Source organism: Gadus macrocephalus, chromosome 19 (assembly GCF_031168955.1).
Source record: "Gadus macrocephalus chromosome 19, ASM3116895v1".
In the NCBI taxonomy this organism is placed as follows: domain Eukaryota; kingdom Metazoa; phylum Chordata; class Actinopteri; order Gadiformes; family Gadidae; genus Gadus; species Gadus macrocephalus.
In genome coordinates this window covers 7,031,596-7,102,410 of record NC_082400.1, presented here as the reverse complement: position 1 = coordinate 7,102,410, position 70,815 = coordinate 7,031,596, and the positions used below count along the sequence as shown (strand labels likewise).

General features: G+C 46.0%; 4 protein-coding genes and 1 long non-coding RNA gene across 6 annotated transcripts in view; all 5 read left to right on the top strand.

The window, feature by feature from the left end:
* Window positions 1–23,829, top strand: part of grin1a (glutamate receptor, ionotropic, N-methyl D-aspartate 1a) — a 38,850-nt gene extending 15,021 nt beyond the window's left edge. Inside the window, 17 exon segments of the mRNA XM_060037847.1 lie at window positions 1,464–1,638; window positions 1,915–2,059; window positions 2,569–2,655; window positions 3,775–3,910; window positions 4,733–4,860; window positions 5,805–5,969; window positions 7,135–7,253; window positions 7,935–8,047; window positions 8,846–8,994; window positions 9,389–9,546; window positions 10,168–10,329; window positions 10,941–11,050; window positions 11,460–11,605; window positions 11,981–12,031; window positions 15,978–16,004; window positions 17,010–17,120; window positions 21,379–23,829. Of these exon segments, the coding sequence (XP_059893830.1) occupies window positions 1,464–1,638; window positions 1,915–2,059; window positions 2,569–2,655; window positions 3,775–3,910; window positions 4,733–4,860; window positions 5,805–5,969; window positions 7,135–7,253; window positions 7,935–8,047; window positions 8,846–8,994; window positions 9,389–9,546; window positions 10,168–10,329; window positions 10,941–11,050; window positions 11,460–11,605; window positions 11,981–12,031; window positions 15,978–16,004; window positions 17,010–17,120; window positions 21,379–21,447 (2,051 nt within the window). The 3' untranslated portion in view covers window positions 21,448–23,829.
* Window positions 23,830–24,710: 881 nt separating this feature from the next.
* Window positions 24,711–38,536, top strand: entpd2b (ectonucleoside triphosphate diphosphohydrolase 2b). Of its 2 annotated transcripts, none has more exons than XM_060037874.1 (10): window positions 24,711–25,013; window positions 30,478–30,595; window positions 31,630–31,780; window positions 33,716–33,875; window positions 34,238–34,465; window positions 34,692–34,967; window positions 35,527–35,646; window positions 36,223–36,357; window positions 37,524–37,982; window positions 38,205–38,536. In XM_060037874.1, the coding sequence occupies exons 1-9, from the start codon at window positions 24,900–24,902 to the stop codon at window positions 37,740–37,742; spliced, it is 1,521 nt and encodes a 506-aa protein (XP_059893857.1). In that variant the 5' UTR covers window positions 24,711–24,899; the 3' UTR covers window positions 37,743–37,982; window positions 38,205–38,536. The 2 variants fall into 2 exon arrangements, with proteins under 2 accessions (XP_059893857.1, XP_059893858.1); XM_060037875.1 differs by lacking the exon at window positions 24,711–25,013 and adding an exon at window positions 28,343–28,489.
* Window positions 38,537–39,213: 677 nt separating this feature from the next.
* phpt1 (phosphohistidine phosphatase 1) lies at window positions 39,214–41,134 on the top strand. The gene is made up of 3 exons (XM_060037876.1): window positions 39,214–39,577; window positions 39,880–40,007; window positions 40,637–41,134. Exons 1-3 carry the CDS (start codon window positions 39,412–39,414, stop codon window positions 40,727–40,729), a joined length of 387 nt encoding a protein of 128 aa, XP_059893859.1. The 5' UTR covers window positions 39,214–39,411; the 3' UTR covers window positions 40,730–41,134.
* A 159-nt stretch (window positions 41,135–41,293) lies between these two features.
* On the top strand, window positions 41,294–62,656 carry mamdc4 (MAM domain containing 4). Its single transcript, XM_060037873.1, has 29 exons — window positions 41,294–41,863; window positions 43,954–44,043; window positions 44,502–44,660; window positions 45,225–45,350; window positions 46,744–46,977; window positions 47,468–47,593; window positions 48,227–48,382; window positions 48,637–48,740; window positions 48,940–49,095; window positions 49,395–49,485; window positions 49,657–49,773; window positions 50,497–50,595; window positions 51,219–51,356; window positions 52,035–52,174; window positions 52,433–52,541; window positions 52,647–52,751; window positions 53,018–53,152; window positions 53,837–53,964; window positions 54,366–54,585; window positions 55,531–55,668; window positions 56,148–56,275; window positions 56,420–56,510; window positions 57,598–57,747; window positions 57,976–58,101; window positions 58,299–58,426; window positions 58,727–58,829; window positions 59,485–59,696; window positions 61,193–61,261; window positions 61,978–62,656. Exons 1-29 carry the CDS (start codon window positions 41,809–41,811, stop codon window positions 62,011–62,013), a joined length of 3,669 nt encoding a protein of 1,222 aa, XP_059893856.1. The 5' UTR covers window positions 41,294–41,808; the 3' UTR covers window positions 62,014–62,656.
* An 852-nt stretch (window positions 62,657–63,508) lies between these two features.
* Window positions 63,509–64,668, top strand: LOC132447546 (uncharacterized). Its single transcript, XR_009523105.1, has 2 exons — window positions 63,509–63,869; window positions 64,096–64,668. It is a non-coding gene; the product is annotated as an uncharacterized LOC132447546 (long non-coding RNA).
* Window positions 64,669–70,815: the final 6,147 nt, after the last annotated feature.

The window sequence follows — 70,815 nt, the reverse complement described above, 5'->3', positions numbered from 1 at the left end:
TTTAAATGGGTCATTTTTGTATATCCTGGATGAATGTGTTTGGATTTCATCTATAATTCAATTTCATCCTTTTTTTTTTGCAATTCTTTTACCATATCACACAAAGAGACACACTCTCACAAACACACACACACACACACACACACACACACACACACACACACACACACACACACACACACACACACACACACACACACACACACACACACACACACACACACACACACAAAAACACCCTTAGAGACACATACAAGCACACACACTCATATATACATGCATACAAGCACACAGAGACTCAAACACACACAGACACACTTACAAACCAAACACATACAAGCCCTCACACACACACACACGCACACGCACATGCACACACAGTGAGGGCTGCCAGTGCTGAGTGCATTGTGCCACTCTGCTATATTAATAGCCCGGTTCCCATGCATTATGAAGGGAGTTTTAAGACCCCCCTCTTGCCTCCCTGAGGTATATCTGAGTTAGAATGGTAAGCTACAACTTAATTATCAACCCCCGTCACCCGATGTCCCCAGAGTCTGCTCCCGTGCCTGTCTCACGATGATGATGTCACTTTTATTTACTCACAGCTGTCAGGCGTCTCGAACCCCACCTCCACCCATGGCACTAAAAACACACTCCTTAATGAAGTGTCTTCATCCAGTGTTGTACCGTTCTGCCGCAGCTGTCATATAGTCTCCTGAACTGTCCTGTACAGCCCTGTAATGTCCTGTAATGTCCTGTAATGTCCTGTAACGTCCTGTAACGTCCTGTAACGTCCTGTCCTGTGTCCAACTCCCCTTCCTCTTGTCAGGAGCCTGCGATAAACGGACCTTATTGCAATCAGAAAACTTAGCTGAAGTTGGATTACTCTGTGTGGTCATGGCTTTATATATATTCCCAACGCGTGTGCTGTCCTGCTGGTCCAGGCAGGGCAGTGTGTTTGTACTGCACCGTACCCCACCCACCCCTTGTTACGCCCCCCCCCCCGCTGTGTAAAAAAAACACACAATGCATTAAAAATGCATTGTTTGTGCTCTCCCCTCATTCCCCTACCCTGCTCCATGATGTGAGCGGAAATTAATAAACAAATCCAACTTCAAGGGACGCTCTGCTCATGCTGGGTAAAAGGTCGCCATAGCAACATCAAGACATGATGCTCTTTACCGTCTTGCGCACGTTGCCTCACCTCGAAACCACGCCAGCAGGTCAAAGGTCAGCACAACCCCCCCCCCCCCCCGTAAGCTAGGCTGGCTCACATGATTGATGTTCGACCTTTTCCCATGGATGTCCTTTCAAGAGGCCCCTATAAGTTTTCATTTTCGGTTTGATGTGCATTGCAAACAGGGATCCAATTGGTGCGTCGGTTGCACCACACGGTGGTGATTTCGTTTTTCTTCTTCTGTGGTAATTTTCCGGGTGGGGGTGGCGGGGGTGGTGGGAAACAGGTCTCATCGGCCTCCAGCTTATCAACGGGAAGAACGAGTCGGCGCACATCGCCGACGCGGTGGCGGTGGTGGCTCAGTCCATCCAGGAGCTGTTTGAGAAGGAGAACATCACAGAGCCTCCTAGAGGCTGCGTTGGGAACACCAACATCTGGAAGACGGGGCCGCTGTTTAAACGGTACCGTGTCCTAATGTTTTATGGATATTTTGTCACAGGCATATTTTAAACCAACATCTGCCTGGGAGACACTTGGGAGAATGAACGTATGAATGTTGTTTTTGCTTATTGCTTGATGAATTTGGGGTATTTTGTAACAGTGATAAAATTATTTTGAAATTCTAAATCTGCCTGGAGAAGAGACATTTGAGACATCACCGCCCCTCACACAAAAATCCGGGTCACTTGTCCTACCTGTTTGCCTCGAATGATGCTCTGCGTTTCCCACGGCGACAGAGTACTGATGTCTTCCAAGTACCCAGAAGGCCTCACAGGAAGAGTGGAGTTCAACGACGACGGCGACAGGAAATACGCTCACTACAGCATCCTGAACTACCAGAATCGCCGTCTCATTCAAGTCGGCATCTACAATGGAACGCAGGTCAGCTGACTCAAGAACAGGACATTATCATTTGTAGGAAAACTATTTTCTGTATAAAAACAGGAAAATTGATGGCTCACGGGACTGTTTGAGATCAACGATAAGGGCGAAAAATATATATTGCTTATTGTGGAATTTAGGAAACTCATTATTAACACCAGATATAGCATTTGCTACACTGGCTTTTCCAAAATATGGATTGCATAAGGTTAAAGTGAAACGTACAGTGTCCATTCAAAGGTGTTTTGTGTAGTATCTATGAACATGCTAAATTATGATATATTTATTCATTAAATACTGAATACTCAAGTTATACTACATAGATATAAGTCAAAATATCCTTTGAATCCCTGAAACAATTGGAACAATTGGCAACCTGCCAATGTATGCCCTGGCTAATGATATTCAGTGTAACCCATTTAGAATCTGCACCTTTAGCTTTTTAAACGATGAGTCTGCACTTTGACTGATGAGCTGTCTCCTCCTCCTCCTCCTCCTCCTCCTCGCAGGTGGTGATGAACAACCAGAGAAAGATCATCTGGCCTGGAGGAGAGACAGAGAAACCCAGAGGCTTCCAGATGTCCACTCGTCTAAAGGTATAGGGGAGATCCACCCCTCCCAGTGGAGGGCTTGGGGCTCCAGGGACTCCATGGGACCGGGTCGATTGATCCTCAATCTCCTTCATGGTTTGATTTTCAATCGTTGCTCACAGGGCAGACCAGTCAAGACGTCTAGGTGGGAGGGGCCTCATCTTCAACCTAATACCTATTCTTTCCATTACCTTGACATTCAGTGGAAGCGATTTTCAGGTGAGGCTGAGAACAGGGATGGACTGGGACTAAAGCTGAAGATTAGATCAACAAATCAGTCCGTTTGGCACATATGGCAGCGTTTGTCTGAGGGGCCTGTCTTTTCTTTGGCTCGCAACATCTCTCCCTGGCGATTTCCCCGCCACTCCCTTGTTTGTGCCCTATCTATTTCTGCAGTCTTTTCTGCTGATGTGCTGTTTCATCAGGGCGATGAGCCCAAAGGGGGAGGGGTTTAGATATGTGACTTGGCCCGGTGTCAAACAACGGCGCCGATCTACCTGTTTTATAAGCCGTCAGACAAAATAAATACACAATAACAATGACAGCAAAGATAGTTGTCGGCCCAAAGGCGCGTGGGCCCAGCGGGAGAGCCCGCGGCTTGCCAGATGGCCGGTCCAGCTCTGGCTGAGACCAATCAGTCGATGTTGGTGTGAACACAAACTTTCAGGATCGCAGTAGGAATCTCACTATTTGATTCCACACTCAGAATCATCGTGCTACAATGTAAACGAACAAAGGTCAGAGAAAAAGGCAGGCCTAAATACAAGAGGGCTGAGCAGACATGGGAATCATCAGGGGTGATAAGTGAGGAACGTAATCACCTGGGAGGCGGAGGAGCCAGCAGCCGACGGGGAGTGGGGCTAGGGGCTGAGCTGGAGCCAGGGGTGACAACGTCTGATAAATAATTCATGAATCAGGGCTATGGATCAAAGACTGGGTTTCACTTTCACTTTCCCTCCTCCCCATCACTCCAAACCTGGACTGAATGTGTATGCGAATACCGTTTCTAAGTATATTCAGCGTCGATCAATGCGAAAGCAAAGAGAGCATATATATAGCACCCACACAGATAAAACTGTGAACCTGCGCTCTCTGTCCCTCTTTCCCCACCACCCTCCTTCCCAGATCGTGACCATCCATCAGGAGCCCTTTGTGTACGTGAAGCCCACCAGTCTGGACGGCACGTGTAAGGAGGAGATGACGTTAAACGGGGTGTTAATTAAAAAGGTGATCTGCACTGGGCCCAATGAAACCATCCCAGGTAACACAACAGGGACGTTTATGATGTCATCCGTGCTTTTACTGCAACCACCGCCAAAACAACCATCAACCAGGAGATGCATGCATATATATGCTGTAGGTATCTATATATGTATGCACGGGGACGCCTGTGCCATGTGTGTGTGGGTGTGTTTGTGTGTGTGTGTGTGTGTGTGTATAAATGCCAATGATCATTGACATGCATCAATGCCGATGTTTATTGGCATTGTGGGTGTGGTTGTGGTGTGGGGGTGGGGGCATTCATGCAAGTTGTGTGTGGGGTTGTGTGATTTGGTGTGGGGTGAGGGGAGGGTTGGAGGGTGGTGGGGGCTGTGGGGTCTCATGCAAGTTGTGTGTGGGGTGTGGGGGGGGGGGGATGGGGAGTGGGCGTGTGTGTCGGGGTGTAACAAGCTTGACAAGTGGGGTGGGGGGGGGTCCATGTGTGTGCCATATCGTTTGTCCGTGTGTGTTGTCTGTCGTCATTGGGTGGTGGGAGGGGGGGTGCGTTGTGGGCGTCCATGCAAGGTGTGTGTTCCATGTGTGTTTCATGTGTGCGTGTGTGTTTGTGTGTTTGTGTGTTTGTGTTTGTGTGTGTGTGTGTGTGTGTGTGTGTGTGTGTGCGTGTGTATGTGTTTCCAGTCATGTGACATCGTGTCTCCATGCGTCGCTCTGTGTTGTGTTTCTGTGGAGTTTGCCCGCCCGGCCGCCTGGTCATGAAGTGCCTCCGCTCCCCCACCCAATCACCACACACTACAATGTTGACGCCAGTCTCGATCCCTTGGGATGATTGTAACTTGTGTCCCTGCCCGGTTTCCGGTTACAGGACGCCCAATCGTACCGCAATGTTGTTACGGGTTCTGTGTCGACCTGCTGATCAAGCTGGCGATGACCATGAACTTCACCTACGAAGTTCACCTGGTGGCTGATGGGAAATTTGGAACGCAAGAGCGGGTCGGTTGTTATTTCGTATCACTCTTAGAATGGTTTCGTAGATCACATCCGCTATCGCGAGATGACGTTATTTAAGATAAGAGTTATCTTAAGAAGGCTGTCCTGCCTTAAGATAAGATATAACTTCAATAAGCTCACTACTCATGCATGATGTAGCACTTTCAACACTGGCTAATTTGCAAGCCCCTTAAATAATAAATATAGCATTTATAATTGCTCTATTATTATCATTTTGATTATGAATTGTATTTATTATTAAAGGGGAACATATTATTTGAATCTGCCTTGAATGCTGCCTTGTTTTATTTTTGTTACTAACTTTCTAACTAAATCGGCCAATAAGCCGGTGTAGAGACAAGATCCCTTGGTGCCCGTTGGTCCTGCTACTAGGGCATTTCCTGCTGGAGAAGGGTGACGTTGATCAGTAGTGTGCCTGTTTTAAACACTTCTCCACACATAGATTTATTATTTAAAAAAATATGCATGGGAAATATTGCAATAGGTGATCCATTTCAGACCAGCACAATTCCGGTTGTCATCAGCTCTATGCTGATAACACACATCTGAATAGATGATCTGGACAAATCATATATTACAGATGGGTTAGAACTGGTTTCACTTTCACTCCACACTCTCACTTCACAGTACTAGAGTTTCAGTTCTACTAATCATACTTATATTTATCAGTATAATGTGTAAGTATATGTTTAAGTATTTAGATCACAAGTTGAATATATAAGTATATTTTTTCTAAAGGAGAACCTTAACAAAGTGTACTTGATAAAGCTATCAAAACACAAGTAAAACCTTCACCAGCTACATCCTGTATACCTAGTTATTGTTGAGTGGAGTGACTTCCCAACCTCCCACTTCCCCAATATTAATGTTTGAGCCCGGCCTGATGGGAGTTCTGTTTATTGTGTTGTCATGCCGTGCTCCCCCAGGTGAATAACAGCAACAAGAAGGAGTGGAACGGCATGATGGGGGAGCTGCTGGGCGGGCTGGCAGACATGATCGTGGCCCCGCTCACCATCAACAACGAAAGGGCCCAGTACATAGAGTTCTCAAAGCCCTTCAAATACCAGGGCCTCACCATCCTTGTTAAAAAGGTGAGTGTGTGTGTGTGTGTGTGTGTGTGTGTGTGTGTGTGTGTGTGTGTGTGTGTGTGTGTGTGTGTGTGTGTGTGTGTGTGTGTGTGTGTGTGTGTTCTTAATTCTGGGTCAACCTCTTTACCGCTCTACCGAGAGCGGAGAGGAACAGCTCTAACCTGCACACATCCTGGAGCAAGATGCGTTTAGAGGAGCTACAATGTCATTTTGTCAGGAGGGAAATTAAAAAACAACCAAAGAACACAGAATACATCTATATTTTCATCTTTATTTAACAATAATAGGATATATTTTTATGCAAATCGAACCATTATAGACAGATGAGGCTGAAATCATTCACAGTTTATACTACTTTATTGAAACTATACTTGAAACTAAGTGTCTAAAGTGACTAGATTCCCGGCCCCTACCTGCTCCTTGATGACCTGACTCTGAATTTGTTGTCAGTAGCTTTGGATAGAAGCTTCTGCTCAATGACAAAATACAGAAAACCATCGATAAAGGGAGAACACGGTCATGTTTAGTATTCTCCGGTGGTGCGGGGACGGCTATCAGTATGCAGTGGGTGTCATGGATACCAACAAATGGGGTCAATTGGCCAACTCACATGGGTCGGGTTTATTGGATTTTACAAAAATAGCCCTTGGCCTTCTGCCCACTGTTGACAGTACATAGACGCAAAGGTCATGACCTCCAGCTGGGAACACAAGCCAAAAACAAATCACAAAATTTGAGAGATTTCGGCCACTTTGATTCGCATAGTTGAAATGGTTCCTATTTCAAAACCAGGTTCATTATTACTAGCAACCCTCAAATCTAATCTATGGTCACATCACACCTGGACATAGACAACCCCACAAAGTGGACATCAATCTAAAAGGGTTTATTAGGGCTAAATAACCTGGGGGGAGTGCTGGGGCCCTTTGAAGGGGAACCATCATGCTTTTCTCTTTTATTTATATTATTTATATCTTTCGAACATAAAATCGGACCAATGTTGAATGCAGTACAACTTTTCCATAGTTTTCTTCAGGGAGACAGAGTTGGTGCTGCAGACAGTGATTTCAAAGCAGCCGAGTGGGACTGTTACATAAAGTGTCATAAAGTAAATGTACTTGTACCTACAATAATCCCTCACCGATAAGGAATGGGTGTTTGTTTGCAGGAAATACCGCGCAGTACGCTGGACTCGTTCATGCAGCCGTTCCAGAGCACACTGTGGCTACTGGTGGGTCTGTCGGTGCATGTGGTGGCGGTGATGCTTTACCTACTAGACCGGTTCAGGTACAAGGGGACCCACCTGTGTGTGTGTGTGTGTGTGTGTGTGTGTGTGTGTGTGTGTGTGTGTGTGTGTGTGTGTGTGTGTGTGTGTGTGTGTGTGTGTGTGTGTGTGTGTGTGTGTGTGTGTGTGTGTGTGTGTGTGTGTGCGTGCGTGCGTGCGTGCGTGCGTGCGAGGAGAAAGTGTGTGTGAAGAGAAAGTGTGTGTGTGTGTGAGGGGAGAGAGTGTGTGTGTGAGGGGAGAGTGTGCGTGTGTGAGGGGAGAGTGTGCGTGTGTGAGGGGAGAGTGTGTGTGTGTGTGATGGGAAAGTGTGTGTTTATCGGAGAGGGTATGAATGCTACGAGTGTCTGAGTTGATTAGGATAAGTTTTTGTCTGTAGCTTGTAGTGTTTATTTATACATCTATATATAAGTGCTGTTGATCACTGGCCAGATCTTCTCTCCGTCTGGACAAGAGAAAACCCAGCAGAGGTGAAGATCGCTTTCCAACCATCTCACCGCCAGTGTTTGTCCACGGGATCAGCTCCCCTCCTTGCTTTGCCTGCCCTCCCATCTCTCCATCTCCCCCATCTCCCCCATCTCCCCTTCCTGCCGGGGGTAGCTGCCAGGGTTTTCCCCTCCTTGATTGGCCCTGAGATGCCTCACGTGTTTCTCTGCTACCCTCCCAATCTGCTCTCTCTCCTCCAGCCCGTTTGGAAGGTTTAAAGTGAATAGTGAAGAGGAAGAAGAAGACGCCCTCACCTTATCGTCTGCCATGTGGTTCTCCTGGGGAGTGTTGCTGAATTCTGGAATAGGAGAAGGTAGCGCAACTCGGTCTGTTCAAGCAATAAGCCGCGAGGGGCCGTGGTATACAGTGATTTAAGAACAGCTTGGGGCGTGTTGAAGTCCATTTGAACTCAAGTGGTTACGAAAGACTTCCTAGTAAGATTTCACAAAATGATAGCGCAGCAGAACACTTTTGAGGTTGACAACGTTAAGACTGGCCGTGCATTTATACCAAAAATGTATTATTTCAGTCACAGATGTGTGCTTATCCGATGTATTTTACAATCAGGATCAAGGGGAGGAGCTACCTGTTTTATATAATATACATATATATGTGTATAATGGTTGTCTTCTAAGGTTCAGGTTGTTTATGTAAACCCATTGTGGACCTGGATGTGTGTCACCTTGTTTTTCACACGCTTTGATTAACCGTGCTTTCATGGCATACAATATGATGCTCTCATTGATTTCCCCCAGCAGCACAAACACAAACAAACAAATAGAGCATAATGATGTGTACTCGGACTTCAGTCAACGCAATTCATTTAGAGAACTCATGTGTATGGCTTTTAAAATAAGGACGACCCACAGAGAGACATGGAGTGTTGTTTATTAGGATTCATAAGTCACTTGATAAGTATTGTGATTTAATGTTTCGGATTTTGTGATTGATTTTGTGATCGGATTTTTGTGAAAATGTATATGACATGTAATATGCAAACTGTATAATATGCAAAAGAAGGGGGGGGTGGGGGGGGGGGGAAGGTATATAATGTAATAACTCGATTTAAGGGCAAAAGAGCAGAATCCCACACATGCATCGTGTTGTTCAGGAGCACCGAGGAGCTTCTCAGCGAGAATCCTTGGTATGGTGTGGGCCGGATTTGCCATGATAATAGTGGCTTCCTATACTGCCAACCTGGCTGCCTTCCTGGTGCTGGACCGGCCTGAGGAGCGCATCACCGGCATCAATGACCCGAGAGTATGTCTTTCACCTTCACTGGTTTTATCTATAACTAGTCTTGTTACATACAGTAACTAAGAATACATTCCGGAGTTTTGCTCCCTGTTAATACAATTCTGTTTCCTCATAACCATTATCACTAACACCAACCCAACCACCTCAAAACCACAACTACCGCCTCCACCTCTACCTTCACCACCGCCACCACTATCTTCACCATCACCAACACCTCCACCATCCACCACCACCTCCACCCCCTCACCACCTCCAAACTACAACCTCCCCCACCACCACCACCACCACCACCGCCATACCCACCCACTTAACCTTCAACACCCCCCTCTACACCTCCACCGACACCACCACCCGCCTTCCACACCACCCCCCACAACCGCCACCCCCCCACTTGCAGCTGAGGAACCCCTCGGATAAGTTCATCTACGCCACGGTGAAGCAGAGCTCTGTGGACATCTATTTCCGGCGGCAGGTGGAGCTTAGTACCATGTACCGCCACATGGAGAAGCACAACTATGAGAGTGCCGCCGAGGCCATCCAGGCCGTGCGTGACAAGTGAGTCTCGGCCCCGAGGGGCCGACCAGGGCAGGCTCTCGGCCAGCGGCTCAGCCTGTCAGGCAGACGCACCGAGGGACAGGCTAGCCGGCGCCTGTAGCGGCGCAGGGCCGCGGGGGGCTAAATGGACCTCCGGGAGCGGCCGGAAGCTTACCGCGGGAGCTTACGGCGGCCTTCCGTCTGCTCCAGGTCCATCGACCCGGGTCGAGCCAGGGCTCTAGGGACAGATGCTCGTGGGTGGAGTCAGTGTGAGCGGACCGCCTGGTTCGGTTGAGGTTTGAGCTAACGTTTATCCGAGCAGCGCCACCACTTTTGGCAGGTTTTACCCCAGACGAACATCTCTGAGATGGGGGTTGGGAATCCAATGGGGGACACGGCGTCGTCTGTCCGGCATTGGATTTCAATGGGGGCCTTAGGTGGCGGTAGGGAGTCGCTGGTAAACACCGACCGACGCACACCTTATCGTGCTGCGAGAGAAAGAGAGAAAGAGAGAAAGAAAGAGAGGTGGGCGGGGAGTCACAAATGTGTCTGTAAATCACTGTACTGTTACACCGTAACCCCCTCCTCCCCTTCCTCCTCCCTCCCCCTCCCCTCCCGCTTCCCCCGCACTCCCCCCAACAGCAAGCTGCATGCTTTCATCTGGGACTCAGCGGTGCTGGAGTTCGAGGCCTCGCAGAAGTGCGACCTGGTGACGACGGGGGAGCTGTTCTTCCGTTCGGGCTTTGGCATAGGCATGCGAAAGGACAGCCCCTGGAAACAGAATGTGTCCCTGGCCATTCTCAGGTCTGTCCCAGCCGAAGCCGCAGCAACTCGTATGACGTCTCTGTCCCTTCTCTTATCTTTTGATTTCACGTCTTGTTTCTTTGGGTTACTTTTGTCAGAACCATCGCCTTGTGTTGGCATCTTCACTCTCCGTGTCTCCCCTCCTTTTCTCTGTCCGTCTCTCTGTCTCGTCTCTTCATAGTCTGTCTTGTTTTGGTTTGTCTTGTTTGCAACATGGTCTCACAGGAATCCGTGAAATGACTACGGTCGGACGCTTAACTCGAAATCCGTGGCCACATCACGGAAACACGCCGATATCCGTGTATGGGCCACGGAATAACAGTGTCATTTACTTGCATTGGAGCAAATTCCGTGGCCACATCACGGACAATTGAAGTGATTCCGTGGTGTGTCCATGGATTTCGAGTAATTCGTCCGTAGTCATTTCACGGATTCCTGTGAGACCAGGTTGCTTGTTTGTCATTCCGATGCACGTCCAAGCAGTTTGAGTTTGAGCCGCGTTAGCTGGAGGGAATTTGAACCGGCATCGGTTGGCGATTGACGCACTCTGCTGGCTGTGTGCATTAACTTTCTAACCTCTCTCCCCACTACCCCTCCCTGACCCCCTGCAGTTCTCATGAGAACGGCTTCATGGAGGACCTTGATAAAACCTGGGTGAGGTACCAGGAGTGTGACTCAAGGAGCAATGCACCAGCCACACTGACCTTTGAAAACATGGCAGGTATGGTCCTTTATGGCGCATGGACTCACCCCATTGTGAAAGTGATTGGACAAAAACTGCAGTGGTGAGGTACTGTAGCCCTTTTTTGTCCAATACCTTTAGCAATCATCTGTATCAGTGTTGGTCGTGGGTTTTTTGCCGTCTTGTAGTGCATTTCCACACGCTGTGGGGTTCTGTGTGAGGTGATGGCCCGTGTCTGTATCAAAGTGGTGGGGCTTGCAGCAGGCAGCTGCAGCAGGAGCTGGTTCGTGAACACGTGATGAATCCAAAGGGTGGCGGCCGCTGATCAGCCAAGGGATGACCGTGTGCTCATCTGGTCAGCGGACGAGGCGTTGTTTAAAAGCGGCCGTTGATTCTTCTCCTCCCTTTCTCTGCCCGTGTCTTTGTCGGTGTGTTTCTCCTCCCCAAGGGGTCTTCATGCTGGTGGCTGGCGGGATTGCTGCCGGGATCTTCCTAATCTTCATTGAAATTGCCTACAAGCGTCATAAAGATGCCCGCAGGAAGCAGATGCAGCTCGCCTTTGCGGCAGTCAATGTATGGAGGAAGAACCTGCAGGTATGCGCCTCGCTTCCCTTTCCTCTCCCACAGTGACAGAGTCAAATCGTCATTGCAAACTCCCGCGTCCCCTAGGAACAAGGTGTTGGAGGGGATAGTGGGTCAGAGGATCTGGATAGCCGTCTCTTATGCCCTCTGGCCCCCCCCACTTCCCACCCCCACCCCCGAGTTGCCTGATATTCAACCCCCTCGGTGTTGGTCAGTTCTTCGGGCTGGACTGGTGATCTCTGACGGAGGGGTGATGGGGTGCGGTGGGTGGGTGGGGGGGGGGGGGGGGGGGGTGTGATCACTGATCCAAAATGTCCGCCACCCATCCCGGTGTGTACAGTTACCTGAGGCCGACTCCGCCTGTGTTTCCTGTGTGTGTGCCTGCAGGAGAGTACGGACACTTCTGGAAGCCAAGCGGCGGCGGGGACGCCCTCGTTAGTATGTAACTAATTAGTGTTGCTGATTAGCATAGAGATACTCACTCAATGACATCGCCCCCCCCGCTGTTAAGCACATCAGGTGGTAGATTGAACCTAACTGGCCGCCCGGAAATGGTGGAAGTGGGACTGTAAATAATAAACTATTAATAGACCTCCCACGGCATGAACTAGTGGTTCTATGCTAAGGCTGCTCCTGCTTTACCGCTTTGTAAGGTGAACTGACGTGGATACAAAGCACATGGATAGGGGCACGTTGGCATGGACGTCATGCTGCTAATGATAACAACAACGAACGCTTGGATTCACCCGTGCTTTCATGGCATACAATATGATGCTTTCATTGATTTCCCCAAGCAGCACAAACACAAACAAACAAATAGAGCATAATGATTTTAATCAATGCCCTCGCTGGAGCGACTCTGCGTTGAACCCTGCGTTAATCTCGTTGTGAAATACCAAGCCATCGCGCACAGCAAGCCTTCCTACTGTCATCGCTTATCCTCCTCCATCCACCACCGTGTACATGACGCCCCCCTAAAGCTAAACAACCAAACCCACTAAAATCTCCAGATTCAACGGCTGAATGCCAGGGGCCTTATGCAACACGCTGGATGCCGGAGGAGCTTACCATCCCGGCCACAACTAACCCAGAACCATCCAGACAGGGCTCAGAGTACCCAGACTCAAGACAACCCATTTGCCCTTCAGCCCAATGCTTCAGGAAGCTCTGAAGCATTGGGGGAGGAGGTGCACCCCCCCCCCCCCTCCAGTCCTCCCACACCCCCTGGGTCTGTTCCTGGGTCCTTCTTGGCTCGGAGACATGCTCAGGGGGAGTGGGACGAGCCGGGGATTGAACAAGCAGTGGGCTCGCCGTGTGGAGAGGCCATAGAGTCACCATGGGCCTGTGATGCGGCACCACACTGGCTCCTTTGGTAAGCCCTGACAAGGGCCCAGTGGTCGGCCGGCCACTGCTGAATGGCCAAACAGCAGGGCAGGAGACGGCTGCAGTATCTAAGATCACAGGCTCTTGTTGTCCGTCAGCAAGAACCCCCTCTGATGGAACCTGCCATCGTCTCGTCCAGCCTGCGGCTTTTGTGTGCGTATGTGTGTTTGTGTGTCAGACAGATGTGGGATTCGCTGGGAACACACAAACAAACAGCTGGTTCAGAGGCTTGAAATGAGGCGGGAGTGGCAACACGACTCCCCCTGCATCTCGTTTGACACCTTTTATAAGAAAAGAGCAAGTAGCATCGCTCAGCAAGGTGGACCAATAACTTCCTACGTATGAGAGATGTTAAACGTTATGCAACACATTTGACCGGGATCACGTATTCGTCTCCCCTACCGTGCATCGATCGGGTTGGAGAACGAGCCCAAACCAGTGCTTCCAGATTGTTGGGCTGCGTGTAACGTGTTATTCACAGTTATCCACACAGCTCGGCTACTCGCTCTATCGTTACTGAGCGCATTAATCGAATTATTCACGGGAGTGCTGAACAGTGTCTGAGATGGGTTCTGACACTGGGGGGCTGCGTGCTGCAGATATAATGGCCGATTTAAGTCATGTTGACCGCCCCTTTCTAAGACGCTGCTTCTACTCGGGACTCTTGCTAATTCCCCTGCAGCATTGCTTTCTCCCAGATGCCTAATTAACACTGACCACGCTATCTATTCATTTTAGACACACATCGTCCTTGTTTGCGAATCAAAATGTCACCTAGTATGGGGATACACACCAGAGAAGCCTGCATCTAGTAGAACCCTAATACTGAGGTTGAAATAAGACCAACCCGCAGACACACAAAAACACGTACACACACACACACAAAAGCATACGCGCACGCTCACACAGACCCATGCACCCACATCCTGCGCATGCATGCGGGTATGAGGATGATAATTATGTGGCCATCTGCTTACTGCATTACGAGGTACAGTAAGCAGTGCTTATCCATCCTTACACAGTATAAATTAGCAGCAGAAGAATGCACACTGCTGGATAACCCAAATCGAACCACCCTAAGCCGGTCTGGAAATAACACTCTTTCATTTCACTTGCCTCACCTTCTTTCATCTGCTAATCTCACTGCTTGTGAGGTGCAAGGAAGATTCCGACACACGCTTGTGATTGGTCCTAAAATTCTAGCGATGCTGTTGCCATGGCATCACTAGCACACCTCTTCCTCTGGAGGGATGTAGTGGAGAATCAGCGTCATCGATTTTAGAAGACGTTGAGATTAATTCAGTGCAAACTGTTATCTACAAATATATTCTGTGGGCTCATTGTTACTCTCCATTCTATGAGGGGCTATGTATCTCAGAGTGTCGTGTGATGTTCTCCTCCAAATACAACATGTAGTTGAAGAGGATAACCTTTAACTAAAATTAAAATGTCCCTATTTCCATTTTAAAAGACCACTACATCCCTACCAGGAGGCTCTGCTGGCATTTGGCTTTTTCACAGTTTAAACACGTTTATTCAGAGTTGGCTTGCCTGCAAAGTTCCATAGAGCAATGAGGATGAAGATGATGGTGATGATGATGATGAGAGCTTCAGACCACGCTTCATCTTTTAGTGTGACATAGCATGGCCTGCATGGCCGCGCCAGGCAAGACATCGGCAGATGTCAAGTGAGCTTTAAAGCAAGTCACAAAAAATGGAATAAAATATACATCGAACATTAAATAACAAGGCATTGATTGTTTAACTATCATGAACCATTTTAAACACGGTGTTAAAAAGGTTTGAACATCTGAAAATTTACTAACACGAATTGTCATCTTCCAACAGGATCACAAAAACAATGGTTTAGATATTAATTCCTGTGTCACGCCCATCCCTGATTGGCCCTTGGCCTTCAATTAATCTCTATGACAACCAGTTGATTCTCACATCCTGACGCTGCATCACCGAGAGGTTGAGAAACAATGGGGGAGTTGGTCGGCACGGCGACAAGGGGGGTTCTCTTCAGACAGTGACCCGGACGACAAGCCCGGGGACTTGATGAGAGAACTCCATACTGGGAGGGGGGCGGGGCCTGTGCGGGTCCCCGACAGGCAATTGGTCGAAGACATTCTTTGTTCTGTGTTGACTTACCCCTCTGCTTTTTGTTCTTGTTTTGTTGACTATTTGGTTGTTCTGTCGACTATTTCCGTTGACTAATCCCTACTTATACCTCTCCCTCCATCCATGTCCTTTTGGCTGATTGAAATTCACACCGCACTGCCCCTGCCCTCCCACACACCTGACCCTCTCTCATCCCCATGGTGCCTTCCCCCACCTCCTCATCTGATTCTCACTGCTCTTGTTATAGATGCTCGACACGTCCTTGCGTAACAGTAAGATTGACATGTACATACCCGCCCACTCTCATCTCCCATTGCTGTTAAGTCCTTTTACGGCGCTTTTATCCCATTTTTGTTTTGTAGAAACATATCACTAATGAGCAGGTAAGGGTTAGGCATCGTGCTCAATGATGCCTATACCAGTCACAATGCGGACATTGGGGCTTTGAACCCAGAACCTCTGGTCTGGGAGTCAAACCCGCTAGCTGCCTAGGCTAATCCATGCTCCCCCTCTTCCCCTACCATCCCACCCCTGGTGTGTGGTGTGAATTTCCGTTATACCCGCTGTGGTATAATGACTTTAAATGGGCTTTAATTGATGACCTAATTAATTGTTGCTGCTGTTGTTATTTTGGCCTTTTCAGTGTATTTCTTAGTGGCTCTGGAAGCTATGCATCACTGCCTGGCTGTGGATGTTTACGTTTGCTTTGCTAGCCTTTTTTTATCTACATATTTATTTCTTATATATATATATATAAATATATATATATAATTGCCCTTTTTGGTTCCCTTGGCTTCTGCATAAGGATCTTTAAAGTATAACGATCTAAAACAAGTGGATGCATATTTATTTACTCTTCTTTTCTCTCTCTATGCAGCCCTCTTCCTCTATAGAGACACAGGATGTAAGGATACCTTAATATGCACCTTTTGAACACAAATTGGCTTGGTGCTCTGATGCTGGGGGTGGGAGAGAGAGTAGCTGTCGTACCCTCTGGTGGTGTTTGTGGGGAGGCAGGAAGGGAGGGAGGGAGGGAGGCAGGAAGGGAGGGAGGGAGAGCGATGGATGGCTAATCTTATCTTAATCTTATCTTCCATATAGTTGCATCTTTTAAGATTCAACAATTTATTCGTTGTCTGACTGGGATTGGACCCAATCGATCAATAGTATTCTTATTCTAGAGCATGTGTGCAGTCAAATCTAATGTCAAGGACTGGATATTGAGTATGTTGTGTAATATTCGGTTTAAATCGATATTAGCAGATCCCTCCCCGACATCCTTACGACTCATCCCTTAAACCATCCCAATACCTTTCTGCACCTGGTAGCGTGTGGACTCGACCTGTTGTTTGGTGCTAGTGTCGATGCTAGTGAATATTGTGCAGAGAAAGGTCTTAAAGAGGGGCCTATTTATCACCAGTTGTGACGTCGATTCGTCATTAGTCCCAAATTCTTTCCGATATTGACATCAGAAATGGGATTATCCATTTGTGATGTCACGCAGGCTGGCAGGGTGAACTGCCCAGCATACATTTGGGGAAACTACACTTCCCCTTGTGATATCCAATAGGAAACAGCCAATCCACATCACAACTGGTGGTGAAATAGGGGCCCTATAATTACATGGTGCCATTAGAATTGACCTTCATTTCCACCATCACAATAGGCCTGAATCCATCCCCCTTTTCTGCTGCCATTTTAGAGCATCTGATCCTGTCCTGAAACCGTAGTGATATTATGGTGAAGGGCCCTCCCTCCTGGGGTCATTCAGACGCTGGGTGGGTGGTGCTGGGTGCTGGGCGCTGGGTGGTGGTGGACCGTGATAGAGAGAGAGCACATGGGTGGAATCAATCAATGGACCCTTGAGGGGAGCAATGGAGAGTAATGCTTCTACATATATTCATTTTAGGATAGGAAAAGTGGTAGGGCAGAACCCGACCCCCAAAAGAAACCCTCTTTTAGGTCCATCAGTGCCACCCTGGCCTCCAACATCAAGAGACGTAGGTCCTCCAAAGACACGGTAAGGAGAAGGAGAAGCGACACCTCCACGTGGTTTTGTCCTCCGCCTTCTCTCTTCTCTTCTTCTTCTTCTTCTTCTTCTTCTTCTTCTTCTTCTTCTCCTTCCTCTCCTTCTTTTGCTGTGTCTCTCGCTCAACTCGTCAACCACTTTCTCTCTTTGTTCCGCTGTCCTCCCTCTCTCTCTCCCCTTCTCTCTCTCTCTGCCAACATCCCCATCCCCGACGATACCCAGAGAGTCACCATCCTCTTCCCACCCACTCACTCATTCCACGTGGCCCAGCAGCCTGAGCCACATGTCCTGTCGGTTTAACCATCCATCCCCCGTCCATCTGTAGGCGACCGCCCCCTGCAGGCGGACAAGCGACAGTGCAGGGTTTCAAACCAAACCAGAGCAGTTCAATTGAAGCCAAGTCCATGAATGGAATGGACCTTCCGACCTGGGGTTTGGTTAGTGGAGCAGGGAACCAGGGATACTGGCCTATTTATAGTGCTGATGGAGGAAGGCTAGGCTACACAGTTAGCAGTCCGCCGGTGGTGGTGTGATGGTGTTGTTGATGTGGGGCTCCTCAGTCCCTTCGCCTCCCCACTCCCTGGTTACAACGTGAGTTGTGGTGCCCGTGTTGGTACGTGATGCAGTGGTGGCCGTACACGTGGATATGTGTGTTGTCGTGCATATTTGCGTTTGGGTCCTGTCGTTTTGATGCTCAGTCCTTTGTGTTCATCGGTTTTGTTTGTGTTTCGTCTTTGGGCTCCTGTCCTCCCACACCTGTGTCTTGGTTCTACCTGTTGTTGGTCCGCCTTTTGTTCAACAGCATGCGCCGACGTTTCGTCATCTACTGATCTTTTTCTCAAGTAGGCTTCGGCCTCTTCAGACAGCCACGTTCTCATGTGAAGAACGTATGGGTCTGGGGAATACTCCTCATGCTCTTTCTATTAACAGGTTCATTTACTTTTGCTTTGTCATGTTTCTTTTTCATAATTCTTGCCTTCCACTACTAACTGATTTGTTTTTTTGTTTTATTTCTCGTATGAACTGTGCGATTCTTTTATGTTTTCAGGTGGGTAAGACATTACGACCAAATCAGTTAAAAAAAAGTAAACCACAGAAACGTACAGCGACTAGAGCTGTAAAAGCCAATGGCACAAAATAAACATCCTCAGGGGGTCTATGGATATGCTTGTCGAGTAACAGCAGCAGTTGAGACTGTCTCTATTCTCTCCCAGCCCTAGGAAACCAGCCTATTCGCTGCGGTTGGTAGGGCTGCTTTTCAGGCTTCACCACTCTGGCCTCACAAAGCAGACTTTGAATACATCGAAAGTACTTTGAATAGGCCAGACTTTGAAAACATCTGGTTGGATGGCCAATGAAATGTATGGGACGTCTCGCTTTCATTCACAGGGATTTCTAAGCACGTGTTCTGATTACACACCACACACACAGAGACAAAATGGGTTGATCAGGAACAAAATATGAAACGTTTATTCTGGAAATATGAAATGGTTCGGAGGATAACACAGCCAATCCATGTAAAAGATTAGCTTGTTAATATTCTTGGGGTAGGAATTCAATGGTTTCCTGCCACTTTTGAGCACGAACTGCCAGCATCTTCCCACCGGAAATGCATTTAGAAAAATAATCCAATACGAGTTCCTTCCTGACAAGCCATTAACAATCTCACACAGGTCTCTCTTAAAACCACAGAATAGAGTTGTTTTCTAGTGCATTTTGTTATAGCACATTTGGCTAGCGATAGCCTTCTTGCTAAATGCATGGGTTTCCTAACAAACCTATCTTACCTAATGCAAGTGAATTGTGTTTGATTTAGGTTTTCTTCTTCCTTCTTTCCTTTTTCTGGTTGTTTATTGTCTTCTCGATGGATGTTTGTGAGTTTTCTACCTTTGCTTTGACTCAGAGGTTTATTTAGAGCGAAGATGAATGTTATTCTTCTGTTGAAATATCTGTAATACAGAGAGCACTACCCCCTTTGTCCCTCAATAACAACAATCAAAAACCAACTACTCGTAAACCAACCGGTCCAACAACAACAAAACCCTCAAAACACACGCCATCCTCAACCTCTTTGACCATTACTTTTAATTTCATATAAATGTTATTATTTTTATATCAATGGATATCAATGGAGCTTTGAATGTCAGTGTCCCTCACCCACATGCCACGCCTCTCTACCTCTTTAAGCATGTCAACTATTCCCTATATTCACTGTCGTAGACGTAGGCATATAGTATACACATTTCCACATAGAAACGTCGTATATACATCATACTAACTCCAACTACATAATACTACCATGTAAAGTGATAACCAGTGTCCGTGTTAGTGGTGTGGATGGTGAAGTGTCTCTCTTTGGCTGCCCACCCCCCCCCCCCTCCTCCCCCCTCCCTTCGCCTGACGACAGGGTGTGAGTGTGGTTAGAAAACAGCACCCCCTACAGGCCCCTGAAGGTACCACCAGATATGAGAAGGGGGGGTGTAGACCTACACCACATGTTGATGCCACTCTCTCTTCGCTCGGGGAGATCGGCAACGTCCAGTCCAACTGTCCATTTTAAATAATGCTTAAACTCTATATACATATAACATATACATGTGTGACTCAAACATATCTATCTATATGTATATAGTTAGGATGTCAACCCAATGAGCATGTTAGTGTGTTAGCTGCATCGTAACAATGTACAAAGCACCATACGCTTTTGATTGCAACGTCAGATGCATCAGCTTCAAACGAGAGACACTTTTCAAAGCGTCTTACAACACTGTGGATCTTGCTCACGATAAGGTTACCGATCGACGGCTTTACAATACTCTGGCTCCATTGAGCACGACTGAGCAACTCACACCGCTCACTGTGCTCAATGGAACATGTCGGACTGGGGTCCAGTATTGTAACGCTGGTTTCTCCGACAATCACTTCAATGGGAATACAGTTGGTGTAAAAATCTATATTCCTATTCATGTGTTGGAGATGATGAGGATAATGTACCTGTTTATTATTATCCTACAATTGAACACACGTTACACAACTAAAATACACAGCAAGATCTCTCTTCACGGCCATATTCACAATGGGTTGGAGCAGTTTGCTGGGCCCAATGTCCACAGGAAACTGCCTCGGCATTGTGGGAAATATGGATTAACGGCTATCATTACCAAAAGCAGAGTGCCGCAGATGTTAAAATGAATACTTCAATATTCATTTTAACATCTATCAAATCCCGGTTGCCGTAATAACTAAACCACCAGCATGAGAGTATTTAAAAATGAATACTTTTTATGCAGCACTTTATTGAGTACTGCTCAGCTCTGTGTAGAAATAAACGCACTCTGCTTAAAGGAACGTATCTAAAGGGCTAGGAGGGAGGTGTCACAAGAGAACGGAACAGTCCATGCAGCACGTTGAACCTGTTTACAAAATATTCCTCCATGGACTATTCACCAAGCGGCCATCTTGGTTCTAAACGCTAGCTGGGTGGGGGGGACTATTTAGAACCAGGATGGAACCCAGCTGGCCGCTAGCTGAATACGACCTTTGGCCCCTGTTCTCCTTGAAATAAGGCGGGTGGGGGGGCTGGGGGTGGAGTTGTCCGTCTCCAAGGCAACAAACGATGCCTAGAGTAACGAGCTGACTTGTTCAGACGTTGTTTGTTGTGAAGATGGATGTGGATGTCCTTGGCCTGGTTGAGCTGTGCTGTGGACTGAACTCTGGTGACCTCACTCCTACTCCACTGTAGAAGCCGACTCACCCCTCTCAGGCACTAACTATACACCTGCTTCCCATCCTCGTTATGGGAGCCCAATTCAATCATTCAAGCTAACTTTATTTGTATAGCGCATTCTGTTCAAAAAGCACACATAGTGCTCACCAAAGGAAACAACACGATGAAAACAAATGAGCCCTAAAATAACAAGGAAAATGATATATAACGATAAAAAAATACTACATGATACATTCAAGCGGTCTATTTAGGCAAACGATTATACAATTTCAAAGAATCCTACAAAGGTTTTCTTCTGATTTTGAAATCCCCTGTGCCATGCATGCCTGAGAAGGGTTGGTACAAACCCACACACCTGCTTGCTCATTTCCACAGAAATAAGGCAGGGGTGAGGTGATTCATTTAGACACTACCTATCGTGGGAGTGATTCATCTGATAAGAATAAACGGTCCTTTCCAGTGCCAACACTTTGTCCCTTTGTGTTCCCTCTCTCGCTCTCCCTCTGTCTTCACCCCTCGCAGCAGTATCCCCCGACCGACATCACTGGACAGCTCAACCTGTCGGACCCTTCGGTCAGCACAGTGGTGTAGCCAAGGAGAGAGAGAGAGAGAGGGACTTTCACTCCCTGGAGAGAGAGGAAGAGAGAGAGACATTCGCTCCCTGGAGAGAGAGAGAGATGTACGATGGAGAAGATGACGATGATGACGAAGAGGAAGGAGGAGACACCTTCGTCACCAATCCCCCCCCCCCAACCCCCATCCTGTTTTAATCAGTTGCAGAGCGATGACTGCTAAACGCCGAGAGCCAGCCCCTGTGAGCGGCTCCTAAAGACGCTAGGTTGTATGCTAATGGAGCTAAAGGGAATTGCTAACCTTGCACCTTTTTTAAAGAATCTGAGCATGCACGGATACTGTTCACACACACGAACGCACTCTATTTCCCAAACAAACACTTCCCTTCTGTACATTCTTATGAGACTTGCTGATACTTATTGAAAATCTTTTGGTCTCTTATTTAGAAACAATTACTTACAGCGTTGTGGTGTTTATTAGCAGTCGTTTTTATCTATTTTATCTACCTGCTTCATTGTTTATGGAGCCATTTTAGTTGGTTAGTAAGATTATGTTTGTGGTTAAAAACCTGTTTGGTAATTAATAACCATTTGCATATGGTCTAGATCTAGGTCTTATTTTTTTTTTACTTTCTCAATAACCACATTTGAAAAAACAGAGTACAGTGTGTACTATCAAATAGCAGTCTTTGTTATCTCCATATATTTAAAGATTTCAAAAGTTTTAGGTTGTCTTCAGTTTTTAGGGATGCAAGCATTGCCAGGAAATCACTGGTCACTAAAGAGATTAACAACCTATTTGTATGTGAATGAGAATATATAAATGACAATTTACTCATTCTTTCTAAATGTGAGATTTATAGAGACTTGCTATATTTTCTTTGACATATATCATCAAATGTGTGATTTTGAAATGACCTGTCACAAAATGTATGGTTCTGTTAGTTTTTTGGGCTTTTGACCAGTAACAACATCAATTTTCTGTGCCAAATGATCAACGATCACCTGAAATTATCCCTACGTGCTTCCACCATTCCTGCTTTCCTATGGGACTTATCACAGTCACACTTATTGGCTGTACACATTATGTCCCAATCCATACCATCATACTGGCTAGTATTTGTATTTATGTCAAGAAACAATGGCATCAAGGCTTTTGACCTTCGACTCCCCCCCCCTCCCCCCTCTCACCAAAAGCTAGTAGTTTGGGAATGTCCCCTCCCCTCCTCTCTCTCTCTCCTGCTCAGTCTTTCTCCCCTCCAGGATCCAGGGGTTGCATCAGAGGGCTATGTTCTTCATCCAACCAGCACTTGATCATCCACGTAAAAGGTCTGCCCCCACCCTGTCCCGCACCCCCCTCCCTCCCTCCCTCCCTCCCTCCCTCCCTCCCTCCCTCCCTCCCTCCCTCCCTCCCGACCTCACCCGCGCCCAGGGACCTTTTGTATGGATGAGTTCCAAGTGGATGGAAAAGTTTAGCCCAAGCCCGTGGCCCCTTGGAGCCGCGGGCTTCCCTTGGTTGGATGCTTAAAACAGGCCTTTTCCCATTTCCTGGGGCTGAGAAAGAACAACTGTTTGTTATACGGTCCTGACCTCTTCTGATAAGTGGCACTGCACAGCACTTTAATGCTGAGGGACATTCCCAAACTAGCATGTTGGTAATTGTACACATAGCCAGTATAATGCGCGTTGATCTGATCCCAGAACAGATTTTGGTTCTGAGATGTGTTGTTAAATATGTTGTTTAAAAAGAAACCAATTGCACACCCTCCCCAATTATCCTTCTAAACTTTAGTACTTTGCCAATCTCTTTTGGCTTTAGGGGTTGTTTTTTGTTGTTTTTGAGACAAACACGTTGATCTGCTATCCCTTTAGAAAGAAGATGAAGTCAGTTAAACAAACACACCATCAAATTCCAAACAAATCAATTTTGTAACTACAAGATTGGCTTTAAGCAAAATCCTGGCTTCAGATCTGGTTTCCACGGTTACCCTATGCATGCTTGCCTGTCGTCATCGTTGTTTGTTTGTTTCGGAATGCTTGCTGTTGGTTACGACGCACAAGCCGGCGTCAGCGTGGACTTAAGCACTCCTGTTGTTGAATGCTCTTTGGATACCGTTTGCTGTACAGCGTGCCGACTGAAGGAGATTGAATTAAACGTGTATTATAATTACAGCAGAGAATGTCTTAGGCCGATATCTTACACCTTAATGTTTAACACACACATACAAACACACACACACACACACACACACACACACACACACACACACACACACACACACACACACACACACACACACACACGCTAGCTAATAACACACATGCACACACATACAGGCACTCTATCTGTAAACTAAGTTGTAAATAAAATTAATCGCCTGTTATTGGCAATCCCAGCAAACCTGTTCTTCAATTATTGACTCACTTAAAATATTTTCCACTGGACTAGTTTTTCTTCCATATTTGTCAGAATAATACAAGTGAAAACAGAAAAATCCGGTTTTTAATTGGTTCCCATGAGTTTGTTATAGCTGCCTTTAAGACTAAAAAAATAATCCTCCGAAGCAGCAAAGCAGGCACGATACATAGGAAATGTTTGACGCTAATAGAGGTGAGAAAATTGAACTGGCGTAAATAAATAAACACTTAAACTTTGTTCTTGTTCTTCATGTTGCTGATGTGAGCGTGCGTGGGCCACCAGGGGGCGCCATTTATGCCGCACATGAGAAACACTACTGTGATTCTTTACCCAGATTTGTTTCTCACTTTCTCTAACATTACTTCTTCTCCGAAGAACACTTTTTCCCTGCATACGATTTTTAGGGATACAAAACCACCCGATGTAACATATGTGCGCACTTCAAATAATGTTACATTAATTTCAATTGAGAGAAAGAGGGTTTAATGTTTAAGTACCTCAATTTCCATGCCATCGTTGGGTAGTCAAACGAGAATTGGTACTCGGACTCTACACCATTTACATGCAAATGTGGACCGTGAACCACACATAGTTATCTACCGCACCCACTTCCACTCCAACTGAGCTTATCGGCTGCAGTGTGCACACCCTAGCCTTCCCATCACCCATTTACAACTTATTCCCATTCATGCCATTTCTCCCACCTGATCTTACACTTGGACCAGCCAACACATGACGAAACGTTTCCTCCATCCATCTCCACAATGCCGCTAGTAAACCGGGGATCTGTTTCCATTCAAACGCCTCCAGGGAGGACGTGTTTAACAACAGCGGGGCGCGTGCTCACGTAAAATGCAAAACAGGGCTGCACGTGCACGGCGGCGGAGGCTTTGGCGCGGTTGACCATGCGTCGTGCCAACCTGACTTAAAAGTCGTAGCATCGGGAGCCTCCCCCTCACTTGACCGCCCGTCGAGAAGGCGCGTACGGTAACTTACACACATTGAGAGAAGCAGGAGACCCCCGGCCGAGTGTGTAGTTGCAGGGCTGCTCCATGGCGCAGAACTCCGCGTACCTTGTGCCATTCGCGCTCTTCTTCTTTGGGATCGTTGCTATTATGCTGCTCACGATCAGGACCGAGGAGACCCTAGGGGTACCGGATTTCATGGTGAGTGATGCCACCTTGTTTGGTTATTTTTGGAGCGGGTATGTGAGCGCTATAGTGCTGCGGGGTCATATGCCAGAGCCAAGAACGTAACGTACGATTCTAGCTCGCACTGAGCCGTGCGCCAGGGCGCAGAACACATTATAGTAAAACAGATCATGATAATAATCAACGAAAGTACACTCTATGATCAACGATAATCCAGTGTTTAACCTACGCTTTGGTTCAAGTGGGTTCTAATGTGCAGCCTAGACTGGTGTATGTGCCACTTTACACTGGCCTATAGTGTTGTAGTGCGCTAGGTGCTCTACTCTAACTAACAGTAGGCTATACCGTTTAATTAATAGGCTGCCAGAAGCCTGCACAAGTCGCTTTTTATTAGTTCAATGTTTAACGTTCCTCCGAGTTTACAATATCTTTATTTTACAAGTTTGCAGCAGGTTGTAATGGTGCAGACATGCAATGCTGCTCCCTGTTAAACTGACGCATCTTAATTGCATTTATTTCAAAGTAGGCCTAATGCATAAGTGGTTTTATCTATTTTTAATTTCAATACTATCAACAAAACTGAAACTGACCAAAAACCAAAGGCTTATCCTAAACACAGATTCCTGCTGTTTCTTTCGAAAACGTTATTCTTCGATTTTAAAGTACAAATAGCCTCCAAATTGTATCAAAATAAATTCGCTAATTAGGTCATTAGAGAAGCGAAAGATGTTAACCAACTACAAGTTAACCAACTACACTGGTTATTCAAATTCACAATTATGAATGACAAGAAAATTCCATGTGTGATCTCCTGACCATCCGTGTGTGTGTGTGTGTGTGTGTGTGTGTGTGTGTGTGTGTGTGTGTGTGTGTGTGTGTGTGTGTGTGTGTGTGTGTGTGTGTGTGTGTGTGTGCGTGTGCGTGTGTGTGACCTGCGCATAGTGCTTAATTCTGAAAATAATTAATCACAAATCAGTTATCAGTTACATTTAAGAATAATACTTCCTCTCTCAAACTCTGAAAGAAAAAAATATTGTTTTAAAACTCACTTTAAAACAAAAACAAAATTCTTAACGATGTTCCTTATTTGACTGTTGGACTCAAGTACTCCACTCAAGCCTCCTGTGGAGGGTGGGCGTATTGGTAATCCAGAGCACAATGTTTAATAAAACCTGTGCGTACCACCAGCCACAGACTGGTAACCATGGCGACCGCTCTTTCACACCGAAAACCTTGTCCTGAATACATGTCTCTGCCTCAGTGAACCTGATCCAGTCACCACCCCACCACCCACACAAACATACACCTTGCTTAACCTGCCTTGCTTATGTGCAGGGCAGAGGATTGAGTTGCCTGTTTTGCGGTGTGGGAGGAAACCGGAGAACCCTAAAAGAAACCCCAAGTAAACATGCAACATTTACAAAAGTGAGGGCTTCGGTGTAATCTTTTCAAAATAGAAGCTATGTGTCGGGTTCCACAAAATGGCAGACGAGAACCCAATAGCACGACAAGAGAAACAGTTTAGGTGAAGAAACTGTGTTTATTCCAAGCAGAGGTCAAACCAGGTAGTCAATCCGTGTAGCAAACAAATCCGGTAGGAGCAGCCAAAGTCCAAAAAGACAGGTCTTTGCATGTTAAAATACACTTTGAATAACGTATTTACAAATTACATTATAAAATTGCATAATGAATTGTCAAATGCATAATGTAATTCGAAATTGCATTGCCATTTGAATTTTGCTACATATATGCTTCCATAAAGAACTGAGGGAAATGGACCGGTACATATACTGAGGGGCTGATTAGCTGATGATGAGGAGCAGGTGAGTATGGCAGGCCAGGTGAATGAAAACAGCAGGTAATGCAGAGCAGGAGGGAGTGGCAGAGTCTGAAATGACAGGAGTAATGCTGCTATCCATTTGGATGGTACGCTGGTACGAACGACCAGCTTCAGCGAGAACGTGACGTATTTCCCTTGCTCCAGCCTTCCAGTTTGTCATTTGTGTTTCTGTCGAGCCACGAGGGGGAGTAGTAGCAGGCTATTCATCATTAGCAACATAGCCTCTTTAGCAAACCAGCTTGAAAACACAACTTTACATTGAATTGCATGACCGTGCAATGCATAAATTGGTGACCGGATTAAAGCAGCAATGAAATCAAGTGTGTAAGAGGTTTTAAAAACGACATTAAATAGGGCTGAGCAGCTAAAGGTCCAGCAGGTGGCAGAGGCCAGAATCCTCAACAAACTGGCCTCAATAATGTCTAACCCCACTCACCCACTCCACGCCCTGAAGGTGATCAAGAACAGCACCTTCAGTCAGAGACTAATTGCACCAATATGCAAAACGGAGCGGTACAGGAAGTCCAGTATACCAGCTGCCATACGGTTTTACAATGCACAAAATTTACTTTGCACCTTATAGTATTTAGTATTTATTATTGTATTTATTGTAGTATTTAAGTATTTTAGCATATGAGGGAATGTGTGTTTGTTATGTCTGTCCACGCTGTTGTGACACTGTAATTTCCTGTAAAGGATTATTAAAGGATCTATCTATCTATCTATCTATCTATTAAAACCACCAACGTGGTACAAATAGAAAGAAAATACATCTCATCCCCCATTAACTACGGGCGCAGCCATCTTCTTTGCGAGTTGTAAAGCTCTGCTCGCTCTACATTGAAAGCGACGAGATACTACGACCAAAGGGGGGCGTGCCTCAGTGAAATGCCGCAAGAAAGCTGGGAGATTTGCAACTTTACCACTTCGTAAATCCAAATGGATAGCAGCATAAGTGTGGCAAAACAGGAAACAGACAACTGAAAAACTAAAGCCTTGCTGAAGTTGTGACAGAACCCCCCCCCCCCTCTAGGGACGGCTCCTGACGTCCCACCGGGCTGGTCAGGATGGTCCCTATCGAAGGCTGAGATGAGGTCAGGGTCCAAGATGTTACGAGCCGGAACCCATGAGCGCTCCTCAGGGCCATAACCCTCCCAATCGACGAGGTATTGAAGACCACTTCCCCGCCGTCGCGACTTGATGAGGCGATGGACAGAGTAAGCACTGGAGGACCCCCATCAATGAGCCCGGGGGGGCCGGCGGGGGTCTGGAGGAGGGCTGGAGCTGGCTCTCCGTAACGGGTTTGACCTTGGAGGCGTGGAAGGTGGGATGAATCCTCATAGAGCGAGGAAGGCGGAGACGGACTGCAGCAGGGTTGACGACCTTAGTGATGGAGAACGGGCCCACAGACCTTGGGGCCAACTTCCTAGACTCTACCCGGAGTGGGAGGTCATGTGTGGACAGCCAAACCTTCTGACCGTGAGTGTAGCATGGTGCAGGTCGGCATTTCGCTGGTACCGGTCGGACGAACGCAGGAGAGCAGAACGGGCCCGCAACCAGGCGCACCGACAGCGCTGGATGAACGCCTGGACAGACGGGACACTGGCCTCTCGCTCCTGCTCACCTTAGATTTTCCAAATATCTTGCAAATGTGAATGATGCAAAGTATAGAGCATCGAACCCTCGAATCAGTGTGGCCAGTCTTCCGATGAGACAATGCCCGATTTCCTGGCTCTGTGATCGTATAGTGTGACATGTTAAATCGTGGAGGAATATCTGAGAATCGTGTAGTCTGAACCAGCCAGAGGACACTTTAGAGCTCCATTACCTCACTGGACTCTGGAACACTTTAGGGTTCCATTACCTTACTTTAACACTTTAGAGCTCCATTACCTCACTGGACTCTGGAACACTTTAGGGTTCCATTACCTTACTTTAACACTTTAGAGCTCCATTACCTTACAGGACGCTCTAGATCTCCATTACCGCACAGGACTCTTGAACACTTTAGAGCTCCATTACCTCACATGACTCTTTAACACTTTAGAGCTGCGTTACCTAACAGGACTCATAGTCACATTAGCAGCCTTTTATGTAACAAGATTTGAGCAGCATTTTTCCTGATCCCCTTGACAGTTGTGACATCTTGCCTACTTGGTAGACAATTAGGGTGCGGACCTAAAACCTTTCACCTGGGAGCAGGCCTGCCTTAACCTGCCATTGGGCCCTGGGGCTGAGAGGTTTCGTAGGCCCCCTGAGAGGGGATCTTACAATGAAGATGTGTAACCTTTTTCTGACATTTTGCCGTTGTTGAGGGGTGGGGGGTTGGACGAGAAATCCTGACGGGGGGGAGGGGGGTGAGACGACTGTGGCTGTGGTGTAAAGGGGCCACTGGCCCTCTTTTTTCTTGGCTGATTATAGGCCTCTGATCTTTGTAAGCCCCAAACAAAAAATCACATTGTCTTGGGCCTTCGCCGATCGGGGGGCCTATCATGGGCCAGTATAAAATAAAAATAAAAATAAAGATTATTATTTATTTTTTTACTGCAGCTCATGTTAGGCCCCCCGATCGGCGTAGGCCCTGGGGCTTCAGCCCAGGCAAGCCCGTGCATTAAGGCGGCCTTGCCTGGGAGTCATTTTCAAACACCCTGGATGATGATCTGCCGAGGGTAAATGTTTGGAGGTGCAGTAAGATTAAGATGTTGAGGCCAAAATGTAGGCCTTTAAGTGTTCCTCAACACACACACACACACACACACACACACAGGACATGGAAGAGAGACATCTGTCTCTCATCCTCCTCACTTCCCTCTTGTCTTCATATATTTGTGTTTTTCTGGATTTGCATCATCACAACCTTACCTCTAATTTTCCTACTGTAGGCCGCAGTTTGAAACAAACAACTGATACTTGTCAGGGTAGAACTTCAGTCTAAATCATAGCTACTGCTGATAGTTGGTTTGGATTTTTAACCACATTGCTATTTTAAGATCAAAATATTTTTAGCTCTGATTAGAAACTGTGTTACCCTCCTTTGTATCTGATGATCAACCCATAACCTTTCATACTGTATGAAAGGTTATGGGTTTGATACTGTATGATGGCTTCGGTATAATCTGTACCCCCTGGTGAAAGACTAGATTTTTATTATGGCCGAGAAGCTTGACCCTCTCTATCAGATGCAGCTATCAAAATCAACTGCAGCAAAATATCATATTTATTTAGAGGACTCCATTATAATGTCGTTTCACACACTTTTTTATCCAAGTGTAAAATAGTGTAGCGAATGGCAGTTCAGGGATGAGAGGGATCTTGATAAGTGGTATGCATTCTTAAATGCATTCATGTCTTGTACCACGTTGATGTTAGTTCTTGATATTGTTCCCTGTTCGTTAACTAAAGTAAGGTATCACTCTTTCAGAAGAAGTTGGTACCAAAAATGAAACTGTTGATGTAACTGCACACTGTCCTGATATCAAAAGCATCATATTTTAAATTGCCGCAGGGGAAGTAAGACTTCCTTTAAAATGGCGTCTTTCTTTGACCGCAGAGACTCTCCGTCCTTCCTCCCCTGTCTCCCCGCCGCCGCTTCCTCATTTCCTCCTCCTCACCCGTCTCCTCCTCCTCTTCCTCCCCCAGTATGGCGTCGTTGTGGACGCAGGCTCCTCCCACACAGCCATGTATGTCTACAAGTGGCCGGCAGACAAGCAGAACGGCACGGGCCTGGTCACTCAGCACCGCGAGTGTCTCGTGAAGGGTAAGGGTGTGCAAGGGATCTCCCCCCCCCCCCCCCCCCCCTCAGCGCTGACCCTTGACCTCTCAAACCTGCTGTCAGGGAGACTCAGAGTGGTAGATAGACCAGCAAGATGGATTCCACCAAGCAATCAGGTATACAAGAGACGCCCTGAATGCTCATGAGTAAGCTACGAGTGTCCTCAAATTTAATTTTGTTCTGGTCCACTTGAAACTAGAATAATATTCCTGTAGAAGACTGCGAGCCCACTTGATTGGTGACCCTATATGACATCACAAAGCCCCCGTCCCAATCCCACCGGTCACCCATCGGAATCTTGCAATCAGTCTGTTCTTTTGGAAAAGTAGCCAATCAGAAGGGAGCTCATTAACTCTTGAAAGGAGGGAGGCGTGTTATCCCCATGGTGACGAGTCTACCCATGGCAACTTTGATACATCTTTTTAATAACTTTGTTGTGTATGAGTGTTTTAACGAGCGCTGTGATACGACGTTACTCTATAACTGTTATGGAAGCATAACCCTCTCTCAGACGCCGCCATCAACATCCACTGCTGGCCAGACAGAGCTCCCCGCATCCACTCACACACCCTATGTCGTGACATTGAGGGGTACGCTAAAAGACACTGCAACGTCACGAAAAGAACACCCCATGTGTTCAGAGCAGAGGAGAACGTTCGCAAACTGGTTGGATCTGATAAAAAGATGTGACTAAAGGAAAGGCACTCTTCTTCTCCGGGCCCTTCTACACCTCAAGAAGTGTATGTGTTGTTAATAAGCACAACTTTTGATTACAGATGACAAAGTCTAGTTCAAAAGCCTGCATCTATCAGCGTAAACCTGTTCTCTGAGGGCCGTATCACACTTGAGTGATTGCAGGTCTTTCAAGGTTTTCTGCTTTGGTTGTTGAGTGCCAGGGTGTGCCCTGCATATAATATCACAAAGACGAACATACCGGTCAGGTATATCCCCCGAGGGCAAGTCCGTTGTCGTTGTTGTTGTTGTTGAAATCCAAGGGTGTGTTTTTACTATGTGTTCAGGAGGTGGGATTTCCAGCTATATGGGCCAATCAGGCGCAGCAGGGCGGAGCCTGGAGGCCTGTCTGGACAAGGCAGTGGTGGACATCCCTAAAGCAAGGCATCACCTCACCCCCATCTACCTGGGAGCCACCGCGGGCATGAGGCTGCTGACGTGAGTGCTTTTGCGTGCGTGTGTGTGTGTGTGTGTGTGTGTGTGTGTGTGTGTGTGTGTGTGTGTGTGTGTGTGTGTGTGTGTGTGTGTGTGTGTGTGTGTGTGTGTGTGTGTGTGTGTGTGTGTGTGTGTGTGCTTATTCACTAAAAACCAAAACCCCCTTGATTCTGGGGGAACCAAAAGTAAAACTAAGTGTTTATGGATCAACCCCGTCTCATGACTCCGTCCACAGAGGGCCTCTCTGCTGGAGGGTTGATGGTCCACCTTCGGTCGGCTCAATGACTCCCCCTCGTTGTCTGAAGTGTTAAAACTAAAGAACAAACTTGTTTGGTATCATTCATATGAGAAACTATAAAGTATAAAGATCTAAGTATACAGGACCCCCTTCTTTTATATTTAAAATGCTTATGTTTCACTGGCTGCTGGTGGAATTAATTCACCTGCTTGTATTTAGTAGCCTCTGTTTGTTTTAATACGAAAGTCCCTTTATGTCTGGGGTTAGGGTCAATACTCATTGAGTAATAACTGTTTCACCACTTGCCTGTCTGTCTTGCATGTTTTAACCCGCCGTTGCCCCCTGCGCTGGTGATGGTGGTTATGGGGGTGGTGGTGGTGTAGCATCGGATCCAGACGGATAAGAAAAGGGAATGTGGAAGTGAGAGTTCCGTTTCGGTTCCTGGTTGCTATAGCGATGCAGTACAACAGTACAAACGGTCAATAAAAAAAGAGAAAAGAAACTTAATTCTGCACTATCTAACCTTTTAGAATGCAGCTATTTACTCCGTCATGCAGTATTTGAACTAAAAAGATTCTCCAGAATAAAATGGGCACGTTGGAATATCTCGGACCACAGTAATTTAAGGAATGGCCAACGTTCCATATAAGCTATGAGTGCAGTGCATGCTCAGGCGTTTAGAAAGAAGACTGAATTACCATTTGAGTATTCAATTTAAATTTTTCAAAAAAGAAATCTCAACAAAATGTTTTGTTTGTTGAGAAATGTTGTGTTTCCTCCGATTAATTCATTTTCGAACAACGATTAATACAATGTCGCCAGGTTTTGACCTTTCAGTGAACCTTCTTTGAACTGCTGACTCAATGCTGCCTGATGCCCAGGGTTACTCAATCAGAATGCCCAATACCAAAACCGCTCACCACTGCGTCTGAGCTATAGCTACAGCGAGATATAACTAGTTATAAGGGATAATGTATAGAACACCGGTCATTATCCGGAAAATAATCCCGAGAGGGCGAACAGGACACCGACGAGCAGCAAAGGTGTCTTGCTTCGACCTGAAGGGGCTTATTTTCGATAATGACCGGCGACGACGTCCTGTACATTGTCCCCTTATTACACGGCTGCTTGCCAAAACTAAAAGATAACTTCACACGGTGTGTCTTTTTAGAATTGATTTGTTACAAGTATTCATAGCGTTGATCAGCAGAGAAATAGTCCAGCAAAGACGTTGACGTCGCTTAGCAACCGAGTACGCTGGGGTTGATAAGTTACCAGACTACTTGCGGAGTAATACGAAAGACGGCAAAAAATCCACTTTCCTTGACAGCTGTCATTATATGCTTAGCAACGGGGAATTATCTAATATAAATCACTGTCAGAAGTTGTGAAGGGCCCATGCAAGTGAACGGAGCGTTCCACAACATTGAGAAGAGCCGTGTAATAAATATCTATAACCGTTGCTACGACTGAGACCACTAGAGGCTGAAGAACTCACATAGTGCAGGTTTAAAGTTGGAGGATTCTACACAGTTATACCACTCAATAAATTCACATATGCAACATTTTAGCTTTCCAAAAAAGTAACCAAAGTCAAAAGGAGAAATCAACTGTCTGTTAGAGATAAGTCCGTCCGTGTGCATGTTACTCTCGAGATTATAAACTCAGCTGCCACTGTTGGTTTTATCATTTCCTCACAGTCTCACGCACCCCAACGCCTCCGCACAGATACTGAAGGAAGTCGGCCAAAAGATTCAGTCGTACCCTTTCAACTACAGCGGGGCGGCCATCCTGAGTGGCCAGGCTGAGGGCGCCTATGGCTGGGTCACCGTCAACTATCTCCTAGAGAACCTCATCAAGGTACAAGGAGGCCATCGTTTTTTTTCTTCTTCTGTGAGTCAACAGTTCCGTCTGTTGGCCACTCGAAAAACACTTATAATATTCTGATTCATAATACTTTAAAAGTATATTGAATTGAAAATAAAATAAATATATGGATAAAAGGGAAAAAAAATATGGGTTTTTGTTTTCACCAAAAATATAAATGTGATATTCCAAAGAATTTCTTCTACACATGAGGCTAACAGGCAGCGTAAGGGCATCCTGTTCATGGACACAGGTAGAATCGGGGGGGGGGGGGGAGTCAAAAACAAACAAGACCTGAAACAAAGTGACCGTCTGAACAACATATGATTGATTATAATCTCTCCTAACCTCATCAGTACGGTTTCGTGGGCCGCTGGCTGAGCCCCGACCGACCCACGGTGGGGGCCCTGGACCTGGGCGGGGCCTCCACCCAGATCACCTTCCTGACGGAGCAGCGGCTGGAGGACAAGCGCGACGTGATGGAGCTCCGTCTGTACGGCCGCGACTACTCCCTGTACACTCACAGCTTCCTGTGCTACGGACTCGACCAGGCGCTCAACATGCTGCTGGCTCAGCTCATCAAGGTACTGCACGCTGGCGGCTAGGTCCAGATGCATGCATACATAATGGGTTGTGATAAAGAAAATAAACACATTATATTATGATTATACTTCATTATTTCTACATTGTGTCTTCCTGCTTTTCATGCCTTTCTCTCTAACTCCTTCTCTCTCTCTCTCTCTCTCTCTCTCTCTCTCTCTCTCTCTCTCTCTCTCTCTCTCTCTCTCTCTCTCTCTCCCCCTCTCTCAGTCTCAGTCATACGGCCAGTCTGGGGCGGTGTCCCATCCCTGCTACCCCACTGGCTACGAGGTAACCTTGGAGATGAGCCTGGTGTTCGACTCCCCCTGTACATCGAGCAGCCGGCCTGTCCCCGCCCGCCCCCTCCTGGACGTCTTGGTGAAGGGGACGGGGCACTACGACCAGTGCCTGGGCAACGTCTCCCAGATCTTCAGCTTCAGCCCTTGCCCCTTCTCCAAGTGCTCCTTCAACCAGGCGTTCCAGCCCAACGTCACCGGGAGCTTCATGGTCAGTCCGCTTCCGACTCTGCTCAGACGCTGTGGCGTCTCCTAGCCTCACTGGGCCATCCTGAGATCACAAGCTCACCTTTCAGTTTCAGTATTGCCTTTCAGTATTGCCTCGCAGTTAAATATTTACCAAGTGGACGGTCTTATTCCTGCTGTAATGGGTTTCCATGTATGGGCGCGGCCTTATGTTCTCCCAAGAACTCGGGCCAATCAGAGTGAATAACAGAGTGACACTCGTTCCCTCCGCTCCTGCCTAGTCCATTGTTGTGGTCACCTTGTGTTTTGGTGCTAGACTCTGGAAGGAAAGGCACCACTAAGGGATTAAAGGGTCACAAATGTATTCTTGCTCCAGGACAAGGCATCATTAAAATCGATCGGTATAGTCCGAAAGTCATCCCTCAAAGGAACAGATAACCGATGAAAAATGGCTCCAATTGGAGTGACGTGGTCACTTTTCTACAGGAATACATTATTACAAAGTATAACGCGTATCTTAAGTAACGGTGTGTGTCGACACTCACCACTAACTCCAGTGTTGTCCCTTTACCCCTCCTCGCCAGGCGTTCTCTGCCTTCTACTACACCCACGCTTTCCTGGAGAGAACCACAGGGATCTCCGTCTCCAGCCCCTCGGAGCTGGAGGAAGCCGCCAAGGCAATCTGTGGGAAGACCTTCGCTGAGGTACCCGTCACCTCGGCGTCCTTCATGACCCTCTCTTCTCTGTCGTTGGGAGGCATGTGCATGAGTATGCAGATGAGAGGATGCGTAACCCGTTATGTATCCAAGTCACCGTGTCCGCATCAATGAGCAGAATCAGATCTGATTCGCCTTTTGGGTACAAATGTAGACACCGGTTGAGGACTTGCAAACTTGAGAAATGTATAATTTTTTCAGATAAATGAAGATACATTTAAGCGACATTTGTGTAAATGATTATGTAAATTAGCCATTATGTGCCATTTCAAAAATCGATCCACTTGTGACATAACAGTGCCGCAGGGTCCGACTTTGCTGGAAGGAGTTGATTGTCGGACGGTATCAACTGGTTGGTGAACTGGAGTTCATCTGTTCCACCACATTATGGGATGTGGACCCACTCGATTGTGATGTCACAAAGGGACAGATTTGAAAATGCCTTTAAGGCATCAGACCGCAGACATTGGGGATTTGAGCCCACAACCTTTAGGGGTGGGTATGAAACAGCCTTACCGACCAGTGGACCGTCCTGCCCCCCCCCCCCCCCCCCCCCCCCTCTAGCTGGAGCGTCTGGCCCCGGAGCAGAAGTCCCGGCTGCAGCAGTACTGTGCCACGGCGGCCTTCATCAGGGTGATGTTGCTGCGGGGCTACGGCTTCGACCGCACGTCCTTCCACCACATCTCTTTCCAGAAAAAAGTAGGAAAAGAATCTGAGGTTTATTTGGTATTTTATCATTCGCTTGCATCTAGGGATGTCCGATATTGGCTTTTTTGCCGATATCCGATATGCGATATTGTCCAACTCTAAATTTTCGATTCCGATATCAGCCGATACCGATGTCGATATTTGGGTTATTTTTCCTCAAACCTAATTTAGGTAACATTACATATCTCCTGTTGTGGAATTAACACAACATGCTTAATGTTATTGTGATGCCCCACTGGATGCATTCTTGAATGCAACAAGGCTTTCCAAATGTTAACATTGTCTGTGCAAAATAAGAAAAATACTTCAACTTAATTTAAGGGAAAAGTGCCATGTTTATTTTATTTTTTTTAATGGTCTCAGACAACAGTTTGGATTACACTCTCCCTGAGATAATCTTGACAATGCCCACAACAAATAGGGCAAACTTGACTTCACAAATGATAAAACATTGTACCTGAACAACTATGTGCAACATAGCAGTATGTTTCTTTAACTAAAACTCAATAACCTTAATTGAATAAATGCACAAATATGAGTGAATTACAATGTGCACTGTACTGCACAATTTTGAAAACATTTATTTGAGCTATAAATAAATTAATTAAAAAAAATAAAAAATAATAAATATCGGTTTTAAGGCAAAAAAAATCCGATACCGATATTGACCGATATTACATTTTTATGCTAATATCGGGCCGATAATATCGGTGGGCCGATAATATCGGACATCTCTACTTGCATCCTCAAAGAACATGATGGTGCCCTGACTGCCTGTTTTACACTGGCATGTTACTATCTGATTAAATCTAATCGAATTGAATCTGTTCAAATGCAATCTAATCCGATCTTATCAAATGTACTTTAAAGGTGACATATTGTACCACCAGGTGTGAGTGTGATTAGCCGTTACAAGCCGTTTTGAATATCCGTCATGAATCTAGGTGGACACACCCACTAGTGATGTCAGTAGAGGCAGATTTTCAAAACGGCTTGTTGCGGCTAATCACACTCACACCTGGTGGTATAATACGTCACCATACTATAATGTGGTTTTATGTCATCTCTTTGATTCTGATGTCATATCAGATGTAATCTCATCTCATTGATTGTGATACCATGGTAGCATACTGAGTGCCGGTCTGTTTCCCCCCCAGGCGGGGGACACGTCGGTGGGCTGGGCCCTGGGCTACATGCTCTCCCTCAGCAGCCTCCTGCCAGCAGAGGGCGCCCCCGTCATGAGGTCCCTGACCCACGGGGCCTGGGCGGGGCTGCTCTCCCTCTTCATGCTCCTCCTCATCGTCGCGCTCCTGTTCACCCTCGTCAAGGCCATGGCTGTGATGAAGAAGAGGAGAGGAGGAGAGAGCCACATCTAGTCGCGTTCACAGTAAAAGCCCCCGTGGGCTTAGACCAGAATGAAATGGGATTTTTCACTCACTCGCGTCGTTATGCCAACCACCCACACATCGCCTGTGAATATATTGTGCCCTGTCTGAGTCGTAGTGTTTGACAGTAGTTCACCAGCCTATGCGAAGACCCCAATTTAGATTTCATTCTAGGCACACAGGGGTCTTAGGAGCCTGTGTAGAAGTAAAACTGAGTGTGCTTTTTTTCCTGTCCGGATTGAAGTCAAATGTATTCATGGCCCCCTTGTTTTATCAGCATGTATGTGGCTGTTTGTGAAAATGCATTCGTTTGTGACATGGTTGAGTGTCCACCCGGACGTGTCCGTCTGTCCATGATTCGTCTGGGTGCACGCGCTCACTCCTGATGTCACGAGGAGTTTCATTATGAAATGGTTCATCACAGCTTTTGATGAAATAGGAGGGGGCTTTAAGAATGTTTTTGTTTTTTTGTGTTTGACTGGCGTAAACCGAATCTAAAATGCCCTCTGGGACATATGGCGTAAGGGGTCATGTAAAGCCAGCTGGTTGCCATCTGGGTCCTGTATGAACCTGTTTGGGTTTATTTCAGCAGTTTGACTGGCTCGCTATACATTTACCCACTTATTGTAAGTCGCTTTTGATCAAAGCGTCTGCTAAATGCCCTTAATGTTAATGTTAATGGATATAACCAAGGTGTTCAATAATTTTACACCAAATATAACAACAAATTGTTGCATTGATTTACAATTATTTCATTGCTTCCGTGAATAAAAGATTGTCTGTAAGATTCGATGGTTGGATATAGCAGCAGTCTGCTATTCGTAAATTACCAATCAGAATCGAGTATTCAGCAATTGTAATAATATATAAAATATATATTTTTTAGATACACTTGTACAGTTGTGAGTGGGACAATTACATTTCATAACAAGAAAAAATGTGTTTGCATGGTATTTTTATAAACAACAAAGCAGGCTGACAGCCACAGAAGCCTCTATGATATAGAATAGACTTGTTTATTTTATTTTATTTTTTATTTTTATTAAACTGAAACACTGCCTAATTGTGATCAGACAGAGAATTTGACATTTTAATGAGCAATAGGCCTACATGTGAACATTTATTTACAAGACTTATTACCTTTATTTTTTCAAGTTCTTTATATAATTGACAAAATAAAAAGTTTCAGTGTACAAATCAAATGGGGGGGGGGGGGGGAGAGCTTTTAATCACCATCAGAAATTAATCGTTGTGTATAGACATGTTTGTGCAGACAAGCCTCCATTAAAAACATGTATTTGCATTCCACATCGTTATTGTCCTAAAAAGTAAAAAAAAATTGTCTGGCTCTGTATTTTGTACCTTTATTACGAATTAAATTGTCATCGTTAACAACTTGCATGGGACTCATGACGGTAAAAACTACAACGGCCACAATCCAGTCATTAACGGAAGTGTGCAACTCTGAACATGACCGACAGGCAATCTCCGGATGTAAATGGGGTGCTACTTCAGTCCATCCATGGTCTATCCCAGCAAAGCTACATTCTATCAGAAAATTCTACCCTAAAATTAGCTACAAACGTTGTCATTACATTCAGCTAGTGATAATTGCTCAACGTTTTCTACTCATCCCTGAAAACCATCCCACACCGTGAAGATGTGTTCTCAAACGAAGGCTGCGGCGCTCATGGCCAATATTCCCCAAGCAGAAATCGATCCGACGGGTGTTTTCAAATACGTCCTGATCCGAGTCCACAGTAAAGAAGAAGGAGACGATTCTGAGATGGACATCGTGAGGGGATACTCTTGGGCCGAGTACCACGGTAAGCCAGTTACTTAGTCATTCTGAAGTGTTTTAGGCTGCAGAAAAAGTCCCTTAATCATCCTCCCAACCCTACTTAATGTAATAGTCTGTGTCAACAACCAGGTAACCTATTCCAAAGATGAACACAAGTGTGAATGAAGTCCTACATGCAATGACTCACATACTCACTTAGTCAGATTGTAGAAGCCAATGGTCACCTGCATGTCTATAGACGCTGAGTCCGTACAATATGTATTTGATCATGGACAGATCTACAATGACTATACTCGTACTACAATAACGTATACCACATCATTTCAGCCGACATCTATGACAAGGTGTCTGAAAAGCTGGAAAAGGGAGGCCTGCTGGACTGTGAGTGTGTCGGCGGAGGAAGGATCAAACACGAACCTGCTGCAAAGAAGATCCACATTTACGGCTACTCCATGGTATTAGCTCACCTCACGACTTATTTAACGTGTCTTCATAAAGGATTAATATCTGAAGACTCACACCTTCAAAACCTGACTGATACCACTACCTCACTGCAGGCATCACTTGTGAAAAATCGCCTTGATTAAATTTGTATAATAATAAATACCAACCACTTCAAGGCATTTTTTTTACTATTATCAATAAGCAGACGTTTTTATCCAAATAGGTACTTTTCACTAACGGAGATAGGGGTTTGGCGGCCTATTGCCGAACGATGCATGGGAATTGGATATTGAACCCAGTACCTGGCAGTCAAACACCCTAACCACTATGATATTCCTCACCCTTGCATGTCATTTTTAAGTACATCATTTATTTAGTCTCCTTCACACCTCTTCCTCTTGACCCCTGACGTAGTCTGTGATGAATCCCCATGGCTGAAGCTGCCATCCACATTTCCCCGCCATGGGGATTCTAAACGGACCACATCTTTAGTATAAGAGAGAAATAAGATCCCCAGGTTGAGTAATGACCCTGGTGCTGCAAGTGTCCACTTCTTACTTGTGTCAGAAAAAGGTTTGCTTCATGGGGGTGCTGGGAAAGAATCAACCCCTCATCCATGCCTCTGTCTGATTGGTTGCAGGGTTTTGGCCGAGCAAACCACTCCGTTTCCATGGAGAAGCTGAAGCTGCGGTATCCGCTGTACGAGGTGACCTGGGACAACGAGGGTTACTGACGACCTCTGACCTCACCTCAGGGAGGTGACCTCTGCTTAACGCCATCGTAGAAGTCTGCCCTCCGTCCGCCGCGGGGGAAACTAAAGCCGCTCAGAGTAATACACGACTGGAGGAAGAGTTTTGATATCTCTCCATGATATCTTTATCTGAGATTCCTAAGGGCATACTCGCAAAGCACCACCGGCCTGGTGTCTGTTCATTTAAATGTATGGAGTAAGTTTACATTTCAGTCATGACGAGTGTAAAATAACCATTTTGAGTTGAACATCTATCATTTTAATGCTATGATTGTATTATTTCAGGAACATGGTTGTTGGTAAGACTATTCTCTAAAATATACCTCTAAAAGAAGCACTAGTGCAGACTTTATTGTGTTGTAAGATGGGATAATAAAATACTTTTTTGAATAACTGTCTCTTTGTTTCCAGTGTGAGACGCATAACCCCTACCTGTAGGCCTACTGGAGTGAGACACATAACCCCTACCTAGCCTACTGGAGTGAGACACATAACCGTACCTAGCCTACTGGAGTGAGACACATAACCGTACCTAGCCTACTGGAGTGAGACACATAACCGTACCTAGCCTACTGGAGTGAGACACATAACCCCTACCTCTATGCCTCTTTTTAGGGTACACTGTATGATAAATATTTCCACCTTCGAAGTCTTTCAAATATGTTAATCGATTTGTTTTGTACATCCTTATTATTATACCTTCATTGCCACATGTGATGATCAAACATGAATTGTTTTACGGCCACACTGAAACACGTTGTGTATTCCCCATATTGTAATGCCATATTATAAGTCATTGTAATATGTTTAGGTTCACAAGGTGAGGAGGTGGCGGTGTACGTGTTCGGCTATATCGTCAAATTTTCCATGCTGACCTGTTTCTTTCTCAAGTGTCGGCCCTGAGGGTTTTTATGAGTTTACGAGGCCAGGTTGCAGATGTGTCGGATGTAAAGTCCACCTGTTATCGGGCGGAAGGACGGTCTATCTGACAGGGTCTGAGCTGCTAGGTGGAGGGAGACCAGTGGGGAGCAGATCCTGGTTGAGGACGGAGCTGAAGGAAGATGGAGCTAGCGAGGACTCACACGGCCTTTGTCCTCGTGCTGATGTTGCAGTGGGGTGAGTCTGCACCCAGCCGCCTTATGGGTCCAATGCTGTGAAAAGTTACGGGAATATTCTTGAGGTTAACCAAGAGCGACATTCTTTGTGGATTTTTCGAATTGCTGCAAATGTGTGTGATGTCACGTACAAAGTCTTTCTGGGAAGTTGTACAAAAAAGTAATTATATGTCTAGGAATTCAGAATGCATCTCCTAATGTGCTGATTAGGGCAACACATATCGCATGTTCAGGGTCAGAGATATGTGGTCAATATCAACTAAGCCAATTAAGGAAGATTAAAAAAGCACTAATCAGCAATACTTCTTTTAGGCAATTGCATAGATTGTGTTTTGTGCATGAAGATCTGCGTGTTTTTTCCTTTTATATACAGTAGATAATACAATGTTAAAAGTGCAAGACATTGTCACATTTTGACAATGTGTAAGACAGGGGTCGGCAACTCTAGGCCCGCGTGCCACCACTGGCACGGGGCAGCATAATCATTGCCACACACAACAAAAACGTATTTTTAATTCATTTTTTATTATTATTATTACAAGAATTCACTGCACAATGCGGCAGCATAATCATTACTACTGATTTTTTTTTTGCACTTTATTATTTTTTGGGCATTTCCTCCCAGTGCAAATATGTTTAAATTAGTTACAGAAAGCAGTGTTCTGAAATGGGATCAGTTAATAGTTTTTAAACCTATATTGTGAGTAACAGAGAAAAAAATATTTAAAATATTGTTGCAAGTGGCCTGTATGCATCGCCTTCATATGGTTTTGCAAAGCTGCATATGTCTTTAAGATATTGATGTGGATGGTTCCAACATTCTCATCTATTCTTGGTTTTTACATTTCTCGCAGTGCAAATATGTTTTTGAATGAGTTTCTGAAAATGGTGTTTTAAGATGGGACATATGTAATTAAAAATTGTACGCCCATGTTGCAAATATAACAACCAAATGTTGATGCATGATTGTGGACTATGGAAATAATACAATTCCAGGTCTTCTGGAAATGTTTTTGGTTGCTGTGTCATAATTCAGCTTCATTTTTTATAGATTGTTGCGTAAGGCACACTCATTAACGAGAAAATGTCAAACTGGCACTGCATGTTGAAAAGGTTGCTGACCCCTGGTGTAAGTCATTTGCTATCTGGTGTATGGAAAATGAACACAGACACACACGTGTGCACTCAAAGTCACATCCTGTGATAAAGGCAGCATTGCAGTGGATAATAGAGTGATAATCTGGTAACCTTTGGCAGGATGAAGGGACTTAATACGGTTCAAAGTGACTGCACCAATGGCCTTTGACCCCGTTACCAGGAGAGCACTGAGTGATGGTTGCCTAGGATACCGGGTTAGATTCCCCAAAATGTCCCGAGGCCCTCAGCCCCTCTCATCTCCCTAAAGGGTGTTCCTTACATTCATTAGGAAGACCTTTTGAGGTTGTACAGAATGTTATGGAATCGTGATATCATATTTGAAGGTTATATTAACCACAGACCTTAGTTTGCTCATCACAAACACATTCACAGATGTACTTGTCTTGCTGAGATACAGGATCCTGCGGGCTGTGCTCGCCAACAGAAATGTATAGAAGCAAATATATATAATGGAAACAGGATTGAAAGACAGCCAACAGGCATGGCATTTAATAAAAGATGAGAACATATAAATATAAAGAGATAGTGATATTCCTGTAAAATTACACAAATCTTCCATTTGTTTGCTGGACTACTGCTAAATTATGATATTAAGTGAAATTATTATCTATGTATTTGTGCATTACTTATCTATTGAAGAGGATGGGTACATGTCTCACAGGGTTGTTTCAGACTTCTGACTTAATTCTGGGGAGCTTAAAGGGAGCTTAAAGTTATTGTAGATGAAAGTCATTAAGGAGCAGGTAGGGGTTAGGGGCTCAAGGGTCCCAACAGGTCGACTGCGTACATTGGGATTGGATCGGAGAACCTTTGGGTGGTGGATCGGAGAACCTTTGGGTGGTGGATCGGAGAACCTTTGGGTGGTGGATCGGAGAACCTTTGGGTGGTGGATCGGACACCATTAACCAATTTGCATCTCTAACATCCACACAGCTGCAGGCGTGCAGGGAGAGTGCCTGTCCCCGGGACGGAAGTGTGACTTCACATGTGACTGTACCGACTGTAGCGATGAAAGCGACTGTGGTAAGATGAACCCGTTTTGTGTTCGTCTTTATTTATTAGCTCTTGGATCACAAACAAACATGATTCCCAACCAATATTTTGTAGGATTGGGTAATGAATAAACATGTTAATGACTTTTATTGTCCATTATATATAGGCCTACTTTATTTGTCTCTACTTCCCTATCATTTATTTATCATCGTTATCACTTGTCTACACTGAGAAGCTGCACCTCAATCAAGCCGATTTCCTTTTTCGGTACCGTTTTATTCAGTTAGCCAACATCATTTGTATGCCTTCTAAAATGTAATTTTCCAGGTTTGAAGTTGAAAAGTCATTACCAACTGTGATTAAGGGCTATACAAATAAAGTTCAATTGAATTGAAATGCGCTTTCAGTTCCACCCCCCCGCTAGTCTTCAGAACCAAGAGGCCACCAAGATGGCCGCCAGGTGAATAAGACCCTTGATGTTTCCCCAGGCTACAGCGGGAAGAGCTTTGCGTGTACCTTTGAAGCTGCCTCCTGTGGGTGGCAGTCCATGGCTCCATCCCTCAGCTACATGTGGGAGGAGCATCAGAGAGGGGAGACCCCGCCCACCAGCGGCCCCTCCTCCGACTACACCACCGGCACCGCCTCAGGTGGAGCGCAACATGTGACCTACTGACTCATGGCATGTCACATGACGCGACGGCCAGGGCATGTCACATGACGTGACGGCCAGGGCATGTCACATGACGCGGTGGCCTAATGGGGCGGGCAATGCAGCATTGTGTTAGTGTCTTCAGACGGAACAACCCAGAAGTTTGAATAGTGATATAGCGACTGCACAAGAAACAACTCGCCAGTTGAAGTTGTGACAAAGTGACTGCACAAGAAACAACCTAGTGGTTTAAATAGTGATGAAAGTGAAACAATTTAGAATTGTGATGCAGTGATTTAAAATAAAACAATTTGACTTAATAAGAAACCACTTAAAATAAGTTTCTTGTTGTAGTTAAGCTTCATGCCTAACCCTATAAATAATAGTACAATCAATAAACATGAATTTGAAACGGGAGAAACACTACAAATAATTATCTGATAATATTTACTTTCATGCACACACATATAAATATCCACACATTTTGTGCCATTTCGTAGGTGGTTATGTGTCTATAGTATATAATTCTAGGTTGGTATATTTATTGTGTGACATTCGGTAGGTCGCTATATGGGCGTGACGGCCGTGTCAGCCAGCACTCCTTCGACCGCAAAGCTGTTCTCACCTCCGATGACTAACACCTCTCCGACCTGCCGCCTGCGCCTCCGATACTTCATCTGGGACGCAGGTATTAGGAACCACACACACTGCTCTAGTGCCCAGGTACCAGGAACCAGTCCACACACACTGCTCTAGAGCCCAGGTATTAGGAACCACACACACTGCTCTAGAGCCCAGGTACCAGGAACCAGTCCACACACACTGCTCTAGAGCCCAGGTATTAGGAACCACACACACTGCTCTAGAGCCCAGGTACCATGAACCAGTCCACACACACTGCTCTAGAGCCCAGGTACCAGGAACCAGTCCACACACACTGCTCTAGAGCCCAGGTACCAGGAACCAGTCCACACACACTGCTCTAGAGCCCAGGTATTAGGAACCACACACACTGCTCTAGAGCCCAGGTACCATGAACCAGTCCACACACACTGCTCTAGAGCCCAGGTACCAGGAACCACACACACTGCTCTAGAGCCCAGGTACCAGTCCACACACACTGCTCTAGAGCCCAGGTACCAGGAACCACACACACTGCTCTAGAGCCCAGGTACCAGGAACCAGTCCACACACACTGCTCTAGAGCCCAGGTACCAGGAACCAGTCCACACACACTGCTCTAGAGCCCAGGTACCAGGAACCAGTCCACACACACTGCTCTAGAGCCCAGGTAGTAGGAACCACACACACTGCTCTAGAGCCCAGGTACCAGGAACCAGTCCACACACACTGCTCTAGAGCCCAGGTACCAGGAACCAGTCCACACACACTGCTCTAGAGCCCAGGTAGTAGGAACCACACACACTGCTCTAGAGCCCAGGTACCAGGAACCAGTCCACACACACTGCTCTAGAGCCCAGGTACCAGGAACCACACACACACACTGCCCTAGAGCCCAGGTAGTAGGAACCAGTCCACACACACTGCTCTAGAGCCCAGGTATTAGGAACCACACACACACACACACACACACACACACACACACACACACACACACACACACACAGCTCTAGAACCCAAGTATCAGGGACCACACACACACACACACACACACACACACACACACACACACACACACACACACACACACACACACACACACAGCTCTAGAACCCAAGTATCAGGGACCACACACACACACTGCTCTAGAACCCAAGTATCAGGGACCACACACACACACACACACACTGCTCTAGAACCTAAGTATCAGGGACAACATACACACACGCAATAGAAACTATTCGACACAACGGAACATACAGAAGTCTAGGGGTCAACCTAGAACACGGATCATGGAGAACCCCGATTTCACAACTGGACAATCACAAAGCGAGAGAGAGTGAGAGTGGAACAAGCCATTTCTCCTCCGACTGAAACAATGCCCTGAACTTCTCAGCGCTTATTTAAAGCACACGTTGTCTCTCTCTTCCTCCGTTCTCTCTCTCTGTTACCACCTCTAGGACTAACGGGTCTGGGGCAGACACCGCTGTGGGCGTCTGTGCTGCATCTGAACGGTTCGAGTCTGGTGGTCTGGCGGCCCGGTAGCTCTAGTGTCAACGCCTGGAGGGAGGCCGACATCTTCCTCGGTCGCATCCCATTCGGATTCCAAATATATCTGCAAAGCAAGCGCACCGAGGGTCTCCGTGGTGACATCGCCGTCGACCAGCTGGAGTTCCTGGACTGCGCTCTGCCCGGTGAGTTACATTTACATGGGGTCACATTTGCATTAAGTTGCATTTATGTAAAGATTGAATTTACATTGTCTACATGAAGCTTAAATAACTTTACTCTCTATTACGTCAAGTTTAATTTACTTTGAGGTACTTTAAAATGACATTTACAATTCATTAATATATATATTTTTTTTTTTACAAAACTTGATTTTGAATACATCAATTACCTTTTTGATATTATTTTTAGAATACATGTTTTTGTTACCCATTAAAATTCGCGGGGAAAAAAGCTGTTGCTAACCAGTCAAAGTAGGGTAGGCCATAAAAACAAATCAACTAGTTAGAGGAAGATAAAGATTCATACGTAAAGAAAAAAAACTTGCAAAGAGAAAAATTGCAACAATTCTTTCTGCTGTGTTTTATGTTGGTTTTGACAATAAATACCATATCCAGAGCTTTGTTATATGAATGTTGCTCACGTCTCCTCCGCCGTGGCCCGTCTCTTCCTCAGCGCCGAGCGCATCAGGGCTCTGCTCAGACGGCATGCTGCTGTGTGCGCGCGGCGGATGTGTGGAGCAGCGGCAGGTCTGCGACGGCACTGACGACTGTGGCGACGGCACCGATGAGCTGAAATGCGGTGAGGGATTAGCGTCCCATGCATCGAATGTTGAAACTTTTTGATCAGCGAGTGATGGGCCTTTTTTTTTTTTTTTAAAGTAGTCCTAATAATTAAATTGGGGCAAACAATTGTGTGTAAAAAGTTAACCTGTCCCTAAAGTCAGAAGGGAACAAGCAATTAAAGCAACACTATGTAAGGGATTGAATGGAAATTATGAGGTAGGGGATCAGACGTTCCAGGTGAGGGTGTAGTTATGTCACAGTTCAAGATGTAATACCTTAGTGTGTCCAATAGATGTCCTCCTTAGTTCTGTTTTTTATATTTTTTAGCTGTAACTTAGCCACTTAGCAAATACTACTTGCTATTAAGCTTATAACGTAAAGGTATATGTAAAGGTACCAAACATATGTATATGTTTGGTACTTATTTTATGTTGCGATATAAATCTTGCGATACATTTAAATATGCAGGTTTTGAAATCTTGAAGTAACTTCCTACAATTTGAGATGAGGCAACAAGTCAAACACCAGATAAATCCTTGTGGGGACACAATGGTCCGGCACAAATATAATGTAACATACAAATTAAAATAACATTTGTGTGGTGGTAGCTACAATCAATTGAAGAGTCCTTTGACCACCTTGTCTGCAGAGGGCTACCAGGCATGTGACTTTGAGGAAGATCGGTGTGGCTGGGACCAGATATCTATTTCCCATCTGCAATGGACACGGACCTCTCAGAACAACATCTCCACCACCGACCCGCTCAAAGGGCCCGGCAGAGACCATTCCACCAACAGCGTCACAGGTGACGATTCCGATAATTCTCTGGGAATTCGCTCAACTTGCTGTAGCACTGAACTACTAACGTAATTCCTAATCATTGTACTGTTTATCAGATCAATATATTTTGATGTAGATTTAGGCTCAGTGTTCAAATGTGTGGCTTTGAGTTTTGTCGTTACGTAGAACTTTATCGAACGTAGTGAGATGATGGCTAGATGGACAGTTAGCATACTCACAACGTAATATGTGTTGCGTGTCTTCACTATGTCATCACAGGTCACTTCCTGTACGTGACCGTGCCCGAGGGAGGGCTGAAACATGATTGGGCGGCATTTCAAAGTCCCCTCCTGGAACCCACCAACAGCACGCACCCCTGCAAGGTGAACTCAAAACACCCACAACAAACAGTCAACGACCCAGACGTCAAAGTCTGCAGCCATGGTAACGCTGTGTGTGTGTGTGTGTGTGTGTGTGTGTGTGTGTGTGTGTGTGTGTGTGTGTGTGTGTGTGTGTGTGTGTGTGTGTGTGTGTGTGTGTGTGTGTGTGTGTGTGTGTGTGTGTCCGTCCCCCGGTCTGTAGCTGGTGATGTACACCCATCAGTTTGGGCCACGGGCCGGGGGTCTATCCGTCCTGGTTGCAAGCTACAAGATCGCCCCCGTCTGGGAGCGGGGTGGTGACCTGGGGGACCTGTGGGTGAAGGCAGAGGTGGAGCTGGTGGCCAACACCACCTTCAAGGTGAGTGAAGCTCTCCTCCCGTCCAAGAGGGCTGTCTGACACAGAAACAGAACTGGTCAGATTATGGTAGGGTTGTTTGCTTCCTCCTCACAGCAAGGAGGGAGGGGGGGAGGGAGGGAGGGAGGGAGGGAGGGAGGGAGGGAGAAAGGGAAGGAGGGTGGGAGGGAGGGAGGGAGGAAGGGGGAGAGAGGGAGGGAAGGAGAGGGGGAGGGAGGGAGGGAGGGAGGGGGGGAGAGAGGGGAGGGAGTTCCCCAGCTCTGTGTTCTCTTGAGTTCTCATGTTCCTCCTCTGGGCCTCAGATCCTGGTGGTGGCAGCCATCAGGGATGCTGAGTATGGGGGTATTGGAGTGGACAGCTTGCGTCTGTCCCCCGGCTGTGTCAGATCATCAGGTGAACCCCTCCACAGATCCTACACCTCCCGTAGCCCATCAGACACTAGACAGGGCTCATGATGACCAATCGTTGATTCACAGAATGAACCAGGAGTCATTTTGTTATTATTATTAGAAGAAAAAATAATGCAATCATTTCCATTAGTTAGTAATCTTTAGTTCTTTCTAGGAAGCCCGACAATGCCGACGGAATTCCCCCGTCCCCCTGGAGATCCCTGCATCGAGAGCAGCAAGATGTGCGACTTCGCCACCGACTGCTCAGAGTCCGCTGACGAAGACAAGTGTGGTGAGCTCACAGACCTCTGGCCCTGGGCCTAGAAGACGATGATGATGATGTGGGTTGATAATGAGTTGAAGAGGCCCTTTACGTGGATTAGCCATAAAAAGCCTTTTGAGAATGGGCCTGTTTGTGACATCACAAGTTGGCATGTCCACCCAGATGTTGGATGGAGTAAAGATTATGATGATGATGATGATGATGATGATGATGATGATGAGATGACCAAATTCCTGATCTATTCGAGTCTTGAATCTCTATCAAGTATTTATACGGTCGATGTTTGAGACCATGTGGACTAACCATTTGCGGAAAACACAATCTGCCACTAAATACAAAGGACAATTACAGGGGTTCAGAAACAAGGTTGTAGCTATAGTTACGAAAAGTCTTGTACCTTATTTTTGTGGATTGCCAACAAATGTTTTTAAATGGACGGTGCTGACCTCACTGTTGAGTATTTCTTTTAAATAATAATATAACCCCAATGACTGAACTAATGAGTTGGTAGAGTTTGTATCGGACAGGTCAGGGGTCGTTCAGTCTCAGTGAAGGGGAATGAGGCTCACATTTTCATAGATTTTCTCCGTAAAGGATTGCATAACTTTTTCGTAAAAAACAAATGAATCATCTCAAGGACACGTTGCAGGGCAGGAAAACCTTAATCTGGCTGCTCCTACATATCCAAACTTTGAGGCGTAATAACGACATACCGCTCTCTTATCTTGGTAGGTGACTTCTCCTACGATAAGGGCAGCTCAGGTTGGACAGACCGGAGCATTGGAAGTCAAGCCTGGAAGCTGCATAAGAATTCAAACTCCATCCCCAAAGGTACAATTAGCAGTCAGCCATTTTATGTCACTGTGTAAAGCAGGGCATGTTTGGCAATTCAGTGCTTTGTAATCCAGCACCATTGGGTTTCATCTGGTAATTCCCCTCCCCTCGTTTTGTTCTGCCTGCTCCTTCTCCTGCCAATCGCTCTCTCTTTTACTTATTGTCCCACTATCCCTTCCAACATCTCTCTCTCCCTCCCTTTCTCCATATCTTGACAACCTCCTTTCGCTCCCTCCCTCTCGATCTCTCTCTATTTCCCTCTTCTCTCTTTCTCTCTCACTCTACCTCTCTCCCTCCTTATATTTCTACCTCTTTCTTTCTTTCTTTCTTTCTTACTTTTCCTCTCTCTTGTCTTGATAACCTCCTTTCTCTCCCTCCCTCTCTATTTCTCTCTCTCTCTCCCTCCCTCTCTATTTCTCTCTCTCTCTCTCTCTCTGTCTCTCTCTGTCTGTCTCTGTCTCTGTCTCTGTCTCTCTCTCTCTCTCTCTCTCTCTCTCTCTCTCTCTCTACTCATGCCTTCTCTCTCCCCCCTCTCCTGCCCTCTCTCTCCTCATGCCTCCCCCTCTCTCTCTCTCTCTCTCTCTCTCTCTCTCTCTCTCTCTCTCTCTCCCCCCCTGTAGAGGAGTACCTGTATGTCTCCGGGGCCCCTGGCCAGCAGCTGACGGACGCCCAGTGCAGAACTCCTCCCCTGGGGCCCTCGGGGCCGGCCTGCAGCCTCTCCTTCTCCTACGCCCTCACCGGAGCCCCCGACCACATCGGTACGCGGGCCCCCCTGCACCAGTAGTTACATGGCTGGGAGGGGTGGAGGCCTGGATGATGGATGGATAGTAACAGAAATATACAGAAAGGACCGATGGATGGAGCGAATGATACAGAGAGAGATGGATGGATGAAAGGATGGATTGATAGAGAGGTGGATGGCTGTGAGGGCTGGAGGTCTGGATGATAGATGGATAGAAAAATATACAGACATGGACGGATGGATGGAGCGAATGATAGGGTGATAGAGGATGGATGGAGAGAGAGATGGATGGATGGATGGATGGAGAGAATGATATTGCGATTGATGGATGGATAGAGACAGAGATGGATGGATGGATGGATGGATGATTATGAGATAAAGAAAGCGAGATAAATGGGTGAAATTGCTGAATACATGGCTGTATGGATGAATATTGAGAGAAAGATAGAGAGGTACATGAAATGAATGGATGAATACATGGATGAATACATGGATGGATTGTATGAAGAGACTTATAGACGCATGTATCCGTTTTGTCTCTCTTTATACTTCGAGGTCATAAGTTCTTTCTTACTTTTTACCAAACGTCAGACTATAGAATTACATAGAAATGCTCCCGAGTTTAATGCCAACTAGTCAGCTCTGCAGTGTTGTCTCCCCCCACTTCACTCACTTTTCCTCCAATCACGTGCAGGGGACCTGTCAGTCCGACTGATTGACAGCTTGCGGGGCCAGTTGCCTAAGCTGTGGGAGTTCAGCGGGAAGACCGGCCCTGAGGAGACGGCCTGGCGCAGGGCCGAGGTGACAGTTGGGGACCGACAACATCGCTTCCAGGTAAGAAAACACAAACCAGTAAATGAATAAACAGACATACACATGTCTGAGGGGACATCACTCCGACCACGGTGTCCACACTGCACCAGATATCAGAGCGAGCAGTGCAGGGTGTGGGAAGAAACAGCAGTAGTTTGACTAATGACTAATCATCAAATGTATCCGATTAACGATTCAAATTAGACCCGAGTCTTCCTGATTGAACAACCCGCTTCCAACGATCGATCTTCAATGTGTTTTAATCTTGTCGTCGTTCAGCTGGCGTTTGAGGCTCGGGCCGCGACTCTGGGTCTGAACGCCACCGTCCGGGTGAAGGACGTCCGCTTCAGCCGCTGCCACCCCAACCACCTGCCCTCCTCCCCCTCAGGTAGAGCCCCCCCCCCCCCCCCCCCCCCCCCCTGCTGCCTCTGTGCCACGGGTTCACACTGAGGCTCTCCTGCTCCACTATACTCTATCCTCTGGTCCCGTGCAGGCCTGGGGTGTAACTTTGAGGACGGGCTGTGCGACTGGTACCAGGACCACAGCGATAACTTCGACTGGACGCTGCTCCCGGGGATGGACCACACCATCGGGACCGGTAACACCAGGCTCACGACAAAAGAGGATCGTCTAGAATAATGACAGAAGGACGATGACCAAAAACTATCCGAACAAAAAGGACTATATTATAATTTATTTTAATGCACATTTTTTATATGATATTGTCTGCGCCTTTCAGCTTTCAGAATCAAATTGAAACATATTCTACTGACACGTTCAGCACTATTCTGTCCTATTTTGAGTAAAAGCCTGATGGAAGTTAAAATAATCAATCAATGACTCTAACCATACCTTACCCTCCAGGTAAGAGTCTGGTGGTGGACCTATGGGACCCGTCTCTGCGGGGGGGGTCCGGTCGGCTGCTCTCCTTCCCCCAGCAGGCCTTCCCCACGGACCGCTGCCTGGCCTTCTACTACAAGCTCTACGGCTCGCAGACAGGTACCAACACCACGGCTCAGACACGCAGACAGGTACCAACACCACGGCTCAGACACGCAGACAGGTACCAACACCACGGCTCAGACACGCAGACAGGTACCAACCCCACGGCTCAGACACGCAGACAGGTACCAACACCACGGCTCAGACACGCAGACAGGTACCAACACCACGGCTCAGACACGCAGACAGGTACCAACCCCACGGCTCAGACACGCAGACAGGTACCAACACCACGGCTCAGACACGCAGACAGGTACCAACCCCACGGCTCAGACACGCAGACAGGTACCAACCACGGCTATTCAATGTTACCTTGAAGCTGGAGACCAACCGGTGATGATCGCATGCAGACTGTTTCTCAAAGGCTTGATTGTTTTTCAAATACTTAATTTGGATTATTTTGAAGTGATACAACACAAAATTCCTCCAATGCAAATGTAATTGGTGTATATATTTTGATGAAACCATATAATTCTCAGTTGCAGTCTTTCATTTTCTTTCAATGGTTAATACCTTTTCCACATTACCCGATAATGAATCACATGCAAACGTTTTTACATGAATATTTATCCAATTGCTCTCTAACTGCTATATCAATAGAAATAAAAATACATTGTTATGCTTAAAATTAATTCAAAGGTGTCTTCCCATTACCTTTTGCCCTCCACCAATCACGTGCAGGCGTGCTGAATGTGAAACTGACGGACGGCTACGGCCATGAGGTGTTGCTATGGACACGTAGCGGAGCGCATGGAAACTTTTGGCATGAAGAACACTGCACAGTCCCTCACCAGCTCAGCAATTTCCAGGTATGTCTGGCACTCACCTCTCTGGCACTAGCACTATGTACCCAATTAAACCCTTACATCCTTGTTGAGGGTGTTGGTTTAGTTTAAGTATGATAATGATACAGCCGGTTCTGCTTCATTCAGCACATTCTGAAAAACGTATTCATATGTCATTTAGATAATTATAAGTGATGATGACTATTACAAGTGCTATTGAGGTGCACCTTTGATGTGACAGGAACAGGAAGTGTGAATTGTGTGGCTGTCCGGTGACCTCAGCAGGACAGCGGTTTGTTGCTGGAGGCCTTCTGTATCGCATCTCGTAGTTTCCCAAAAAAAAACAAAAAATCGAAACGCATTTCTTTCACAAACCCCTTATGTTTACACCACCCTCCACCGTCGTCCCGTCGCCACGCCGACAGCTGGTGTTCGAGGTGCTGCGCTGGGGCTTCGACGGGCGCGTGGCCCTCGACGACGTGGCCCTCCTGGAGCGGCCCTGCGCCGTGCCGCGGCTCTGCTCCTTCGAGGGCCAGGTGTGCGGCTACACCAGCGCGGGGGCCGTCCGCTGGGGCCAGAGGAACGGCCATGCGGCCGCCCCCACCGGGGGGCCCAAGGCGGACCACACGCTGGAGACGGAGATGGGTGAGGGAGGGGGGGAGACGGAGATGGGTGAGGGAGGGGGGGAGACGGAGATGGGTGAGGGAGGGGGGGGGAGACGGAGATGGGTGAGGGAGGGGGGGGAGACGGAGATGGGTGAGGGAGGGGGGGAGACGGAGATGGGTGAGGGAGGGGGGGGAGACGGAGATGGGTGAGGGAGGGGGGGAGACGGAGATGGGTGAGGGAGGGGGGGAGACGGAGATGGGTGAGGGAGGGGGGGGGAGACGGAGATGGGTGAGGGAGGGGGGGGGAGACGGAGATGGGTGAGGGAGGGGGAGAGACGCTAGCTAGGCCAGCGCTCCTGGTCTTTAGGATTGGATGAGTTGGTGTGTTACTGTGTTTCTGTATGTACTCTCGGGACATGCCTATCTCCTCCTTAAGGAAATAAACAATGAATTAATAAAAAGACAGACGTACAGTTAATGTACTGCCTCGGTAGTCGCCTCAGGACTTGTTCTCAGAGCGTCATCGCAGGACTTTGTTATGTAGAACACTAACATGTGTATTATTATGGGTGTGTTCCTTTTGTTAAGCCAGTGCACATATATAGTAGGCTTATCTTCATTCCTTTAGTTTACCCTCCTGGAACATAAAAGGAGCCGACCCGTAGTTAGTATCCTCAGAACAGCCTGTGTTTGTCCTACACGAGGCCGCTGTGAACAGGGCTGATGTTTGTCAAAGTATGATACCAAATAAAAATATACAAGTCCCTCTGGTAGCTCCGAACAAATCATACAATAAGGCGACATCTTATTTAACAGACACTTTTATCCAAATGACACTTCTAATGAATGGTTGTGAGTTATGAGCAGTTAGTAGCTAAACTAATGACCTGCATACAGAGTATACAGAGTGTATCTCAGTACTTAAGGTGTGTATTGTGAGACAGAGCGCATCCCCTCAGTACTAAAGGTGTGTATCGGTCCCCAGGGTACTACATGATGGTGTACAGTGGTGTGGACGACCTGGGGTTGGACGGCCTCAGCACCCTGAGCTCCCCGGTCCAACCGGGCTCCAGTGGCACCCAGTGTGTCCACTTCTGGTACCACATGGGAGGGGAGCACCCTGGTGAGGCAGGCACATGCACACGCACACACAAACACACTTGTAGAATGGGCGAGAACACCCTGGTGTGGCACGCACACACACGCACACGCAAACACGCTCATGCAAACATAAACACACACACAAACACACACACACACATACACACACTGGTACAAGACACACATGCGCACATGCACGCAAACACACACACACACACACTTGTAGAATGGGCGAGAACACCCTGGTGTGGCACGCACGCACACGCAAACACGCTCATGCAAACATAAACACACACACAAACACACACACACACACACATACACACACTGGTACAACATGGGCGAGAACATCCTGGTGAGGCACCCACACATGCACACACATATGCGCACACGCACTCACGCAAGCACAAACATTAGAACTTTAACGTGTGTGTGTGTGTTTGTGAGTAATTTGTGTGTGTGTGTGTGCGTGTGCGTGTGTGTGTGTGTGTGTGTGTGAAGGTCTCTTCAGCGTGTACATGAAGCCGGTGACGGGAGACAGAGTGAAGCTCTTTTCTAACAACCTCGACCAAGGAGATGTCTGGCGCCATGGCAACGCCAACATCAGCAGCAACCTGGTAGACTGGCAGGTCAGTATTCGCACACTCACAGACAGACACACACACACACACACACAATTGCCACGGTGGATGTGTGGTGTGTTTGTAGAAAAATAAGGTGTTTACAAAGGTGGGACAGTGAATGTTACAAATGTGTGTATGATTTGCGTCCAGTTGGAGTTCGAGGCGGTCGGGGGAGGGGGAAAGGACACAAGTGTTGCCGTTGACGACGTTTCCCTGCTGGCTCATCCCTGTGAGAGCGAAGGTTTGTTTGCGCTGTTTTAAAATGACAGATGTATTTTATTCACCAACAGCAGGCTGGGATGGTGAAGTGTCTCTATTCGACCTACGCTGCTTTCAAACTCTTAAAGCATTTCAATTCCATGACTACAATCAGTATTCACTGTAGATCACTGTCTGTACTTTGAGTTGCTCATGTGTTGTGTTTTTGAAAACAAAAACAGATCCTCAATATCTAACTAGAATTGTAATTGCGGAATTATACAATTATAAATATATAAAGAGCAATTCAATAGTTAGTAACCTTTTGGTTTTGCGTTTTTAAATATAACACAAACACAACTAAAGAACATATCCAATATTATAAATAGGGCCACAGTCAATCTCAACAGTACTTTCGTTTTTTAATTAAAAAGAACATCCGTGTTAAACAAGAACACGGCCTGCAGTTAGAGCAGAGAGGAGTTCTGCATGGCAGCCACTCCTTTATCTACCGAGACAGCGATCAGAGTTAATTCACCTCAGTCAGCCATGGTCCTTTAAACCAAGACTTAATGAATCCCTCTGGGTGCGTCTGTTGTTCCAGCACCTTATTCAGCTTTTGTGATAAGGGAGGAAGGGGGGTCGCACATTCATATAAATACCTATCACCACTATTTATGTCAAATCATTTGAAAGAATAAAACAATCGTAACATTACAAACAATCAGAATCAAATGTTATAAATAGGTAACGATTCAGGAATGAACAGTTAACACTGTGAGGAGCATTCAAGTGACATCGTGGTGGTGAATGAGAGTTGAACAGGGTTTCCCACCCACGCCAAGTGGCATTTGACCTCATACTGTAGTTGTTTTGAACAATGAACAAAAACACAGTGAGTGGACTGTGTTGGCGAAATGACATAACTTGTGATAACGGTAGAAGTAAACTCATTATATTAGCAACTAGTTGGCAGCATTAAACCAGGATTTGCAAAGAAAATATAATAACATTGTATGATATTACCTATATGTGATTGTATTGCATCATTATATTTTATAACTGGAGCAAAGTATCATTGTGGTATATTATATTGTGTTTATAACTGTATTCCTGGTTCCAACGTCCAGGTGCCAAGTGTACTCTGGAGCAGGGCCTGTGTGGCTGGAGCAACACCAACCATCTGGACCGGGACAAGCTGGACTGGGACATCACCAGCGGAGAGACGGAGACACACTACCCTGTCCCCATGCATGACCACACACTGGGGACGGAGAGAGGTGGGGCCGCAAGGGAGGGGGAGGGGGAGGGAGAGGGGGAGGGGGGGGGGGAGAGAGAGAGGGGGGGGGAGAGGGGGAGTGGGGGAGAGAGAGAGAGAGAGAGAGAGAGAGAGAGAGAGAGAGAGAGAGAGAGAGAGAGAGAGAGAGAGAGAGAGAGAGAGAGAGAGAGAGAGAATTATTCTTTAAGGTAAGTATTTCCTCCACTGACTTTCTGTTCTCATTGTACAGGTCACTTCCTGTTCTTCCCCAGCAGCAGTCGGACGCCAGCCAATCAGAATGCTCGGCTGGTCAGCGCCCATCTCCCGCCAACCAAGGGCACCTGTCTGCGGTTCTGGGCTCACAGACCCTCCTCTGGTAACTAACCCACACACAAACACACGCTCATTACTAACCTTCAAACAAAGACACTCTAGTACTTATCAACAAACAGACATGTGAGAGCATACAATGTCGACTGCAGTGGGGTCTCGACTGTTCTAACATAGTCACGACTCCAAATGATCGACCGTCTTAAAGGGGTTGTCACATCTTACACCTGTCGCTCCACCCAGCGGACAACGTGCTGACGGTGTGGAGGCTGACGGGGGGGAGCAGTCTCTACCAGCTGCTGAAGGTGGAGGCGGTGGAGGGCACCTGGGCCCCCTTCAAGATTAGCATCACCTCCACCGAAAGCTACCAGGTTAGCACGTTATCACACACTTTATAGCAACGCATGGGCTATACTTAACGTATGGCATCACCTCCATTCAATGCTAGCAGGTTAGCGCCTGTTAGCGCATACATGGTCAATGGCATCAATGCAATATATTGGCTCAAATGGATACAAAATTAAATATGAATACCACGAAATATACAAACTCAAATATTCAAATATTACCGTCACAGTGGAAAGCAATAACACAAATACAACACAGCGATGAATAGTCCCACTCGTGATAGTGTGTGTTGCTGTCCTCTCATGACCTGTTCCTGTCCCCAGATTGTGTTGGAGGGGGTCCGGGGCTCTGCGGGGGTCCTGGCCCTGGACGACATCCAGTACACCGTGGGCACCGACTGTGACGGCAGAGTCACAGACCCACAACGTAGGAAACAGAACCACTCCCCCACCCTTCATAGTCAGGAAGTCAGCTTCAGCCAATTCTATTAATATCAGAGGGCTTTATACGCCTGTTTCACAAGCAATAAGCTTTCTGTGTTGTAAAGGTGCAGAAGTATTCGATTTTTTTGTTGTTGAAAAGAATCCTTTCGAAAACATGTATTTCTCTTTTTTATTTATCATCCCCTCCTGAAATGTCAGTTGATCATTGACCTAATCCGTGAATACTTTATTCAGCTAATCTGAGCTCTTTTTTTTCCATCTTCTGTTATGTAACTGTTATCTGTTGTTATCTCAGCCACCGATTGTTTACAATATTATCTCATCTCAATGCATCTAATGTTTGAATAATATCTGAGCGCACTCCTTCTAAACTTATGTTAACTCATCTAATTTGACCATATGTATTTATGTTGTCTCAGTTTACTCAACCTTACCTCAGCTTATCTGATCCCATCAAATGTTGTTATCTCTCCTACGTTATCTTATATATCATGTCATTTTATGTCTGGCTATCCCGTCTTACAACGCTCTCCCTCCTACCTTACCTTACTCGCGTGCCGTTTCCCACTACGTCTCCCCCCCCCACCGCCCCTCCCGGGCCCGTAGAGCGCCCCCCACTAACGCGTGTTGTTGTGCAGACGGGGGCCAGGCGGGCGGCGACGCCGGGGGCATCGCCGCGGCCGTCATCGTGGTTCTGCTCCTGCTGGGCTCGCTGGCCGGCCTGCTCGTCTTCTACCTGCGCACCAGGGGGACGGACGACCAGCTCATCCCCAGCCGGTCAGCCCGCCAATCGGTCGCCTCCTCTGGGGGCAAAGGCATCGTCAACGATGTGTACGAACCACAGAGCGAGGTGAGAGTCGCTCCAAACGGACCTCCGTTTGGAGATTCATTGGTGGTATGTTTTAGCGTGTTTGATCCCCAGCCAATAGGCACTGGGTTTGATCCCCTGACCTCCACAACCTAACCTGCAGGAATCTGTGAGCCTAGATACTGACCTGAGTGATAAAGACTTAAGAAGGGGTGCAGCTGTACGAGAGGCAGGCTCGGTTAATGGTTAGTAGAAGAGGGAAAGAAACTTCACCAAACATGAGTCAGGTTGACTCAAAAATATTAATTAAGGTTAATGCTACCCTCCTACAGAGGATATAGGTGAGGTCATCTATATTGACACGAGAAAACATAAGGCTAGTTTTGAACCTGTCTCAAATGATGGACCCTTGACTCACTGCAAACAGGTAGCCAGAGATAAACCAACAGCTAACAAGGAACTGACAAACCGGGGCATCAACTAGGGAACTGGCCGGTTTGGTAAGACCCAGGGTTAATTGTCCAGTGGTAAAACAGCCCAGATTTTTGTTCAATCCACCTCAAATCACAACATTATTTAATTTTAAACCCAGCCGACATATATGGGGTCAGAACAGCCTCATTAATAATGAATGCACAGAGAAGGATTCACAAATGTATTTTGTGATTTATATATAAATTACTCTCTTCTCACAAATACATTTCAATGCACACACAAATGGATATCGGTATGTATAAATGTAAAATAAATCCATAAACAAAAATAAGTTTCACAAACACATTTCTTATCCACACACAAATTTGCCTTGCTTTAAATAAATGTAATATAAATATATTAATTAAAAAAATATTTGCAATTTTCATCAAAAATGTGTTTGGATGTTGTTACATTTATATACAAACTGTTAAACTTGATTAACAAGACGCTTTTCTTTTGTGAACTTTTTTGTATTTGTGTGTGAAGACATTTCACACACAAATGGCGAGACATTTGTTTTTGGTCTATACTTAATACTTAGCTAATCCTGTGAGTCAAGTAGGAACACGTTGCATGTGCTAGTGCTAATCCACTCCACTTTTGACACATTGGAACAAACTGTTCCATACTTCTACTTGTGTGACCCAAACACCTATTTCACATCAGTTGATCATAGTCGAGTATAATCATTGGTAGTTCTCAGTGGTTCATCATTATTGTGTAGTTGTTTCTAGTTCTTTATAATCATTGGTAGTTCTCAGTGGTTCATCATTATTGTGTAGTTGTTTCTAGTTCAGTATAATCATTGGTAGCTCTCAGTAGTTTATCATTATTGTGTAGTTGTTTCTAGTTCAGTATAATCATTGGTAGTTCTCAGTAGTTTATCATTATTTTACAGTAGTTCTTAGTTAAGCTTTCTGTATTTATGTTTCAAGAGTTGTGCATGAGGTCACCTCCCCTGATGCACTCTATATTTACACCTCTTTGTAGTGTAAATATATAGAGTTAAATGGTATGACAACATCGTATTATATAAAATGTAATTGGATTAATTTCTTCAGGATCGCGTGACGATTCCACCAATTCAGAACCATCCCATGGCTGCAGGCTTCAACAACGTGCTAACCTCGGTGAGTACGGCACCAGGGGCTGGTTCATGGGGTCCTTAGGTGTTAAAACCTGTCAATCAAAGGATCAAATCATCCATTTGAGTGACAAGTAACCGCCTTTTTTATTATTCTGTGTATAACCGTTTGTACAATGTGAGCGTTGTATTCTGGGGCCCCGCCGTCTTATTCTGTGACCCACTGGGGTTGCTCCTACTGAATATCACACAAAACCTGTCTGCAAACATGATCAAATTTTGTATATTTAAGCTCCCTACGACCAAGAAGCCTTTGCCAAGATTACGCAAGTTTCAATAAACTAGAAGAACACCGATTTTACTGAGAGCAGACTTTGTAGTTCGAGAAGATAGTGAAGTTCGACGTCTAAAGTGTTTTGTCCAAAGGATAAAACCTAGTTAACATTTCAATAATTAAAGAATATTTGGACCCGAGTAGGGGCCTGACAAAATAGGTTTGAGAACCACTGCGCTATTGGCTCATGAATGTCATAAAGAACACATTGTTTAGCAAGCTAAATAAGGGGTGTTAGCTTGCTGCCAAATTAGAAATTCGGAATTCAGTATTCACACTTCAGGTTCCGATTAGATTACCGAAGATACGGCGGCAGAAGCTACGGGAATATCAGTTTGTGTGCACCGCTTCAGATCTTTAATAATTTATATATTTTTATTTTTCGTTGAATAATTAAATTAAAGTTTAAAGGTGTATTTTCTCTGCAGGACTCTGGGACCTTCAGGGAGATGCAGGTGGCGTGAGGGGGAGGGGCGAGGGAGGGGCGTCACCTGAAGGTGGCCGAAGACAGAATGGCGATATCACAGCAGCAGAACTGCTTGTGTCGTCGTGGTACAGACACACAGATACAGACACACACACACACACACACACACACGCACACGCACACACATTAGCAGTGTGGTCGACGATGTATGTGTCTGCCACAACGAGCGCTAATGCTAACAGGCTAATGTGCAGGCCGGATCAGTGAGGCCAGCTGGAGGCACTGCAGATGGGCGCCAGAGCTAGCTCTAGTTGTGGATGGTCGTCGGAAGGAGAACAGCGATACGGCGGACGTCAGGGGCGGAGGGGGAACCGCTAGTTGGCATGACAACATGCGCGTTCCTCAGATTTAGCTAACTGGCTAACCGACACCCCAGTTGTGGAACCAGTGATTAATTGTCGGTTGATAAACATTGCAGAGGCAAATTAGACATGATTTAACCTCCAGGAACATAGAATGCAATGATATAGGAGAGCTTAGAAAAGGAATCTGACAATATTTCTGTCTTCTTAAGTAGCAATTGAAATGTAGCAAAACATGAAAGAGGGTCGATGTCACAGAAAGTGTGTACGACGCTTGAATGAATTAAAGATTAAACCGTGAACAAGACCCTCTGTGAATCTGTGTATCGTTTTACTCAAAGCAATGTATACACACACACACGCCCACACCTACATCATGAGCAACTAAGGCCCAATCCCATTTCTACCCCTTACCCCTTCCCCTTACCCCTCCCCCTCGTTTTGAAGGGCTAAAGGGAAGGGGTAAGGGGTAGAAATGGGATCGGGCCTAATGCTCTACTAATCTTCAGTTGACGATTCGATTACTTGTTTGTTTTCTATTTCTGACAAACAGTTAACTTTACCAACTGGTAGGCTGATGTATCCACCATACAGGGTGGTAACTCCCACTTGTGATGTCACAAACAAGTACCTTTAAAAATGGCTGATTAACACCTTGTACTATAGTTGAGAATAATCAAGAGTTTGCGGGTTTTATGCTTCAATTTAGCTTTTTAACTGAATTTCGACCTTGGGTGAAAAACAAATATTTTATTTTGAAGTTTTGAGGGAAGCTTCGGTTGAGGTATGACTTTCAGTTATTTAAAACCCTTCTGCGTAGTTATGACTTAGGGCTCCTCTGACTCCTCCATAAATCACATCTTGTCAAATAAGGACGCTACCAAAGAATATTCACAGCCATTCACAGGGTTGCCTGAATGGCTTTTTGTCCTTGGATTCTTTTAGAATAAACCCTATCATTGCTGCGTGGTTATTTTTTGTATTTACTTTGGATTGTGCAAATATTCGACGTTATTTTTTTAATTCGGACCAGGGAGTGACAAATCAATCCCATAGCAACGCCCGCGTCTCTACGGCAACAACCTCCCGTGTCCCCCACCACTGCCTCCGATCACCGCAGCCTCTCCTCCGATGCTGCTGACCACCACCACCACCACCACCACCACCACCACCACCACCACCACCACTCTCAGCTGCATGATTAGGCATCCACATGTTTTTCTGGATGTGGGGAGATAACATCATGATTATCCTGCCACAATTCGGGTGGATACGATAAGGACAACTTTGAACGGGATCCTCGCATAGCCGGCATTGTGGTGGTGTGATATTCAAGGGTTTTTGCGATTATATTTTGTTCGAAAGCCCGGAGAGATCAACACCATTCACTGCGCTGTGTCCGAATGGATCCCGCGGTGCTGATCTTCCTCCTGTATGTCATGATCGCGCACGAGCTTGTCTGCGGTTTGATGCAATACCGCAGACAGTCCGCCAAGCCGCGTGGACGGAGTGGACCCATGTTGTGCACGAGGTGAGTGGCGCGAAAAAAAGTTAAGAGGACGTCTTCATTAAGAACTTATGTATAACTGCATGACATTTGATTCGGTCCAGTTGTAGTCCTACGCCCCATGTGATAAGATAGGACTGTGCATTATATTGTGTAGCCTATGTGTGTCTCGAGTCTCCTCCCTGCCTAACTTATTGAGTCAAAACTAATAAATGTCACTCTGACCCCTCCTGTCCCCCCCCCCCATCAGTATCGCAGTGTACCCCGGGACCTGGAAGAGCAGCACCCTGGCCGTTAGGACGGGGAGAGGGGGTAGAGACCTCAGGAAGACTGGGAGGATTGTAAGAAAGGCCTGAAAGCTGGAACTCCATAAACATATATGACATTCTTGATTTTGGACATTTTGAAAGTGTTGTGTTCCCTAATGGATGAATGGAATAAAGGTTGAACCTGAAATAAAACCAGAATTGTTGCCTAAATGTATACGATATAGCCTAGTATTTATGAGTCCGTCAACAACATACGTTAACCACATATAGAGAAGTAGGCTTTGCGTTGCCTATCTCAATGCAACCTGATGTATAGGTCAATTGTGTTTTATTTATTTTATCTCTTCGTAAATGTTTGTTTGATTGAGTGTTGTTTCTGTTTGGGTGTTATAATTCACAGGGAAACAACTGAAGCAAAACCGCCGGTTTACGAAGGCTGGCTTGTTCTGTAATGTTTCATTGTTCTATTTTCCTGTGTCTTTAAAGCACTGTTCAGTTGTAGCGCTCCTAACTGTGATGTATTCTGAACAATGACATAAAGGCTTTCTATTCTACTCTTCTATTACAGAGCTCTTATCTATCCATCTATCTAACGATCCATCCATCTATCCTTTTAATTACCAGTCTCTAGTTATTATAATTTATCTTTCCATCTACACGTCTATTTCTGGCTGCTTAATTAAGGGAGTTGTCTCTCGTTCAAAATGTTGTAGGTCAGGTCGGTCTCCTCGGGCTATGAATTCATCACACAATGGAATTGGATTTTTGATCAATAGTATTGTTACACTGTTAGGTCCCTGTGGTGGAAATACAGGAGACAATAACTGAACAATATTAAAGACATTGAAGGAGTCAGGAGAATTTACAGGTAAAGGGTTTATTCCAAATGTTTCAAATCATAACAAACCTAACAATGGGTTTTTCTAAATATCTGGGAGAGGATGAAACAATAGAGATCCTACAAAAAACAAAGAAATCAGTAACAAAAAAAAACTTTCTCTTCTATATCTCAAAATGAAAACAACAAAAATGCCTACCTGGCTTATCCAACAATACACGTTACCAAAACAATTACATGGGTCGCACCGACCCAAATAACTAGTGTCTGAGATAATGGTTAAGGTCTGCGTGAGGAGGGTCGCCGACCTTACTAATGGTTCTCCACCTCCCCTCATACCTATACCAAAGTACTGTAGGGTTGCTCAAAGAGTGCTTTGCTGACAGCCAAGCACAAAACAAGGAAAAGACAGCGACTGCGAAAGTTATACAGTTCCCATTCGGAGGCAACCAATTAGCAGCAGGATCAGACTGCACAGGAGAACTCGAATAAGACCAATAGAAAAAAGAGTAAACGGGGGAGGGAGAGAAACAAAACCAGCAGGGAAGAACACCTAACTGGCCCTTTACCCCTGCCGGCACGTAACATACACATATTTGAAAATCCCTCAACCAGAGATGGACCAGAACTGGCTGGGCTCTGACGTGAACTCCAACACTGGGGGTCTTCCGATAGAAACCTATGGGTTGATCCGTCTCTCATTGGAAAGAGGAGGGCAATGAAGGACTTTGAATTGGATACGACCATGCCTTATATGGAAAGACGACACATGCGTCTTAAACTGTGATGCCATGCGTCACCAAGAAATTCACATGGAATTTCCTGTTACCACGCAGATTAAGTTTCCCACTACAATGGAGGTTTTATACTTCGGAGTATAACAAAACAATCATTGCACCTTTAAGAGAGAGACTACTGTCCAGACAATAGTCAATTGTGCTTTGTCTGAAGATTTGGAAATTAGGGGAAATATTTGTTGGAAAAACTGAGGGCCTGTGCCCTGTAGATATCGCAAGAAGTCTGACTTGGGGATAGCCTTGGGTCAAAAGAGGAAAATATGCACTATAAAAAGATTACTGAAGAAAAAGAGGCAATTTTTACTACTTTCTCTTACTGATTGTCTAAGCACGACTTGGGGTTCAGGCTGCGGTTCTGGGGCACATTCCTCTTGGTGAGTCACTTGAGGTTCCTCTTGTTCAGTGTTATACTGAGCCTGACCCATGTTGAGACTGATTCCTGTCCTGCTCACTTTCACTGTTTATATCAGGCTCCTCATTATTGACATCTCTCTCGTCCATGACATTTTCCACTTCTCTTTCCAGGTCTTTCTTGGCCACCGTGAGGATGGATGGTACTAAGAAATCCCACATATAGATCATGTGTGACCGGAAGAGACTCCCCCCTCTTCCGGTGAACAATTTTGCGCTCTTCCACATTATGAATTCAGAAGTAGATCCGACAAAAATTAAAAACGAGTCATTCTGCACTGAGCGATTCATTCTTTAACACACACTTCTGAGTCTAGAAAGCGGTTCGTCTATATTTAGCAGTTTTTCCTTTTTTTGTCGGGAATACTGAATTCATAATGTGGAAGAGCGCAGAATTGTTCACCGGAAGAGGGGGGAGTCTCTTCCGGTCACACATGATCTATATGTGGGATTTCTTAGTACCATCCATCCTCACGGTGGCTGGCCAAGAAAGACCTCATATCGGAGGACATGGTGTTCCCCATAGCGACGGTGATTGTGGACATGGTGGTGGCGTACCGTGTCAGAATGAACACACAGCTATCGGATCCAATTAAGGAGGTTACAGCGCGGGCGGCTGAATACTTCTCGTGGCGTTCTTCAACAAGGTGCTGCTGTGGTGGTGCGAGAAACATGGAGTTGTGGAGCGAGACCAAGACGCCGCACGTGCTCCACATCTTGATGATGAGACCAAGATGTCAGATCTGATTAGTGACCTGCATGCTCTCGGAGCTTTCAGCGCCAGTCGTCGCTCTGAAGGACAGGCGAACTTTAATAATGCGCACGCCAATTTCCTGTGTGCAATTGCCAAGCGCGGATCAGCCACTTCTCAGTGGTGCACAAAGAGAACACGAGGCTTGTGTCAGCATCGGGCGATGACCTGGTCCGCCTGGAGAGAGGTATGATTTCCGAAATGTGGAGTGTCTTCTCCATGATGGGAGTAGCTGACAGGGGAGCTTTCATCAAGTTTCTTACCCAGTCCATGTTGGAGATGGGTCTGAAAGAATGCACCCAAGTGATGCACCAGGCGGCAAACAGTGGCCACACCTCCTGCGTCTTAATCCATCGGGCGGTATTGGGACGTCCTGACTTCAACTGGGCTCAGATAATGAGTGGGACGCACACCCGGCAAATGAGACCTACCGACCCTCAGTTTGAGGATTTCAACAACGAGTGGTATCAGAACAAAATGGCCGAGGCACCACTCGACCTGAGCCAAGAGGACTATGCTCGCCTCGACACAAACGCTCGCGCGGATGCGCTGAGACGGAATGCGGACCAACTAAGAAAGAATGTCACCGTCAGCAACAAACTTCTGACTACGCTCAAGAGTGAGCTCACTGTGTGGAGTTCAGCCATGGGCTCTCTGAAAAACAATCCCTGAAGTAGCCAACTGTCCGCATAATATAACAAATATTATTAACATTGCGTCCTGTTACTGAGATAGGTAAAGACCCCCATTTTTTTAAATCCGGCTCATTCCAGCAGTTGTTGCATTTGATGCTTGAAAGTTATTTGAATGCATTTGTAAACTGAATCCCTTGTCCTTTTTAGAGTACAACTAGAAGTGAAGCCTAGGGTTAGGGTTTGTCTCAAGTCTCAACATGCCTGCCATTAGTAAAGTTTCAGCAAAACCTTGCTTGAAATAGGGGATAATCTGTAAGAGAATGCTTTATAAACCTCAATGGCATCAGGGCCTTGAGTATTTCTCCTCTGCATTGCATTGATTACTTCAGTGATCTCTTCTGTAGAGCGACAGGGCGATTCAATGCTCAAAATAGAGGATGGTCACCAAGGAAGAGGGGAAAACAGGATTCATCTTGTTTTTTCCATTGATTGTTAATAGTTGTTGGGATTTCAGGAGGTTAAGGCCTTAGTAGTAGCATATTGTATAGTGGATCAAAAGGTCTGTATGAATTATACACGCCTGAGGTCGATTATCCTATAATATTTGGTTTCAGCAACATTATTTAACATTCTGCCGTCAATCAGGAAGAGGTTTACTTTGGAATAGGAATGGGGGACACAGAGAACAAAAGTATGCAGTGGTGGGATTCTTCTTGAGATTTCTCTTCTTCCATGTGTCAATTATAGGTTTCATTAAAATAATACATCACTGAGGCAGATTTAGAGAGAACACGATGAGACATGACAGGTCCTTGACTTGTTTATTGAAGCTTGACCAAGCACCAACATGGTGGTAGATCACATCTCTGGTCCGCAGGGACTCGCTGAATGTAGATTGTCCAATCGCATGGCAAGACGCGCTAATTTGCATAAAGTAAACTGAAGTTCAACCTGCCCCTTCAAGGGAGTTGGGTCTGTCTGCGTCCTGCAAGACGGAGGCGTAACTTGTAGTCGGAGGAGGCGTAACTTGCACTAGGAGGCGTAACTTGCACTAGGAGGCGTAACATGTAGTCGGAGGCGTAACTTGTAGTCGGAGGCGTGTCTAGTACTTTTCTAAATCGCGGAAGTGATCTGTATGTAGCAGTGGTGCGCAGGTACATAAATGACCGCAACTCGGACCTCAAATATTAGGCCTTAAATTTACTTACCGTCATGAATATCGGAAGACCCGACTTCAATGAAGATCTCGTGTGAACCGTGATTTACAACGCTTTTTGTTTACCGCGAAAATAGAAAGATCTCGCGTGGATCGTGATTTAGAAAAGAACAAGTTACGCCTCCTAGTACAAGTTACGCCTCCTAGTACAAGTTACGCCTCCTAGTACAAGTTACGCCTCCGTCTTGCAGGACGCAGACAGATACTATTGCTTCAAGGCGCGACGTTCGCATGCAAGCCAACCACAATTCCGCACGACGGGCAAGCTGCCTGATAGGCTGATGTGGGGTGCCGGTATAAAAACACGTGCCTAAATGAAACAAGTCACTTATCCGCTGCCCCGTTCTCCTGCCATTTGGGGAAAGTTTTGCTGCAGGTAGCTCATTTGAAATGGGATAACCTGTTCGGATACTTTGTCAAACTACACTTCCCAATGTTAGATTTCAGCTTATTTCTAAACTGTTCGGACAGACTCTGCGTTGTGTATTTTCAGTCGTAGTAGTAATTCTTGAAGTCGAAATCAAAGCAGCTTGACAGGTTGGATTAGAGGGTTGAATAGATGGTTTATTCCAGATGTAATACAGCGAGATACAGACTTAGGTTGAATAATCTATAGTGGACCCGGTGGTCGATGACTTGTTCCTTGGCTGTCGAACCCTCTTCTCGTCGAACCAAAGGGTTGGGGCGAGTATAATACAAAAAGGGGATAGATGAATAACACGTGAACAGATGCACTCTCAGCCTTGATAAGGTATCTGGCCCTGGCCATGTCCCGGAGGACCAGGTTCAACCTACCCTGAGACATAACAATGGCAGAATGTTGGGAATAACACCTTGTATCAGCAACAAAAGTGATGGATGAGGATGAAAGTTCGTAGTAGGGCGTCAGGACGAACACTCCTAGGCAAAGAAAAAGTGCAGTATCAGTCATGGGGGAGGCATTGTCACAGCCTCCAACAGTAATAATAATCAACTATGGTTTGTAATTGCCTTAATGATTCGATAAACAATGAAAAATGATCATACAAAAATTAATCGCTTGATTCGAAAATGGTTATATCAGTAATCAGTAATCAGTCATCATAGTTCTCAATAAACCTTGTGTGAATGAATGAATGATTGAACCTTTGTTCAAAAATAAAACAAAACAAACAAAAAGTTCTAAAGCTGAGCAGTTGTGTCAAGAAGGAACCAACATGAACTTAGAGAGGTGGTGACAAAAGTCCTAGCATCTTTCGAAAACTAACCTCTCGTGAAAATAAAGGAATGAAAATAACAAACACTCAAACACTCCCTTCTCTTCACCCCGTATCAGTTAGTTTGCGTGCCAAATCTAACGAGTGTCATTCCAAGTCGGTGTTATTGTTGGTTTCCGACACTGAATCGCATATGCGGCTGAGTTCTTCAGCACTCTGCGCCTGTAATTTCTTCCATAGTTCCTTCATTTTGTCTGAGCGGTTTTCTTCCCCTACTCTCTCGTTGGAGCGGTCACGGTACATCTTTCGAGGGGCTTTACATTCTCTTTGCCAGTGTCCATTTTGTCCGCAGTTGTGGCATGGTCGAGGTTCTTTCTGTCTGTCTGACTGGGGGAATCGTCCTCTATCCCTGTTGGACTGGGGGAATCTTTCTCGTTCCCATTTACGAGCACTGCATTTTCCTGTGTAGTCAGGGTCCAGCGGTTTGACCCCCTTATTATCTTAAGAGCCATTTTTCATCCCTCTCCCACCAAATACAATTTATCTGGAGCAACAAAAGTTTAATATACAATCATACTTTATTTAAAATAGCTAAAAGCCTATAGTTTGTTGCATTTATGAATTTTGTAGTTGAAGGATGTAGAATTTATATAGCCATTAATTATTTCAGTTTCTTTCAAAGCTACAGAGAAGCAACTGGAATAGTTGCTGCAAAGGATGTACACAATAAAAAATACTTGCATTTAAGTACTTTAAGCACGCCACCCGACTCATCAGGTCGGTGAAATTTCAGGCAGAAACTATTCTATTTTGAATAGTTGGCCTATGTCGTTGTGTTGGGCCACATCTTCTATATC

Excerpts from the sequence above, each read along its gene's own strand:
- phpt1 (XM_060037876.1), top strand. The coding sequence starts at position 39,412 with ATGTGTTCTCAAACGAAGGCTGCGGCGCTCATGGCCAATATTCCCCAA. Across the intron at positions 39,578-39,879 it reads CTCTTGGGCCGAGTACCACG|CCGACATCTATGACAAGGTG; the intron begins GTAAGCCAGTTA and ends ACATCATTTCAG. Across the intron at positions 40,008-40,636 it reads ACATTTACGGCTACTCCATG|GGTTTTGGCCGAGCAAACCA; the intron begins GTATTAGCTCAC and ends GATTGGTTGCAG.
- entpd2b (XM_060037874.1), top strand. The coding sequence starts at position 24,900 with ATGGCGCAGAACTCCGCGTACCTTGTGCCATTCGCGCTCTTCTTCTTT. Across the intron at positions 31,781-33,715 it reads GCGGGCATGAGGCTGCTGAC|TCTCACGCACCCCAACGCCT; the intron begins GTGAGTGCTTTT and ends ATTTCCTCACAG. Across the intron at positions 34,968-35,526 it reads ACGTCACCGGGAGCTTCATG|GCGTTCTCTGCCTTCTACTA; the intron begins GTCAGTCCGCTT and ends CCTCCTCGCCAG.
- mamdc4 (XM_060037873.1), top strand. The coding sequence starts at position 41,809 with ATGGAGCTAGCGAGGACTCACACGGCCTTTGTCCTCGTGCTGATGTTG. Across the intron at positions 41,864-43,953 it reads CGTGCTGATGTTGCAGTGGG|CTGCAGGCGTGCAGGGAGAG; the intron begins GTGAGTCTGCAC and ends ACATCCACACAG. Across the intron at positions 51,357-52,034 it reads CGGAGCCCCCGACCACATCG|GGGACCTGTCAGTCCGACTG; the intron begins GTACGCGGGCCC and ends AATCACGTGCAG.